Source organism: Malania oleifera, chromosome 7, assembly GCF_029873635.1.
Source record: "Malania oleifera isolate guangnan ecotype guangnan chromosome 7, ASM2987363v1, whole genome shotgun sequence".
Taxonomy (NCBI): Eukaryota; Viridiplantae; Streptophyta; class Magnoliopsida; order Santalales; family Ximeniaceae; genus Malania; species Malania oleifera.
The window spans coordinates 102,794,636-102,851,745 of record NC_080423.1 but is presented as its reverse complement, the minus strand read 5'-3'; the positions used below and the strand labels follow the sequence as shown (position 1 = coordinate 102,851,745).

Sequence of the window (57,110 nt, the reverse complement as noted above, 5' to 3'; positions counted from 1 at the left end):
CTCAGGAGAAGGGGAGAAGGGTTTAATGTACGTTGATCTACTTGTGAACGGAAAGAAAATTAAGGTCATGATTGATACAGGGGCCACCCATAATTTCATTACTGATTCAGAAGCTCAACAGTTAGAATTATAAGTAGATAAGGATGTGGGGAAGTTGAAAGCAGTGAATTCTCAAGCGTTAACCATGGTGGGAGTGGCACCTAAAGTAGCCTACCAAATGGGATCGTGGTTTAGAACAATTGATTTCACCGTGACACCCCACAATGACTTTGATGTGGTATTGGGGATGAATTTTCTTAAAGTGACATGCTCAATGCCGATCCCAGCTGCGAATTGCCTTGTCATAATGGGAGATACACCTTGTGCGGTTCCCACAGCGTACAACACTTTCGATGAGAGGAAGTTGCTTTCAGCCCTCCAATTCAAGAAGGGAGTAAAAAGGGGAGAACCTTCTTTCGTGGTTCTACCGGTAGTTTCAGAAAATGAAGAAATAGGTGAATGTCTAGTTGAAATTAAGGAAGTTTTAGAAGAGTTGAGGGAGGTAAATCCCAGAACAGCTACCCAGGGTTTTACCACCTCGACGACAGATTTACCACGAAATTGAGCTTTTGCCAAGGGTAAAATCGTCAGTACGTGCTCCTTATCGAATGGCGCGCCTGAGTTAGCTGAACTTAGAAAGCAACTAAATGATCTAATTGCAGCAGGATTCATCCGCCCATCAAAAACACCTTTTGGGGCCTTAGTGTTATTCCATAAGAAACAAGATGGAAGTTTGCGTTTGTGTGTAGATTATCGAGCTCTTAATAAGGTGACGGTTCGCAACAAGTATCTCATTCCACTAATTGTCGATATTTTTGACCAGTTAAGTACAGCTAAATATTTCACTCAACTGGACTTGAGATCGGGATATCATCAAGTGCGCATTGTAGAGGGAGATGAACCTAGGACTACTTATGTCACCTGGTATGAAGCATTTGAATTCCTTGTCATGCCTTTTGGGCTAACAAATGCACCTGCTACCTTTTGTTCTTTAATGAATCAGGTTTTTTGGGACTACCTTGATCAATTTGTGATCGTTTACCTTGATGATATAATGGTTTTCAGCGCATCCTTAGCAGAACATAAAGATCACCTTCAGTAGGTTTTTCAAAAACTCTGAGAAAATCAATTATATTGAAAAGGGGAGAAGTGTGCTTTCACTCAAAAGTGTATTAAATTCTTGGGGCATATTATTGAAGAGGGCCATATACGGATGGATTCAGTTAAAGTACAAACCATCAATGAATGGCGAGCACCTACATCCGTTAAAGAATCGTGATCCTTCTTGGCGCTAAGAAATTTTGTCTAATGTTGAGATTTTGATTGAAATTGCTGTTTGGACACCACAAGCTACCTAGGTACCCATTATGGGATCAGGTCATAACATAATTCAGGACTTGATGTCTTGATTTGACAATTAAATTGAGACATGGAAAATTAATAGATCAATCTGGTCAGGACTTCTATTAGAACTGTAATGTAGGATTAGGTTATGGGCTATAGAAGGAAGGGATTATAAGGCTCAAAATTATTATAATTGAAGGTTCTGCAATGGTTAAAATCACCTTTGGAAGTATTATTTTTCTAACTTTCCCCCTAGCACTTCATTCTCTTTTGCTTCATTCCTTTGAACAAGTGAGTGAACTTTCATTCATCTTCTTTTGTTTGCCCACTTTCATTCTGATCCTATCTTTTCGATCTTCTTTTGACTCTTTTTTTTTTTTTTCATTTTCTTTTGATTTCTCCTTTTTTCTTATTTTCTTCTCAATACCCTTGAAACTACCCCGTGGTGCAATCTGAATTGTATAAATAATCTAACGGTTAGATTTTAATCTGACAAGTGGCATTTAATAAAATAGGTATTTAACTGATTGTTTAAATTTGAACAGATGTAACTATTTATTCAAATACACACCTTTGTAACTACTGGGAATAGGCATAATTCTGTCTATTTAAAGACATAATTAACTCCGAGAATCCTATAGAAATATTCAGTCATTCTTTCCTTCTCTTTCTTTCATAAGGTTTTCACAAATTATATCTTCATCAATTCTGGGTTCTATTTTCAGCAGAAACACAATTCCAGAAATTTGTTCAAATTCTTCTAAGGGTATTTGTGATCGGTTTTTTTGTTCAGATTCTTCTAAGGATGTTTGTGATCAGTTTTTCGTTTGTATATAATGCAAACTGATATCAGATTATATTATGGGCTTCATTGTATCCTGAAAATGTATTTGTCGACTCAATACACACCGATTTGGTGGGGAAAAATAACATTTTAAGAAAAACGACATTATAACGTGCCTTGAAGCGTTTTCTATTCTACAGCATTTTCTCAATTGATTTTTACAATCTTAAAACGTTATTTACAAAATGGCCGGTTCTTCAACCTTGAGGGAATTCACAGTTAATTTTGTCAAACTTGAACGATTTGATCGAAGTAATTTTAGGCGCTGGCAGAAAAAGATGCACTTTCTTCTTGTGGGTCTCAAAGTGGTGTATGTTCTGACCACCCCCAAACTTGCTATGAATGAGAATGAGACTTTGGCTCAAAGACGTGCAAGGCTAAAATGGGAACAAGATGATTATATATACAAAGGCCACATTTGCAATTCAATGTCAGACAATTTGTTCGATCTGTCTTAAAATTAATCTTATATTTTTTTTTATAAGATCAAGTGGTGCTATCTGAATCGTATTAATAATCTAATGGTCAGATTTCAATCTGGCAAGTGGTAGTTATTAAAAAAGTTATTTAACTGATTGTTTTAATTTGAACAAATGTAACTATTTATTCAAATAACCACCTTTATAATGATTGGAAATAGGTATAATTCTGTCTATTTAAAGACATAATTAACTCCAGGAATCCTACATAAATATTCAATCATTCTCTCATTCTCTTTCTCTCATAAGGTTTTCACAAATTATATCTTCTTCAATTCTGGGTTCTGTTTTCTGCAGACACGGATTTTCAAAAATTTGTTCAGATTCTTTTAAGGGTGTTTGTGATCAGTTTTTTTGTTCAGATTCTTCTAAGGACGTTTGTGATCATTGTTCGTTTGTATATAATGCAGACTGATATCAGATTATATTATGAGTTTCATTGTATCCTGCAAATGTATTTGCTGACTCAATACATACCGATCTGGTGGGGGCAAATAATGTTTTAAGGAAAATAACATTGTAATGTGCCTTGAAACGTTTTCTGTTATACAACATTTTCTTTATTGATTTTTACAATCTTAAAACGTTATTTACAAAATGGCTGGTTCTTCAACCTTGAGGGAATTCGCTGCGGATTTTGTCAAACTAAAACTATTTGATGGAAGCAATTTTCTGCGTTGGTAGAAAAAGATGCACTTTCTTCTTGCGGGTCTCAAAGTGGTGTATGTTCTAACCACCCCCAAACCTACTGTGAATGAGAACGAGACTTTGGATCAAGGACGTGCAAGGCTAAAATGGGAACAAGATGATTATATATACAAAGGTCACATTTGCAATTCAATGTCAAACAATCTGTTCAATCTGGTTTAAAATTAATTTTATATTTTTTATAAGATCAAGTGGTGCGATCTAAACCATATAAATAATCTAACGGTCAAATTTTAATCTGCCAAGTGGTAGTTAATAAAATAGTTATTTAACTAATTGTTTAAATTTGAACAGATGTAACTGTTTATTCAAATAACCACATTTGTAACTATTGGAAATAGGCATAATTCTGTCTATTTAAAGACATAATTAATTCCGAGAATCCTACAGAAATATTCAATCATTCTCTCCTTCTCTTTCTCTCATAAGGTTTTCACAAATTATATCTTCTTCAATTTTGGATTCTGTTTTCTGCAGAAACTGAACTCTGGAAATTTGTTCATATTCTTCTAAGGGTGTTTGTGATCAGTTTTTCATTTGTATATAACGCAAATAGATATCAGATTATATTATGGGTTTCATTGTATCCTGAAAACATATTTGCTGACTCAATACACACCGATCTGGTGAGAGCAAATAATGTTTTAAAGAAAACGACGTTGCAACGTGCCTTGAAGCATCTTTTGTTCTACAGCATTTTCTCTATTGATTTTTACATAAATTAGACCACTGAAGTTGGGGATATGAATTGTCTTTTCTTCTGCAACTCCAGTAGAATGGATTGATCTATATGCAGAAGAATAGAACATGTTAGAATTCTGGAAGACATGAAGCCTTCTTGTTTTTGTTTTTTGTTTTTTTTGGTTTTTCTATTTTTTATTTTTTTGTTTTTTGTTTTTTTGTTTTTAGTTATTGTTATCTTGATGGCATTTGTTTAGATGGTTGCTGACCAAGATGTAATTTTTAATTGAGTGGAGGTGTTTGAAACTTTGAGAGATTAAGTTTATAAATTCATTGGATTAGTTTATCACCTACGAAATTTTTTTTATTTATCTACGTATTTTTCCATTAGTTTATGAGAAGACATTGAGCCAGGATCATGAGTCAACGAATTGGTATCTGTTATTCTTGAAGCCTACTGTGTGTTCCCATTTGCAGTTGCAGATTGGGGTATTTCGAGCTGCATCTTTTGACTGAAGATTATACACATCGATGCAGAGAGTCGTCAGGGGAAAAAAATGGAAAACATGCAAACATAAATATATAGGTTGAAGAAGTAAGAGATGAATGGAGTCTTGCTGTGAGCCTGTGAGAAGGAACCTTAAAGTATGAACTCTAATTGAACAAAAGAGAGCACAAGAAAATGGCCCAAGTTGTAAGGGATCTTGCCTAGCAATAAATGTAGATTCCAATTTCGTTTGTCCCAAATCATTACTAGTTTTCAGTTGGCCTGTTTAATTAAGAATCAGATCATTAGCAGGCAAGTCATGGAAAAGCTTGACCAATTAATCAAGAGCAAGGAAGCAAGGAAAAATGCTTCTTGATGGAACCGAACAACATAAACTTTCATTTTATGTGTTCGTGTGGGTGAGCAAAGTTTTATGCAGCAGCATAGAACATAGGTAGAACAAAATAGTTAACAGAAATACATCAGAAAGGAAATATAAAGTTTCATAAATGTAGATCTGGTAAATTCAAATATGCACCTCTTGAGAAGCATCACAGAGAGCCCACTAGTTACCACTTGAAGCCATATCATAGCGGTAGAACTAACCCATCCTACATTTCTTGAAGTCCTAGAGAAAGGATTTTGGATTCTCAGAGGGCAGCCTGCATAGCATTGAACATGGCCAAAATTGAACATTAGCAGCTAGAGAAATTGATACTAGTATAAGCTATATGATGAAGTTTGTGGTAACAAAAGTTGACATTGGTGAGCATAAAAATTGAACCTCAGCAACTAGAGAAATCTATACTTGCATTAACAATATGACGAAGTTGCGGTAACAGAACATGACATTGGTGAACACAAGTGTGGGAAATATTGACACGATGAGTAGAAAATTGCCATACAATTTATTATCCAAAGACATCCTTGGACAGGCACAGCCATGCCAACCCTCGGTGGTACTCTACCCTTAAACAAAATGCACAAACTAATGTCCTCACTTTGAAAGTGGTGGCGTTGAAACAACTCACTACCAAGAATATGAGAAGATGATTGTTAATTTGTGATGGATAAATTCTATCCTTACTTGAGCGATATAGAGTTTGATTTTTTCAGTGACAGGAATAGGGTAAGGTGTTGCTTCAAAACAAGAAGAATTACTATACTTCCATATGTGCCAAAGGAAAAATATAACAAGAAGGAAAATGTGATCCAAGTGTGAGAAGCCAAACTTTTTAGGAGGGATCAAAGCAAGTAACCATTGCACAAAACACTGGTTCAAAAGACATGAAGTCCTAAGAGGTAACAATGCAAAACAGGCAACACCAGCACATTCACAATGTTCCAAACAAATGCTCAATTGTTTCATTCTAAAAATAAAAAAACTACAAAATGTCAAGAATCAGTCGATTGTGGGTTGTATAAATTCAAGCAGGGGGGATTCCAGTAAGAATTCCCGTGACGAACCCCTTCAACTTGGAAGCAATGCCAGATGCAAAAAGTGCAACTACGGTAGAGACATATAAATGGTAAGAAAGCTATGCATGGGATAGTAAAAAGTACATATAAATGGTAAGAAAGCTATGCATGGGATAGTAAAAAGTACAACCTTGATGTGCAGCTGGGTAACAATTTTAGGGAAGGTCATCAATTTAAATTACAGTTTGCTGCATATTTGGCCTCTTATGTTATAATATTATTGACACCAAAACATTTTTTTCACCAAATTTGGCTATCAACAAAATGGATAGGCAAGTAATAGACTAATAGTGCCACCAGACCTTGGTCAAAGGGGTCGATATTAATATATTATCAAATGTTAGAAAAGAAATGCTCATAGTCACCAAAATAGTTTCTGTAATTTCTTGTAACATACACAAAAAGGGGGAAGGGGCCAAAAAACAATAAAACAATTGCAATAGCCATGAAGCACAAAATTGGTGCACAACATAAAAGAGCAAATGAAAAAATTACTAAATGATTGAACAAATTTCATATCTATTAAAAATATATGTTTTCTTTTATTACATGAGAAACCTCCCAAATGCAGAAAGCTGTAGTAATTCCACCTTTTTATTTGCTCCATAAAACACAGCATCAATAGAAATATAGAATCTATAGGCATTAAAAATAATCTCAATTCTCAAGACCTTGCAAATCACATTCCTCCCAAATCCTCAAGACTGTCTAAGAAATGGAACTAACATTGATTCTCCATATATTCAATAAATAGGGCAAACTTCACTGCCCTAATAACAAAAATATGAAAAGGAATGAATTTGAAATATTGGCGGCCTTGTACTCTTCTAACTATGCCGTGTGCTATCAGGAATGTGTTTCAGAGTCCAGGTATGGATTCAAGATCATACTTCTCAGAGGCCAAAGCTTGGGAGTCTGGGTTCTCTTGCAATTTTGGTTTCTTCATTGCATCAATGGCCTGAAGTAATGCACACGAAGCGGTATGATTTGATGATGGGCCCGGATTGCTAATTCTGCTGGCGAGGAAGCGACGGATCAGACCCCTGAGCAATGGGGCCATGGTGTCTGGCTCATGTTCTAGGTAGTACATGATTCCTCCCATACACGCACAGAAAAGAGCCACCTGTGAGAGTCCACAAAGGCTATAAGTTGCTCTCTGGATCATGCACTCAAAATACTCATTAAGCTGAGCAAGCCAGCAGGGAAAATAAGATGGATGCCACTACTTTCCACAGACTAGGTGTTAAGATGGATGCTTCCAGATCCAATGGAGGAATGGATTCAACACAGTAAGATGATCAAAACTTTATACCTCAGCATTCTTGATGTCTGGAAGCAGATGACGATTCACCAATATATACCACAAAGAATCGCCAGCTCGAGGAAGAACATATAAAGCAAGTTCACTGCGTCTACCTTTCTTCTCCAATAGTACAGATAGGGCAGAAATTCCACCTGCCAGCCAATATATGAGCTTGTGGTCTTTCAACGCCACTTTTCTATGCAAACATATAACCCCCTTGCATTATCCAAGAATAGTTAGTAACTATCATGCAGAATCTTAGAGGACAACAGGAATGACTTAAGCAAACAACTACCTGAAAGATCCCAACAAAAGCAGACAAAAATGTAGTTGAGCGAACAGCCCCTTTTAAAGCAAGCCAACAGGTTCGGGCAGGACAATCCAAGAACTACAAGGACATTGCAATACAAAGAAAATCAGCTTGAGAAACCATGCATAATTATTATTTTTGCCTGTTGCCTAGAATAAAAAGGGACAATTATCTTATTAGAACACCTATGTTATTAAGACAAATTGTCTTCATTTTATCAAGGCCAAAGTCAAAGTTCTCCTTTTATTGCATGGAAATAGTTTAGTTAACAATCATTTTCTCTTTGATATATTCATACTTGATGTTCCATTAATGCTATAGGTTGCAGCATTGGACATGCTGTAGGGAACAAGGTTTAGAGATTCTTGTAACCTTAGGCTAGGGATAGATTCAAACCCTGCACGTGCTATGCTATGATGAAATCCATAAATTATTGGAAAATCAAAACATCTTTGAGTCAAATAAAATGCTCTAAACTCCAAATTCACTTGAGGAAAAGAAACTTATATAGGAGAGGAGATGCAAATTCTATTTGGTTAAATGGGAAAGAGCAGACAAAAACCTAGAAAAAGAAAATTAAGCCAACAGATATTTGCAACAATACCCCTACGGACCACTTTTTAGAATTGTTTGTGTTCGTCTTTTGGAGCAGTTTCTGTCCATTTCTTCCCAAAATTGAAAAAATTGCCCCCTCTCCCCTTTTTTTTTTCTTTCCCTCTCCACTGCTTCCATTTCTTTTCTCTTCTCTCCACTCTGTCAACCAAACAAGAAAAGTGATGATAAATCCATTTCTTTTCTCCACTTCTCCCCAACCACAGAGCGGTAAACATCCATCACTCTAGAGATGGAACTAGCCATCAAAGGGTAATAGAATTTTAAAACCATGGGAGAATAGATTAACAGACCAGGGTCTTCTAATTTTCAACACATGCTAGTAACTGAAACTAAGGTTAAATTTTCTCGGACATATGAACTGCAAGGAAATCTTTTAAAATTTCATAATCATTTATCATTCATTAAACCTTATGAAATACATAGATTTAATAATTATAAAAGGATTAGAATAAGGAAACATAATTGACGACAACAAATTACACCACAAGATGGTGATAAGTATGGGGTTCCTTCAGTTCAGGGTGAGGGAAGACTGTAAGTTATGGGTCAAAGCAAAACTGAAAAAAACCAAACCAAGAGTTTTCTCAGTATGTTTCAGTTTTAGACTCTGTCTATATCATCTCCCCGCACTTTTCTCATTTTTCTTCCAAATTATACAACAACAAAACCAAGCCTTAAGTCCCAATAGGTGTGGTCAGCTATTTTCTCCCAAATTATATACATACATATATATATATATATATACATACATATATATATATATATATATATATATATATATATATAATGACCATAGTTTTAAAGTTTTTATCTTTGGCATGTGTTGTTTTGGCTTGGTCTAGAATTTCCCAAAACCAAAAAACATTTGGTTGGTACAAAAAATCCCAAAGCCAATTTTTTTGTTTGCTTTTGTCTTATCTTCCTTTTCTGAAAAGAAAACTAGAATGCACATTCAAAAGTTTGCCATGTAAAAACCAGCATCTTTACCACATATCGTTAAAACAGAAGTAGGCATGGTGTCAATGCAGCTAGTCATGATTGCAGTTGTGAACTGGTGAAGGTGGTATTGGGTCTTAGTATTATGAAGATGGTTGAAAAAAATGGTGGTAATGTAGCTGAAGAAACACCACAGAGGTAATGCAGTTGTGAACCTCTCAGCATTGTTTGGTGTCATGGTCACTTACCAAAGCTATCCAAATCACACAACGAAGGTAACTGAATTCCTGTAGCAATTGAACCTTTGCTCAGATTCCAAGTGTCACGGGCCGACTATTTTCACACCTTTGTGAAAGGGCTGTGCGGCACTAGCTAAAGCACTCTTGCTTAACTAACCAGCCTATCGTTTACCAACATTCATCCATGAAACACTTTCATTAGCATTCAATCAAATGGCAATGAAAACAATAAGCAATCATGAAAGCAGTGGCAAGCTAGCAGTAAACATTGAATCTACACAATTCATTAATAACACCTCCGTTGACAATGTGTGTTTAACGAGGGAGGCACGTAGGCTAAACACGTTGACAATAGCTAGCGAGTTTTACAATGACTGATGAACACTCAACCTCCCCTAAATAGGTTTTTATGTAATTATCATCCTAACACTAGGAAACATCAAAGTGACCGAGGAATCATATTGCCTTATTTGGCATACAAATAAACTACTAGCAGAAAATAACCCTACACTAGTATTTACATGATGGAAACCCATCCCAAGCACACGAGACAAGCGGTCACAGGCAACCATAATGCCCTGAACAAGCTTTAGCTCGTGACACTAAGGCAGCGTAATTGTCCCTTAGTGTCACTATCATGCAACATTCATCAGTTGCTGCCACTAATTGGCACCACAGAGACAATGAAAAATGCATAACAGTAATCAATGATTCCAGAGGTGGTTGGGAAGATATTCATGAGTGTTGATGGTTATCCTAGTCATTTAGCATTTTTAGTGTGTGAGCTACGTTAATAAGTGAGAGTTCATAAGGGCATTATGGTCATTGGTATGTACTTTGACATATATTATAAATAGAGGGAGAGACCTAATATTCTGATAAGGTCTTCCATTTTACTCAATTATTCAACATGTATCAGAGCTGATTACCAGGAGGTCCTGGATTGTAGTCTTGTTGCCTATGTTTATTGTGTGGTGTTTAAAAAAATTATTGTATTCCTTGTAATGGGTGTTATCTGCCATGTGTTTATCCCTTCACATGTTGTTGTGCTGCATGTGTGGGGGAGTGTTACAATTTGATATACGTTGTTGGTCCACGACCTAATAGCTTAAGTTTTTAGGTAAAGTGATAATCTAACATGGTATTAGAGCAAGATCCGACCTAAACCCTAATTGCATGACTGCAGCTAAATCAAACCCTAAACATCATAATAGCACACAACCTGCTGCTGTAGAAGGGTCATAAGCATCAGTAAAGTCCAGGAGCAGGTTCAGCAGTTGCTGTAAAAAACTGCAATTTCTGGAAAAATCCTGGACACTGCTGTCCTCTTCAAAACCTCAAGAAATACCTCATATTTTACAAAACTAACCACATAGCAAGCCACAGAACCTGCCGATCTGCCAGCCATCAAAATTTCACAGCTAGAGGAGCCTTCATGTGCCGGATGAAAGCTGGCAGTGCCGGACACATGTGCCGGTGCATGAGACACTTTTGAGCAACAATGTTGCTCTGATTTCCTCCCAAATGTCTTGAATCCTTCCTCACACCATAATACCAAGTTGTTTGTCATCTTTTATGTCCAAAGATATCACCTATTTTTAGTTGTTCTTGTGTGGCATTCCAGGAATGATTGCTTAGCCTGAAGCTGTTGGTCAACGTTTATAGAGTTCATTGAGGTCTGAAACAGTGGTATTACTCTGTTCTTGATTTGTTTTATCTTTCTTGTTCATTGTGTGCTTGTGGTTTGCTCCAATTGTCGAATGTTGTGTGTTGGGATGGTGTTCATGAATTTCAGGAGGACTTTATTCACTGAGTACTTCTGATTTTCTACTGTATAGAGGCTGTTTGGTACTGTTAGAGCTCTCTGTTGGTTTCTTGGGGCTAAGTCTCTTGGAGCAGTGGCAGCATTTATACATTGATTTTGTAGGATCGTGGTAGTGCTATATCCAGTTGTTGGTGACTCATTCGTGGTTGAATCAGCAGTTGACTCGTTTGTCTTTGGTTCGATTGGTTTGGAAGTTCACTTGTGGTTGTTTCGGTTGGTCCAGAAATTCACTTTTGGAATCTCAAGAGCATTTTGTTCGCTGTGTATTTCTGATTTTCTGCTATACCGAGGTTGTGTGAGTGTTGGGATGGCGTCCTCAAATCCCAAAAGTGGGTTTCCATCGTTAGGCATTTTTTTAGGTGAACAATGCATTATAGAAGAGTATTCAAGGTTCCGAAAGTACCAAACATCCCAACATGCATCTCATCATATTGCATTTTTGCTCAGAAGGGTAATCCTATAGTTTGTCTGTCATTTGGTATCTCTTTCACTAGTCCTTGGATTATCGACTCTACTGCTACTAACCATGTGACAAGTGTGACCAACTTCTTTTTTGCCCTTGAGTAGTCTAAAAATCTACCTACTACAATTAAGGGGATAGGAGCAGTAAATCACAACAGTCCTGAGTCAGGTTGGCTTCTAGAATATGTCTGTTTTTCTGTTTTGTAACTCCATTTTGTTGTGGAGTATGGCCAGGTCAAGTGCTAAGTCAGAGTATGGGGTCATGGCTCACACTACATGTAAACTTGTTTGGCTAAAGGACATGTTCAAAGAACTGGGTTTTCCACATTCTCAGTATATGGAGATGATGCAAGATAATCAAGGTGCCATTCATATTGTCTCCAACCAAGTCTTCCATGAGCGGACAAAACACATTGGAGTTGATTGTCACTTTGTTCAGGAGAACTTGTGCAAAAGTTCATTACCACCACTCATGAGAAGTCTCATTTGCAGCCTGCTGATTTATCTATTAAAGCCTTGGGGAGTGTTTGTGTTTAATTCATTTGTAAGAAGCTAGGAGCATTTGACATATATGCTCCAGCTTGAGGGGGAATGTTGATGGTTGTCTTAGTCATTTAGCATTGTTAGTGTGTGTGTTATATTAACAAGTGAGAGTAAGTAAGGGCATTATGGTCATTGGAATGCACTTTGAAATATACTATAAAAAGAGGGAGAGATCTATCATTGTGATAAGGTCTTTCATTTTACTCAATTATTCAAGAGACCTATCATTTTGGTAAGGTCTTCTGTTTTACTCAATTATTCAACAGTGAGTATCATGACTCTGATCAAATTCAAGGTGGTGACAATGGCGATGGTAGAGAAGGAGTTGATAATTGTGTTTTTGGAGTTGGCAGTGGGTTGGTGATGGTTTTGTTGGCAGCAGCTGTTGTCATACACCACTAGTGATGGATGCTGTGATGGTGTCTGCATGAATGACTGACTAAATGCAGTAAAGGTGGCAGCACCAGTGGCTGCAGAGGTGATAGTGGTGGCGGTAGCTATAAATGATGAAACTAGAGGAGTACAGGATGATGTTTTGGTAGTTTGTGTGGCACTTGCAACATAATTCTATTAGTGATAGTCACAGTAGAGCTATAAGGAATACAAATAATTTTTTTTAAGCTACACAAATTACATTAGCTCATCGTCACTTAGAAAATCACAACTTTCAGAACATTGTGACAAAAAGCCATTTTATTGCAAATTAGCCCATTACATTAATGATTAGTATCAAGAATGAAGCAAAACATAAATAAATAAATGCATGCGGGTGTCAACGATAAAGGTGGCAGTGTGGCTGATATTCTGGTGGTTGCAGTGCCAAAAGCGGCGTAAGGCCATTGTAATGGTGATGTAATGCTATGGGGATATCCCCTTTTTTTCGTTCTTTTCTTTTTCTTTCAAAGCAACACAAACTAAAGGTTTGGTCGTCATTTAGTTGAATCACAAAAGACAATAATAACACAAGGTCAAAACAAGCCACAATGAACTTTATAACAAATCAGGTAATACATGCAAGGAAACAATTGAGAATGGGCTTTATCCCAAACGTTCTCATGTCTTAATTCACATAGGAATGTAGGATATCATTTCAAATCTTATCGCCTTCCTGTGAGGGGGTGTGCTAAAAAAAAACCAGGAAAGAAAAAAGAACCAACAAATTAAATAATATCTTTGTATGTGAACAATTATTGCAAATCTTCAAGGTAGGACAGGTGACCAAGTCAGAACATGTGCAACACAAGATACAAGACCATGATACAAGTCAAACGCAACTCAAAATCAACAATGGTCAGCCATTGCATGGCCGACAATTGCTATAAAGCAAGATGGCCAAATTTTCACCAAAAGCATAAGACCATAGCAGAATTATTGCATCCTGTAATAGGCACATGCTGCAGAGGACAAGCTACACAATAGCAAAGGTGATTAGGTGACAAGCACATGTGCTCTTCCAAAATATACAGAGGTACAGGAATCTTCTAACTACAAAGCATTTCATGTCTATTCTACGTTAAACCCATATCCAGAACAATACAGCTACTTGAAAAAACTAGTTTTCCATGATGAGCTAAGGTTCTGTTTACTTGTTTAGCCATCACAATTTCCAGCCATGATATAGACAGATGCACTGCATAATAATTGATTTCTCTTTCAAAAAGAAAAATCAAGAGTCAAAAAATAAAGTTCATAAAAATGTTGTACCTTTTGTAGGTGTAGAACAACAACGGGTACCAAAGTCAAAGAGAAGTAAAGTGGAAATGTTTTCCTGAATGTAGCTGATGCTGCATTGGCATTGTGAGCTAAACACGAATTCGTATCTGGATGAATAACTGAGCAAGGAATAATAGAAGGACACTCTTCTAACTTAACATGGCTGGACCCCTTTCGGCCAGTTAAGTATGTAGACAGTGATGCAACATCCACTGGGCCACCTCTACAGCAGTCCCTCACTGCCTTGTATACAGGCTGTGCAACTGGTCCAGTCTTCTGAATAAAATCTTGATAAGATTTTGGCAAGCTCTCAGGGCGCATAACAAAGGCATACATAACCTAAATTTAAAAATAATAATAATAATAATGAAATAGATATTAAAAAAAAGGGAAAGAAACCTTTTGAAATTTTATGATGTTAATTATCACCCAGTGCACAAGATGAAAGTTAAAATCAACTGTAACCAAACAGCATAATAAACATAAATACTAACAGTAATTAAACAGTCATGTTGGAAAATACAGACATATCTAGAATGTTTTCTCACAGCTCTTTCAATCCTCAGATAGTCCATGTCCTTGATTCTGATCCTTTGAATACTTCTATTTGGAAAGAAAAGGTACTAAGGTCCTCCTCAAAGTTAAGGCTTTTGCTTGAACTGTATTAACAGAATTAACATCAAGGGGCATTTAGCTCAGACAATTCCCAGGACTGTTGCCTCTGGTTGCCTATTTGTTGATGTTCGTTCAACTTGAACACGCGCAGTGGAAGCACACAATCAAACACGAAACAATCAACAACCACTAATGCAATCACTCAATGATGAAATATACTCAAGAAGCAATAAAACAATAATAAGAATAAGCAAAAACACAACTAGAACACACAATATTTACGTGGTTCGGCAATAGCCTACGTCCACAGGAGCAGCACTTCGGCTTTCACTATGAACAGTGTCAAAGCTACAATCTTTGGGTTAGAATATTGTTTAAGTATGAACTCAATGCGCACAGAAGTGTTCTAGTATATCCATGGTTCGAAATCGCGGTCGCGGGTAACGTCGCGAAACGGTCGCGGGTGTCGCGGGTCGCGGGAGACGCGGGTGTTACGTAACGGGAAGCGGGCGTAACGGTCGTGAATTTTTTTCACGCATGCACAACCATGCCAAAATTAAAAAATAAACATGAAATCCATTAATACATGATTTTTAATGAATTTTGAAGGCTTTTTTTCAACCTACAAATGCTTTTTAATAGGCATTATGATTTTTATATTAATTTTAGTGCGCTGTTTACAAAAAAAAGCATATTTTTTTTATAGTTTACATTACTTTAATGAGTAAAAAGATGTAGAAATGTAAGAATCAATTAATTAAAGTCATAAAGTTACTAAAAATGAATCAATACTCAATAGACTTAATACTCAATATACACATTACACATACATGAATTTAAAAAGTGATTAATATCAAATATCAATAAATAGTTGAAAATACATGAATACAATATTACAAATTTATAACATAACACATGTCACCACCAAAAAGAATGACGTGGAAGGTCTTCATAATTTGCATCTGTATCTTGGGATTGGGATGGGAAATTATCTCCCCATCCTTGTGGAAATACATAGTTGAATGAACCCAAGTTTACGTCATTTTGTTGTTGCTCTTGAAAATGTACTGGTGATGAAAATTCTCCTGAATAATGTCTATAAGTTGGGGCAGGGGCTGGCTCTGGGTAGTGTGTAGAAGAAGACTCACTAGATCCTGAGATTCCTGATCCACTAGGATAAAAATGTGAGTCACGAGATGCATAATGTGGATATGCTGGATGAGATCCATATGATTGTGATGATGAACCATTTAAACCAAAGTCGCCAAAACTACGAACCACACCATATGAATCTTCAGTAGAATCGTTAGGGTCACCACGAGCACTCCTTCTCCTGGGTTATGAAGATTGGTTCCCTGGAGGAATACCCAAGTCATAATTTTCAGGTATGTCATGTAGTCCATAAGGATCAGAAGGATATATATCCCTTCCAAATGATGTCCCTGTATCATATCCATAATTATATTCTACACCACCGCCTCCACCACCACCACTGCCACCCCCCCCAACCCCAGCTCCAGCACCACTATTACCATCATCATCACTTGGTGGGCTCAAACCAAGATTGTCATCACTTTGTGTACGTTCAGGGCTTGAACTTGAATCATCATGCGCGTTTATTGGTAGTTGATCACCTCCTTCTGTAGTACCACCAACCTCTTCATTTAACCAATTTGAATTGTCCTGACCGTCGAGTAGTGGTGTCTCTCTCTCCTCTAACCATTGACTTAAAGGATCATCTTCTTCGAAAATGTAGTCCAAATTGATAGGATTGAAACCCTCTTCAATTTCTCGTTGGCTTCTTCTCATTGTACGTCTTAACTTTAACCTCATGTTGTAATGTACGAAAAAAAGTTTTTGTAGTCTCATGTACTTTAATCTATTTCTTGTTTTCGTATGGATGAGGCTAAAGGTGCTCCAATTACGCTCACAGTTCGAAGCTGATGTGGTCTGACTAAGAACTCTAATTGCTATTCTTTGGAGTTCAGGGGCACACAAGCCATAATGAATCCACCATTCAGCTGCATTAATAATTAAAAAGAGTTTTATATTAGTATAGCGTATTTCAAAAGTCAAATTTAAACACAAAGAGAGAAAATAGAGTAATTCTCCATTATTTAGCTATATAGTCATATTTACCAGGATTTGTTTGTTTCACTGCCCTTTGAGCCAATAGGGTTCCAAAAGTCTCCTGCCTATCTCGATATAGCAACAACTAAAAAAGGATGATTGTGAAATATAATTAATTAATTAGATGTATTAATAATTATTCTTGAAAGTATTACAGAATACTAGAACAATTCATTATTCAATTTAATGGAACCAATACTTACTTGATTAATAGCCCGAATTTGAGTATCTATATCGGGTACCAACTTGGTTATTACTTTTTTAACTCCATCCATGACTTCTCTAGCAACTTCAGGAGAGGGTGGGGCACCATAAAGAAATTGTGGGTTCAAAAAATACCCTACAATTAAATTTAGAAACATATTAATCAATAGTTTTCTAATGCAACTATGCATAATTTAAAAGTTAAAATAATAAGAAATTGTATTTGATTTACACTTACCAGCAGCGTGCAAATCTTGGTGCAACTGAAAACTCCACCGGTTGTCAATAATTTTCCAATAGTCTTTGTAAAACCGGCAATCTTTTTGAATGGCCAACTTCGCCCTATCAATTGCCTCGTATATGAAGCCCATGGTTGGTTTTTCATCACCATCAACCAATTTAAGAACTTTCACCAAGGGTTCTTGCACTTTAATTATATCAGAGGCCTTTTGCCAAAACTCTTTGCCTAAGATAATTTTCTTCGAATCATATGCTGGGCCTGATTTTGCCATTCCAAACCTTGAGTTTTTTCAAGCATCAGATGTAAACATTTCCCTTAGTGCTTGTTTATGCCTGACAATAGTCTCCAAAGCAATGAAATTTGTGGCAAATCGAGTGATGGCAGGGCGAAGTAACTCTCTATTATTTGTGAATTTCTTCATGAAATTCACTGTCCATGTGTGATTGTAAATAAATGAGGTTATTGTTCTTGCATCTTCTAAGACCTTCTTCACGTTACTTTTCTTACCAATATCTTCAAGAATAAGGTCTATGCAATGAGCTGCACATGCTGTCCAATAGAGATTGGGCCTCTTCTGCATCAATAATTTTCCTCCTACCTTCATTGCAGCTTCATTATCAGTCACTACTTGAACAACATTCTCCTCTCCAATTTCTTCAACCACCTCGTCCATTAATCTGAAATGAAATTATAGATTCAATAATTACTACTATTTAATTAAAAACATGCAAGTCCATAATACTATTTGCATATACAATTAAAATTAGAAAATTACCTGAAATAATATTCAGCTGTTCTGCTTGGCACATCAGAGGTATCAACTGATTTATGAAACACGGTGCCTCTATCGCAATAAACTAAAAAGTTTATAATGTGTTTTCTAGTTGGTCCTGACCAACCATCACACATAAGTGTTACACCTCTTTCCTTCCAAATTCCAGCAAAAGAAGCTATATAATTTTTCATTTCTTGATACTCTTGCTCCAAATAAATTTCAGATATCTCATAGGGTGATGGACCCTTCACCCCCTTTCCAACCTCTGCAGCAATATCAAGCATAGGCTGCATAAATGGAGAGTCAGCTACATTCGCTGGAATCCGATTATAAATTAGGAATTTTCCAACCGCTTTTCCTAATTTACTTCTTAAACCTTTCAGTAACTTTGTGTTGAGTTTTGGTTGTTTCGCACTCTTGCTTCTTTCTAAAATAGGATCCATTGCCTTTAGTCTAGCTTCAGGGGCATCAGGATTGATCCATTGTCGTCCACTACCTTCAGCTTCTCGACCACTATAAGATCGAACTCCTGCTCTATTGAAACCACTGGTAGCACCACTGCCAGAGCCACCTCCCTCTTCATAAATATTACCCCTTCCAGTTGTTCTTGCTCGAAATCTTTGTCTTTCTTCCCATTGTTGTTGTGATCGCATGCTTTCTTGTCGAGCAAATCTCATACTTTCTTCTTCTAAGTCTTCTTCATCGCTCAAATTCTCAAAATCTCCTCTAATTTGGGCTTCTGCTTCTTCTTGCCTTTTTTGTTTATCTCTTTTCTTCTCAGCATACTGTTGTAGATGTTTCATCATTTGTTCTCTTACTTGTGTGGTCACATTTGAGCATCCAGCTACTTGACCCTTTTTATGTGCCAAGTGTTGTTTCAAGCGTGTAATGCCCCCTTTGATTATCTTCCCACATAACTTACACATAATAACATGTCTATTACCGTCTACCGCAGAACCAAAATGCCATCCAATATCCTCACTAGGTAAGTTTTCATTTCCTCTATCACGTGACATATTGATAGACTTAATTTGATGATCTCTACACAAAATATAAAGAAAATACAAAGTTACAACCTTTCTACAATGACAGGAATAATATAATTAGTAATTTAGTAAATATTAAATAATAAGTACTAAATAGTCCTAATTTTAAATACTTATTACGTAAAAATAAAGTATAATATTTGATTAAAAATAATAAGTAATGTTTATTATTTTTATATTTAAATAAACAAAATTATAAAATATTAGATATTTTATTACAAAAAAAATATATTCCTTTATCTTTAAAAAGATATTTTCATTATTTTTCATAGCTTGATTTTATTTTCATTTATAACTATAAGAAATTAACAGGTGAAAAAGATTTTTGCTCTACTTTCATATACATCATAGCATCACAAATAGAGATCCATACATTACAAATTGACTATTTAATTTTTTAAGCATTTTCTCAGTATATGGATTAAAATTAAATTTTTCTACAAATTCCAGTAGTAATTAGTAAAAATCAGATTTATTAATGTATTAACTATTAGGTTAATTTTTTTATTATTAAGTTATCAATTTTTACTTTATTTGATAACTAAAAACAAAAAATAGATGTAAACATTTATTTTACCTAATTTTAAATTTAAGGTCAAAATAATGTTTTAAAACTTAAAAAATATTAATAAACAGGGTCACCCTACTCAAGAAATGGCAAGTAGATACACATGTAACATAAAATGGGTGACAGATGTTATTTAATTTAATTTAATTTTATAATATGAACATTATTTAATATTTTTTCAATAGATGGGAGTGAATATGATATCTTCTTTATCAAAATAACCACTTTGTCCAGCTGACATAAATAGTATGTTAGCCAATTGGTGCCATGAATTAATTTTATTTCTGTAAGTTTGGCAAATCCTAAGACTAAATATTATAATAATTGTGCAGAGTATTCCTTAGAATTTGGCAAATCCTAAGACTAAATATTATAATAATTGTGCAGAGTATTCCTTAGAATTCTTTAAGAATGGTGAAAAATAGAGCTCAATTAAGCCTAGATAATATAAAATGCCATCACATGGATGTCTTGTGTACATACATTATTTTAATGCTTTGTTTAGATGGTGAATGCAGTAGTGGATTATTGATATTCAAATATTATTATAAAAAAGGCTTCAATTATTATTGGTAAATATTAATTATTTACTAACCTTAAAAAATATTAATTATATACTATTAATAATTGCTTGCTATGTCATGGAATTAATTTTCATAATTATCTTTCAAAAAATATAATACAATTAAAATATTTATAAATTAAGAAAATTTTATTTTACATAATTATTAATGATTTCTAATTTTTTACTCTATTAAATTACTTTTTTTTTTTAATTCAATTTAACAAACCTATTTTACAACAAAATATAATTTAAAAAAAAAACAGAATGAAAAGTGCTGTGGGAACAACAAAATATAATTTAAAAAAAAAAAAAACATAATGAAAAGTGCTGTGGGAACAACAAAATATAATTTAAAAAAAAAAACATAATGAAAAGTGCTGTGAACAACAAAATATAATTTAAAAAAAAAAAAAACATAATGAAAAGTGCTGTGGGTGTTGAGTGTTAGTGTTAGAGTGTCTCATACGCTGGGCCTGGTAGTCGAGTCAGACCGAGAGAGGGGAGGGATTCGAGGGAACTCGAAGGAGCGAAGGCTGCGAACTGCGAAGCACAAAGCAGCGATGACTCCAAGCTCCGAGCCTCCGAAGCTTAAAACGAGAGGCTGGCTGGTGGCGACTGCGACGACTGGCGGAGGAAGGTGCCGATTACGACGACTGGCGGAGCTGCTGCAGACCTTTCGCCGTCGCTGGTGACTCGCCAAGTTGCTGGAACTGCAAGATGAGTAGATCTGCTCGGTAGCCTCGGTGTGCTCATTCTCAGGCTTCGAAGCCTTCTTATTGCTTCCGCCAAGCGCCAACAAATTTTCAAGGTCAGTTTGTAACTTTCCATTTTACCCTTTGAATGGCAGATGAGTGTGGGGACTGGGGAGAGGGGGAAAGCAGCGCTGCTGCCTGTTGCCTGCTGCCTGCTGCCTGCAGCAGAAATCCTTCAGCAAATCTGCGACCTGTCGGCCATGTAACGGTCCGTAACGGACGTTACGAAGTGTAACGTTGGAGAATCGGCCGTTACGTGCTGTTACGCCTCCGTAACGGCCGTTACGGCCGTGAATTTTTTCCGAACCGCATTATCGGCCCGTATCGGTTTCGGGGCCTCCGATTTTCGTTACGTATCGGCCGTTACGCTACGTAACGGCCGTTATTTAAAACCATGAGTATATCTAAACCATATCTGTGTCAATCCCCGGAGAAATCCCTCCGGTTTAGCCCAATCTACAAGCCCCCGATTTGAAATCACATAATCTGCACCAACAGTAATCGTCAACGGTTTACCCTCAGACCTGCAGACTCCTCTCATGCAATTGTCCCTCGCTTCATGTAGCTTCCTCCGGTACATGTGATCCGCTCTGAATATGAGCCACATCCCCAATACTATTTTTGTGGGAATCCTATGTGACATACAAACATACATCTTGGAGTCCCCAAAAGAGCAAGATGTACCTTAAAGTCATAAACATGGGTATTCAAAACTTGCCTCTCTCTACATACAAAATGTCCCTATCATTGAGCTTCCATCAGTAAGTAGTAATAATAATAATAATAATAATAATAATAACCAAAATATTAAAATCCAATAATAAAAAACAATATTATTATGATATTTTCTTTATTATGATTGCTATCATAGAAAAAGTACTATCAAAAAATATATTATTATTTGCTTGGTTTCATTATTATGATTATCATCATAAAAATAATTATATTTTTTGTTTTTGTTTGTATATTATGATTAACTGATTCTCTTTGATAACACAATTACTTGATTATTTTTATTATTAGTTAGTTAATTAATTAATTAGTTTTTTACATTATGATTATTATTATTAAAGACTACTGCAATTTTTTTTTTGGAAGAAGGTCATAAATCAATAATTAAGCACAAGTATGAATACAAGGAAAGAAGGCTAACTGAGAACAGGTCATTCAAGGCTACAGACCTGCCTCTTAACATAAAAAAATAATCCAAATGAAAAATTATAAAGTCAACTGTAGACATAAAAATTTTAACCAGGCCTTTCTGAGAAAACCCGGTGTACTTAGAAGTCAACTTTTTATCCCGGGAATGAGAGGACCCGACTGAGTCCTGATAGAGTCCCAGTTCTTAAAACCGAGTCCCAGTTATTGAGTCCCAAGTCCCGGTTATTTTAAAGCGAGTCCCGATATTTTAAAATTGAGAGTCGTGGAATTTTTTAGATAGAGTCTTTATTTTTATTTTTTATTTTTGGGCTTTATGTTAGCAAGAAAATAAAAATAATAAAAAAGAAAAAAAGAGGAGGAGCTTAGGGTTTTAGATATTTAGGGTTTGTTCTTCTTTTATAAATAGGAAGTTTGCAATGGGCATTCATGGAGCCGGGGGGGGGGGGGGGTGGAGACACAACAAAAAAGAAACCCTCCTTGCTTTCTTCGAGCCACAGCCTTCTTCCTACTCCCCCACGCAGCGCTGTTGCTCTTCCTTCACACACGGTCCATCTCTCTCTCAACCTTGCAGTCCCCGCCCAGCCACCTCACAGCAATACCCAGCCACAGCCACACCACACCAGCTGTCACCCACTGCTTCCACAGCACCATCCATTCTCAACCTCCCACGCACAGCCCCTCTCCTTTCTCCGCACCATCACCGGCAACCTTCTCTTTACCGGCGAAGTCCTTCTGCCATACTCCCAGCTCCGATCATCCTCACCGGCATACGACGGCCACTTGTTTCTCCATCGTCTCCGACGAACCTGCACCATCCTGGTCGCACGCAGCTCCAGCACCGTCATACCAGACCAGCTGTAAACGCCTCACGGCCGGCAACGTCGCACGACTGCCATCACCACTGTGATCGCCCCTTCTCCAACAGCAGCCACTGCCTCCCGGCTCCGTCTTAACCCAACTCCGGCGTCGTATCCCCCCATGGCCACAAATGGTAAGCTCCCTTACACCACCTAATACATATCCTAAACACACACCTGCTACACACACCCACACACACACCTGCACACACACTAACTCATGCACACAGCAACATACACACACACTGAGTCTCCACACATGCAGTCAACACACACACATGCATGCATTTTTTTTTTTTCTTTTCTTGTTTTGGTTTGTTCTAATATCTAATGTTTGGGTTTTCATTGTATATGCAGGTATTTTTAATATTTAACTTTTAGGTTTTCTTCTTATAATGCATTATTTATTGTAATATATATTTAGTTTTCATATTTAGGCTTTTATTGTATACATTAAAGTGTTAATATTATAGTTGTGGGATTCTACTATTTTTACATTTAAATATCCATGTTTATTCTTTTTGTTGTTGTTGTACTTATTAAAATATTTTAGGGTTTTCTTCGTTATATTATAGGTTTAATATTTAGGGTATTTGTCATTATGGTATGTATTTTAGGGTTTTAGTTATTATTGCATTCATTTAATGTTTAGTATCTATTTTTAGGGTGTGGTGGTTATTCGTTGTATTTATTTGGGTAATATTCATATTGTAAGATTTTATTATGATGGTATTTATTAAAATGTTAATATTCATATTGTAAAGTTTATATTGTTTTTAATGTTTAATATGTATTCTTAGGGTTTTGTTATTATTTTTTTGTGTTTATTATGTGTAAGATTTTTACTATTGTGGTCTTGATTCAAATGTGTATTATTCATATTAGGGTTTTTATTATCATATCACGTGTAAGATGGTTATCATGTTTTATTATTATATTTAACATGCAAAAAATTTAGAATGGTATATTGATTTTTGTTTTGATTTATTACCATAATTTCGTATTTAGTTACCATATTGATTGTCTACATATTAGGAATAATTTGAATTCGTTTCCATAATTTCACTACCTTCTTGCCCTTGTATAATTAGTCGCTAATCTTAGGTTTACTTGGTTTCCATAATTTGATTAGTAGATTGTTTCTTTCGTTTTGGTAATTTTGTTTTTATATGTATTATGTAAATCATTGATTGTGTGTTCATATTAAGGCAAGTGTCATATTATTAAAATACGCATATTATCTTTATTACTATTATAAATAATATTATTATTTTTACTATTAATATGGTTATTATTATCACTATTATTATTTATTATTATTATCATTATTGTATTTATTAATATGATTATTATTACTATTATTATTATTATTATTTATTATTATTATTATTATCGTTATTGTATTATTTATTATTACTATTAGTATTATTATTATTACTACTAGTATTATTATTATTATTACTATTATTATTTATTATCATTATTATTATCATCATTATGGTGTTTTTTATTATTAATATTATCATTATTATTGTTATTATTTATTATCATTATTATATTTATTACTATTATCATTATTACTGTGATCTTTATTATTATTACCATTATTACTTATTATCATTATTATTATTATTATTATTTATTATTATTTATTATTATTATTATTATTGTATATTATTATTAGTGTTATCATTATCATGCTTAATATTATTATTGTATCTGTTATCATTATTATTATTATTACTATCATTATTCTATTTTGAAGTATACGTATATTCAATTGTGTTATTTTTAGTATTTGTATTAACTTGTTATTATTTAAGTATTATTATATTTTTGTTATTAAATATTTTTGATTTTATCCCTATGATTTTAATGAAATGATATGAGCTCTTTGAACTTCACGTACCCCGTTTCTAAGGGAATATATATTTATTATGTAAATATTTGTGTGAGGCATTCACGTACATGTGCATTTTGTAAATTCACAAAAGGAGTAACCTAAAAGACTTTTTAAATTTATTTTGGGATAATTTCATAATTAATTAGGTACCATTCGTAAGAACGGGCGCGTAGGGGGTGCTCGTACCTTCCCCTCGCATAAACCAAACTCCCGATCCTGGCTTTGGTAACACAGACCGATTCTATTCTTAATTGGGTAGTAATCAAGTGTTCTAACCACACTAAAAGGTTAGTGGCAACTCCATTCCTTTTTTTTTTTTTCCCGAAAATTTAAACATATGAATTTTATTTCGCCACCCTGGGGCACACGCGCTCCGGGATGTTGCAACATCAACAATAAGAAAATGATCACATGCTTGATTTCTAAACCAGAAAACATGGTAGAGATAACTGATGTCCAAACCAATCTGCATGTTAAAGGAAAAGTTTTGTCCTGTGAAATCAGATTAATAATCCAAAGAAGTTCATTTTGCCAAGAAAAAGAAGACTACTAGAATAGCACTCGAAAAGCAGGGGGGAAAAACAGCAATAGAAAAAGAGATCCCTTGGTTCCTAGAGTTCCAGGCACGAAGGGCAACAATCATTATCCTTTGGACCAGTTTGTCAAGCCTGTCTAGAGTACCCAATCTGTAATTGATGATCAACCAAGAAATGACCCCCTGTTGGTTTGCAGAATGGGACTGAAGCAAGTAAGGAATTGAAGGAGGAATGGAATCAAGGCAGGAACAGACTCGCTTTCAGTATGCAATTACTGCATTTATTTAGTAACATGGAATGACAAATCTTGGTTTTGATTCCTTCCAACATTTGGTATTCTTCTAGTGGCTATAATGGAACGAAAATAAGTCATATTTGCATTTTTTCAAAAATACCCTAATACAAATTTATTTAATTCTGTAATTTTTCAAAATATATGACTTCAACTCAACATTATTTTTTATTGAAATTTTTTGCATTTTTAGATCATAACCATTTCTTACGTCTTTTCAAATATATGACTTCAAGGCTATATATGCTACAATCCAATTGAAATCAATACCAAATAAATAAATAAATAATGTGCCCATTCTAATTGAAGAGGGTACATGGCATAAAAATGTGGAAGATTACTAAGCTAAAATATAGGAAAGAAGTAAAGCAAGTTAAAATATTTTTTGATAGCAAAAGCGGTTAAATTATGCTAGCTGAATTCTCCAGACAAAGCATCCCTATTATGTAAATGAAACCATTTCCATCATGTTGAAGCAATGCTGAATAGCTAACAAAATGATCTACATAATTATTCTGCAAAACTAAGAGTAACTTAGAAGTTGTCAAAAACATTTCTTTGGTTGATCTTTTCTGCATAGACAGATGGAGTATACAACAGGAAAAATTAAGAATGAAAATGAATAAAAAGCAGCATTCAGTGCAGACAGACCTATAAATCAAGTTGACAGTAAATATACAGCCTGACAAACCAGCTTCCTAGTTTGTGTTACCTGTGCACATGCTAAAGCAAAGAGTAAAGAATCTCCATGTCTCCAATGGCTTCCCCAGAGGTGAAACTTGTTTTTAGATTTTGCAGAATTATAAGCACACTGATAACAAAAGTAATAAAAATTACAATGACAGAAAAAGTAATAACAATTAACCTATCTTGGAAGAACAATAAAGCAATAAAAATTATTTGGAAAAAAAAGCGGAGGTTTACTGTACTTGTGCAAGCCTGGCCGACAAATACAAAGTGAGAGTACGCCTCCGGCTTGAATCATCTAAAGCTAAAATACATAAACCTGCAACTGAACCTGCTAAAATTCTGCTCCAACAAGTCATAAAATGAATGGGCTCTATTGTACATTGACGGCCACAAAAAATGCAACAAGATACCAAAAACAAAATAAAATTTACTTCTTTTATGTAAAAACTTGAGCACTTATAAAAATAAATTTTTTTATTAAATTGCTTTATCTTAAAAGTTTCATGGCCCTGCAATAGCCCCTTAAATAAATTATAATACTATTTAAGCATTTATGTTTCCCTACTTTTTTTTCTACCCCAGCCCACCTTTTTCTCCTCTTGTTCTTAACAGTTGTGTGCAACCACATGTACAATTCTACCAGTAATCAAAATATAAATTGCCTTTTGAAAAAAAAAAATTGCTAACTTACGCATTCATTGGGGTTTCTTTCTTTCTCAACCTTCTCAATAGACATCTAAGGCCATGATAAGAACCAGTGAAACCACCAAAAAGCAAACCAATACGGCATGCTTCTTCTCTTACTATCAGATCTTTCTCCGAGACAAGTTGCTGTGAAGAGAATAAAATTGTTTGATTCACTTTTAAGAACATCTGTCCATGCACATCATAATAAGCACATAGTATCTCATGCATGTCCACAAAAGCAAAGAAACTCACAGCAGTAACAGTAACTATAAGGCAGTGTGCAAAAGCATTTCAAAGTTTTAAGATTTAAGAAAAAGAAAACAGCATTTAATGCAAGGTACTTGTGTTGCCAGCTATCAAGTTCCCTCCACATCGTAATTTCTTTTTTCTCAACACAATTTACATGGATTCTTTTTTTTTTTTTTAAAGAATAATTTTACTAAAGAGAAAGAGAGAAATACAACATAACATTAGAAAAGTAGGAAAAGATGTACTTGTACTCACTGAAAAAAACTAATTAAACAGAAAAACAAATAAACAAAAACAACACAGTATGGAAATCAGCAAGACACTCCCTTAAAAGCTTCAGAAGCATAAACCCACAAGGAAGCAAGAAAAACAAACTCCTTCCACATGAAAGGTTAGCTACTGCATTAATCGTGTGAAGTGAATTTCATCACATGGAGCAAATTAAATACTTGAGTTCAGTATATCGATGAAAATACAATCCAAAACAGCACATTTTCTGCTTTTGAGTTGCAAGTTAAAATCAATTAAATAGCTTTTACATTAAAATTTTAAATCCTCCAATTATTGGATAAATGTCATGGTTGCTCTAGAGGTGAGCAAATTTAACAACAGCAACAACAAGCCTTAAGTCCAACTAGGTGGGTTGGCTACAAGAATCCTTTTCCGCCAATTCACCTGATTGAGAGCATTTTCCTACTCTAACTTAAGAGCTATTAAATCCTTCCTGACTACCTCATTCCAGGTAATTTTTAGGTCTACCCTACCCCTTTTAATACCAGAAACAATAACTAATTCACTCCTCCTTACAAGTGTGCTACTAGGCCTGTGTTTCAAATGTCCAAACCATATCTAAGCCGCCCCTCCTTATCTTGTCTTCAACTAGTGATATGCCTAGACTATTGCGTATAGTTTGTTAATTAATATCTTTTAATGTTACACCACTCATCCACCTTAACATTTGCATTTTAGCAACTTTTGCTTTTTGTACATGTACTTTCTTAGTCATCCAACATTCTAATCCATAAAGCATGGCTGGCCTTATAGCGTTCCTATAGAACTTTCCTTTTAATTTTAATGGAATTCTACGATCACACAACACACTTGACACACTCCTCCATTTCACCCAATCTTCTTCAATTTCTCCTTCCCCTTGCATAATAGATCCAAGATATCTAAATCTACTAATGCCATTAATTTTTTGATTATTGAGTTTAATCTTCACTCCGATACTCCCCATTATGTTATTGAGATTACATTTCATATATTTTGTCTTATACCTACTTGTCCTAAAACCTTAAGACTCTAAAATGGTTCTCCAAAGTTCTAACTTAGATTCTACAACACTCCTACTTTCATCAATTAAGACAATATCATCTGCAAACAACATACAACAAGGGATCTCATTTTGGATATTTGTAATGAATTCATCAATCGCTAAAACAAAAAGATAAGAACTCAAATTAGAACCTTAATGTATACTTACAGTGATTGGAGATTCTCTAGATTCCCCTCCTACAATGCTAAAGCTAGTCATTACTCTATAATATATATCCTTAATGACCTCAATATATTTGCAGCAAACTCCCTTTGTTTTCTAAAGCCCATTTTCCACCAAAGAATTTCCCTAGATGAGTATCATAGGCTTTCTCTAATTCAATAAAAACCATATGCAAGTCCCTCTTCTTTTCCCTAAACTTTTTCCATTAATCTTCTTAAAGATAAATAACTTCTCTTGTTGATCTCTTAGGCTTAAAACCAAATTCATTCGCTAAACTCTTGTTTCTTGTCTTATTCTTGTCCAATTACCCTTTCCCATAATTTCATCAGTTAACTCATAATCTTAATTCCACGATAGTTATTATAATTTTGACTATCGCCATTGTTTTTGTATAAAAGTAATAAGATAAAAATATTAACGCGCTTTTCCTCCATTCCTCCGGTATTTTCTTGGTTTTTATAATAATTTTGAATAGGTTAGCTAATCATATGCTTCCTTTATCCCTTAAAAATTTCCAAACTTCAATTGGTATGTTATCTGGTCCTATAGATATCCCATTTTTCATCTTTTTTAAAGTCACCTTAATTTTAAGGACTCTAATTTTGCAAATAAATCTCATATTTTTAGTTTTCCTCATTTGTCACTTCCAAGCTCAACCTTTTAGTTTGATTTTCATTAAACAATTTATTAAAGTATCTTCACCATCTTTCTTTTATGTCTTCTCCTTTGATAAAGACATATCATTCTCGTTTTTTATACATTTTATATTACCTAAATCTTTGCAATTTCTTTCTCTAGCTGTAGCAAGTCTATAAGTAACCTTAATTAGCCCCAAATAATTGCACTCAAGACTGAGTAAACTTAACTTTGCAATTTTAAACTAGTTGATCTCAATCATGATTCTGATCTTGTAACCTATTATTTATGAACAATCAATGCAGGATGACCAACAATGCAACTAATTAATCAGAAAACTCCTTGGATTCCCATGAATCAAGCTTCTGTTTATGCAATAATGTATGCCAAACCACTCATTTAAGGTACTTGTAAATATATATATATATATATATATATATATATTTACCTAAAAAATTTAAACTCTGTAATCTCTTCTCAAGGCCTACTGTACGCTCTTAACACATCATGAAAGAAACCCAAAATAAATGGCATTCTAAAACCACAATTACCACCTCTACTCCACTGCACTGATCAATGAAATCATATCTAGCAGCATAATTGCTGCATCTTTCCCACCTGCTGGCATATACCCTGATACTGCCACTAAAGCAGAGCTTGGTACTCATTTTCTAAACTATGGCAGAATCAGAATGTGTTTACCAAACCAACCCAGACTAGCAATTGGGGTTGAGTTGGCTTGGACTTAGTTTCAAATACGAGATTGGCTGAGAAGCATCGCTTTCTTTCTTATATATTTTATCAATGCATAATCAGCAACAATATTTAATTACAAAGGGATTTGTACAGCAGCACAACAATGCCCCAAATTTAATTTTTCCTGTTATCTACCCTTCTCTTAAAAAAAACTTGACCCCAAAAATTTAAATTACATAAGTGGTTTCTTCCCATGCAGGTGAGATTTTAATAAATTAGTGGAGTCAAAAACAGTAGCCTCCTGCAAAAAATAGCATGCTCCTATAAATTCTAACAAGCATAGCAATGGTGATCCAAAAAGGCAACGCCATGCATCAAATAGCTTCGGTGCCACTTTTTAATTCTCATGGAAAAATCCAAATGACATTAAACTAACCTTAAAAAAACCAGAAAACTGTGAAGAATATCAAACAAATAACAAGGGCCATATATCACCAAAACCATCAAGATAAATAATTCAGATCAATTGCCAAGTTAAAAAACATCTTAAACAAAGTGGTTAAAAAATGAGGAGAAAAGTTGACTTTTATGCACTCAATTGTCCAAATTAGATAAAGTTTCTAGAACATGCTAGACTTCGTTTCATAAAGGATGAGTGTTTGATTTAAGTTCTTGCCAGAATATCAATTGCATTTTCTTTCATTGAACAACCAAAACACCTAACATCTTCAAAAATCCCAAAACTCACTCAATGCCGGTAAACTTAAATTTAATTTCTTAAATTACATAGTTCTTTGCATCCTTTTGCCTTGAATGGATTTATATCAAGCATATTGTGCATTATTTATGTGTAAATTAGAATGTACCATTCAAGTTAATATATTAGGGACTCAAATTAAATTTATTAGTGGTGGGAGGGGCTTGGATGAGATGAAACTGTATGTATTAAATTTGAATAGTATATGAGTTTAACACTGTTGAAAACAAGAGTTGGACACTGTTGAAGCCAGGAATGGACACAGGACACACTTGGAAGCACATTAAGAGCCCACTAACAACAAGTGGTTGATTTCTTGTTTTACTGCTTCCAACAATAACAATTGCAGCCACAACAATACAAATAACGGTTACCATTGTTGAGAACCCTAGTCCAAGAGAAATAAAGAGAGGGAAGAAATAGAGAAAAAGAGAAGGAAGGGGGGGAAATCCTGCAAAAAGTTAAGAAAAATCAGGAAAATTCAGGCGAAATTAGGAAAAAATAGAAAATTCATAGAAGCATCAAAACATATTGGAGAAGCTAATAATCAAGGTAGATATTTTAATATTTATTCATTCATCTAGGGAATTTGGGTTTAAAAAATGGAGTTTCTCAAGGAAGAAAATAGACACTTGTATGTACTTAAATACTAATAGGGAAGGATTTCAAAATTTGCATTTTTTGCTTATTAAAATATATTGGAACATGTGTTCTCCTTGGTTCTCATAGCTACATATTTAAGTAGTTGGAAAATTTATTTGTTGCAACTACTGGTCCTGTAAGGAAGATGGTTGCTTGTTTGCTACGGCACAACCTAAGTGTGTATCTATCAAATTCCTATTATGTGACATAGTGGGAGGTGCCATAGCAATGGATGCTGTTCGTGCTTGTGAAATTGTGAGATTTGAGTAAATAGGGATTGCAACTACCTTGGCTGAAAGGTCTTAAACCTCTACAGGGTATCTCCGCTTTATGAAATGGTTGGCCAAGCTGGAAACTGGCAGTTGCTTTGCTGAAACGATGTTGAAATGGTGTGTCTTGTGATGGTTACTCTAGATAAAGAGATTACTTATAGTAGGGAATATGTTCATGACAATAGTGCATATGCATGCATAGCAAAATCACATATTAAGAGTCCTTAGGAGTAAGGGTAGATTAAGGATGTCTACTAAGCTCGTGGTTACTAACCCTATTTCCTCAATAATTTCATGTTCAATTGTATTGAAGAAAAGTTGTACTTATTGAGTTTTCCAAAAGAACAGTATTTGGCATGAAGACACAAAGCATGTGTATTTGATGGTGAACATATGTAGTAGAACTAGTTTGGCATGTGGGAATGATGTTGTATATAAAGTCAATAAAGCCGAACAAAAGAGCCCAGTGAATGTAAATCTTCTTTCGTTTGTATTATAGAACATATACATACATGCACATGTGCACACACACAGTTTGTATTCATCTAGCATTTTTAACCCAATGCTCTCTCCTCCTGTATAATTATTTGTAATTAAAAAGGAAGATTTTTGCAAAACTATTTCATTACTAGGCCTAATGCCTCCATCAGAATTTGGATGTAGTCACGGTCGATCATGTACCACAAATTGAGCCATGACATTCTTGATGTTTTCCTTTAAAACCCTCTCCAAATGCACTAGTGATCCCCTGAATGCCATCATTAATTTTCTTATCCTCAAAGAAAAATCTACCTTCTCAACCAGCTTGCACATGAAGTTCGTGAGACTTAAGGTATGAACTGGCACCACCAGCAACTAAGTTCATCACCCTTTGCGCAGAAAGAAAATGATAAAAAAGAATATTATTAGCAACAAAATGGGTAAATTAAACCTCAACAGCTAATGAAATGCAATAACATGTGGTTCCCACTTTATAGAAGACATACTAGTGGATCAAATGACATTTTGGGAGCATTTGGTAAAATTATGTGTTAAGTGCTGAAAACAAAATTCAAATATGATTTTGTGAACCATTTTTTGAATTGGTCACTAAATCTAAACAATGAATTATTTTTACTATTTGATATTTAATATTTAAATACGTGTTGTTTTTAAATTTTAACGTTCTCAACTCTTAGTAGCATAAATATTTGATAAAATTAACGAACAAGTACCAAAATTAAAGTTTTTAAATAAATATAAAAAAATTATTTTCTTGCCATATACTTAATTAATAATTATAAATAAATTAATAAAATAATATAATTTATATTTATACAAAAATAAAAAAAAATTATTACTTTAATATTAACCACTAGGGTGTTGAGGTTTTTGTCATTTGCAATTTATAGAAGAGATAAAATTGGAAAAAAGAAACCTCTAAACTTCCCACTTACATAATTAGACATGTTTCCAAGCATGATTCTATCAGATGAATTTTAAGAAAATTCAAAGCTGCCACCAAATGATTTAATGTCTCACCAATTGACTTGTTTAGTAAATCAGTTTAAATATAACCACTATTCAAAGGCCATTTAGATCAAACAACAGCCCCCATAAAGAAGAAGCATTCACTACCTCAACAATCATCATATGACCAGCAGCTAAAAAATAAACTATACTACGAAAATAGCCAAAAAGAACTTCAATTCCAAGCATGAAATTTCTAAAATAAGTGAAGAACCATGACAACACACTTGAGATAAAAACTATTAGAATACCAAATAACCTAAAAGCTGTTGTGGGCCAACAATGTATATCACGCTTTAACAAAAACTATGTTGTTCTTCATCCAAATAATAAGTTTTTTTGTCCAAAATTCCTATGCAAGCTTTGTCATAATGAACATAAATCCGCAAGACTGCAACCTTGATTGCCATTACACCATTTTTCCTCCACCAAGAAAAGCAAACAAGTATGTCAAAAGCAGACAATTGAATATCAATATCCCTAGAAATATCGGTATTCAATCTCTAATAAACAAGCATCTCATCGAATTCATGTTCAAGGCTGAACTTATACCACAACATCACCAAACACCAATCATGAAAAGCACAGCAACTAATAAACTATCCGCATCAATTTCTATTTTCTTGACTACTACATTTAAAGAGTCTTCACATTCAAACTAGGATCCAAAATGCTTGAACAATAGCAGCTGACTTATCAATTTTTAATAACTTTATCCCCACTATAAAATAGTAATTGTGATGGTGAATGGTGACAACAGTAGTCCTAGCAATGAAAAACGTACTTCACTGTACATTCTGTATCTCCAATCCCCACACCCCACTCTGAATAACCATAATTTTTTCCTTTCTTGAGACACAATGATATTGCCGCTACTATCAGAACTGCTGATCAAGGAAATTCCAGAAAATTAAACCAACACTAACCCTGTGAATGGGAGCTTGGGGTTCGCACTTAGATTTAGATAAAAATGTAATCTGAAATTATATTGAGTTCCCTTCCTAACCGTAAAAATCCAAATTTGAGTCCTCGAATTCCTGCTCCCAATGTAAAAGTTATTTTCATTTCAAAATTAAACGAACCCTCAAACCTCAAATTTGTCCCCGTCAAAGACATTTAAGCAGCACAGGACCGCACTTGAGTCTCCTCCAGCAACAAACAGAAAATCGACCATAATGATGCGCCATCAATTTCAAAAGCGTCACTACTCACAATCACATCAGTGACAAAGATCCACAGATAACATCGTTTTCCATAACCAATAAACATAGAAAATGACAATTAACTATTCAACTAACTACGAAGGTACCATCGCGATTCGAACCTTGAGATCGATAAGTGAGGAATAGGACCGCCTCCGCACAAGCTTGAAGGCGCGGAGGAGTATTCCGATGCCGACTCTGACGCCGTAGGATAGGAGGAAGCTCTGGCAGAGGTTGCCGATCGCGTTGGCGATGCAGGACGACTCGTCAGCGTGGCCGCACGGCGGGTGCAGGCCTCGCGCCAGCCGCTGCCGCCGCTGCAGCTCCTCTATCGCCTCTCGCAACCGCTCCTCGGCTTCCTGGAGCCGGCGCTCCGCTGCGCCGTCGGAGTTGTCGTGCGCCTGAGGAGACGGCGGCGAGAGGGACGGCATTTTGGAGATAGAACTGACGCTTTCTGCATCAGAGAAAAGGGAGGGAGAAATAAAGGAGGGGAGGGGAGAGAGAGAGCGTAACCTCTGAAGTGATTTCATTTTTTTAAAAAAAAACGAAGAATTAATTGTTATGGAAAGTGCATTATTGATTAATTTAAAATTTTGAAAAAATATTATTATTAATTGTTTAATTGTAAAAGATAATATTTATTCTTTGTTCTAACTTTTAAAAAACCACAAAATTAAGACTTTTATTTAATTTTGTAACAATTGTACATAATTTTAATTAAGGATTAAAGAACAATTTTTTTAAAAAAAACATAACGAAAATATGTTAAAATGTTAATCTTATTTGAAGCAATATTTCAAGAGATGTCTGACAAGATGTTATATTGAGACGTCTCGTGAATTTAACCTCAGAAGATTAATACTTTTTTAAAAATATAATTATTATATTTCATTTGTAAAAAAAAATATGGATAAAAATTAAATTACATACTTGTGTTTGGAATTATTAATTTTAGAGTTGACATTATATAGATTTAAATTAAATTTTATATAAATTTGTATTATACTGTATTCAAATTTATATTTAAATTTAAGATTTAAGCTAATCTAAATTCTAAAATACAATATCATTTGTTAAAAATTTATATAATACAATTTTAAAATATTTTTAATTGCCGTACAATATGTAAATAGTAAAAGGGTTTTTATTAAGAAATAAAATTAGAGGCGGATAGTTTGTTGAAAATTTTGAAATTATAAATAATAAGTAAAAATAAAACATACAACAAGAACAAATGACAAACTAAGTCTTAAGTCCCACTGAGAAGGGTTTACTATATAAATCATTTTCTGTCCATTGATGCGGCCGTAGATAATTTCTTTTGACAAATTCAAGATTACTATCCTTAGTATCTCATTCTAAGTTATTTTATATATATTCTTATCTCATTTGTCTCTCACAGTAACTAACTCACTATTCCTGACTATAGCCTTCATTGCAAGTGTCTAAATCACATGTGTACAAGTCTGGGCAAAAGTATTAATAATCAAAATGTGAAATAAATACTATGGAGAAGAGTATAAATTACTTAATAATGATACATTAAATGAAGAGCAAAAATATATCCAAACCACTACTTAAAACACACACATATATAAAAGTAGGTCGAGAAGTGAAATAAATCAAATTGATGAATAGGTCGTTACAAATGAAGATAATCCATAATATAAAAATAGGAGATTTTGTCGATATTCACTGTCTAAGTTTGAAACTTTTATACGACATCACAAATTCTAAAGTTAATATGGATTAAAAGTAGTAAGAATGAGAAAAATGAGTCACCTCTCACTACACAAATTATGTCTAATGAAATTTCGTGGACAGAAAAAATTATGTCAATTGTTCCTGAACGGGCATCAGGGATGCGTGTTCGGCTCCGATGCCCCTCCCACTCTCTCCACGAAATGTCAGCCCACACCGCAATAAATATCATCGTTGAATAAATAGTCGAGATATAATTTTGGTATAACTCTTGCTTTTAAATAGGTAAAATAATAAATCCGTTTTCATGATTGTCGATTTTTAAAGAAGAAGAATTTGCTTTCATGATTATTGCTTTGTGTAGAAGAAGCAATATATATATAAAAGGCTTAAGTCAAAAACTCGAGCTCAATTTTTGTGTCGTGTCTCAAATTTTAATTATTATTTTTCTTACTTCAAGATAATTTGTGCAGATATAAAAATTGAGCTTGAAATCTGATGTTTAAATAATAAATTCATTATTTTAGTATGCATCTTGAATAAGAATTTGAGGCATTTTGTGTTGTGTGGATCCGAAAAACTTGCTCAAATTGCAATTTCGGGTCATCAAAATTTTGTTTCTTCGGAAAAGTCACACACAACAATTGAAAAAAGAATTTGTTTAGAAAAGAAAAAAAGAAGGGCATATATGGAAATCTGACAAAAAATATATATCCTGCTGACTGACACGTTGAAAGCCGCATACTTTTACCAATTGTAAAGGTCAAACTCCTACTCCTTGAACACAAAAGAAAGACAAGGACAAATATCTCCACTATAATATATGCAACACGTAAGTTATACATTAAAATTAAATCTTAGTGGGACACATGTCACCACCAAATTTTTTTACCTAATTTAACTTTTTTTTCCTTTTCTTTTATCTCTTCTTTTTTAACATTTCTCTTCTCTCTTTCTTGATTTGTGAGCACAAAGATTCAACTCAGCACTGACACATGACGTTAGGTATTTTTTTTTTTTTGGACAAAAGACACTCACCTCTCTTAAAATTTGTCGAAAAGACGAGAATCTCATAAAGTTTGAAAAATGACACAGATTTCTCCTCATATTTGGATCCTTAAACACTCACACCCTTTTCTAATAACAAATGTTTAACATCGTTTAAAAAAATTAATAGGATAAATTTGCCTTTCAAAAATCAAGGTTGCTCGTTCAAAAATTAATAGGGCAAATTTGCCCATTGATGTTCCATTCCAACTTCCTTCTCTATTACCAAATGACCACCTCGTACCACCACCACGCATCCTGCAACCATATTCTCCCTCTCTCTCTCTCTCTCCTCTTTGCTTCTTTCTAATTTTAAAATTTTGCATGCACTGAAATGATTAAGTTCTTGCTGATTTGAGTAGTAGGGGGGGTTTTACAAATGGAACCATTGATTTTGAAGGAAGGCTGCAAGTGCGTCAAATTTTATCTTTCACTAAAGTTGGGGCTGCTCTCGAAGGTGGTCCCAACAACCTTGGCACCACATTCTTCGACTCGTCGCCGATTCCGACCATCGACAAATTCTTCATGCTCTACTCATATGCCCAACCCAACAAAAACTCTTTTTCCAAGTAGGTTCTCATTGCCAAGGACGTCACTCCTGGCGGCGAAACTCTAAAAGCCGCCACTCAACTACTCCCTCGTTTGGAACAACAGCTCTTTAGGAATCAAGACAGAAAGCGGGGTCGGTTATCTTTGGTCGCTGATGCCCCCTATCGGCTACTCAACCATCTATCTTGTCGTCATTGCCTCGCTACAGAAGCCTTTCGTTGATCATCCCCTCGAATCTTGCCTTTCCCAACTACCATCATCATCAACACCTTTGATGACTTTGAGTTAGAAGTCCTACGTGCCCTCACCGCCAAGTTCCCTTGCATCTACACCACCGGACCCCTCAACCTCATCACCTAGAGTTAGCTCGAAACCCACTAGTCCTCCTTCGCGATCTATTGCCAACCGTTTTTTTATGGATCCTACGATCAGATGTGGTGATAGACAAGACGACGACGCTGCTCGAGAACTTTGCACGAGAGGTGAAGGAGAGTGTCCTAATAGCAAAGTGGTGTCTGTAGGAGAAAGTGCGTTTACACCTAGCGATGGGGGCGTTTTTGACACATACAGGGTTGTTGTTTAGGGTGTGGCTCTTATACTTGGGGTTTCATAAACAAAGGAAGGAAGAAAAACATAAATGTGCTTCACAGCAAAGACTCGTCGATGAGTGCACTGTCCTCGTCGATGAGTAGATAGCGAGAGGCCCAAAAGTTCAGAGTTTCTGAGATACCGAGAGCAGAAAAATGAGATCATCGACGAGTGGTCCTCTCTAGCTGGTCGATGAGTGCCCTATTCTCATCGATGAATGTATCTGGGCTGCAAGAAAATATTTGAATTTTGAATTAGAATGTTGAGGTGGTTGGGAGTTTGGAGGGAAACCTCCAAGGGAGTATTATTTATGCTCTTCTGGGTGTGTATTAACATAAGAAAGAGATCATTGTAAAGTGTATTGTCTACTTTGATATTTCTTAGTGAAATTATTGGGCCGATTACTTTTGTGGATGTAGGCTTTGTCGAACCACGTTAATTCTCTTGTTGTTGTTCTTGTTGTTTCTCATTTACTAGTTGTGTTTCATTTTTCTTATTGTTGTTTTACTTATTCCGCTGTGCATCATTTATCTGATCATTATTATAACAAATTGGTATCAGAGAGATTGTTGTCATGGCATTGGGATCATCTTCTACAAGATTTGACATTGTCAAATTCAATGGAACTGGAAATTTTGATTTGTGGCAGAGGAGAGTTAAGGATATACTTGTACAACAAGGAATGACTAAGGCTTTACTTGGTGTCCAACCGGATGGAATGGATGAGGCAACATGGGGAGAATTGCAAGAAAAGGCCGCTTCTACAATACGCTTGTGTTTGGCCAAAAGTTAGAAAGTCGATACATGTCCAAATCACTCAATAATAAACTTTTTCTTAAGCAGCGTTTTTATTGGCTTAAGATAGTTGAAGGATCAAACTCATATCAACATATTAATGCCTTTAATCAAATCATAAGTGATTTGATGAGAGTTGATGTTAAGTTTGATGAAGATGATAAGGCTTTGATGTTACTAAACTCCTTGTCATCGATTCATACCTATGAAAATCTAGTTACCACTCTTACGTGGGGAAAAGAGACTCTTGATCTAGAAAAGGTAATAAGTGCTTTACTAAATTTTCATCAAATGCTGAAAATATGTGATGAAGGAGAAGGACTTGTGGTGAAAAGTAACAACGAGTGTGGGAAAGGAAAGTTTAAAAGTGGGTCAAACCAGAAATCTTGTACTCAATCAAAGAAGAAAAATGAAATCTGATGTTATAAATGTGGTAAAAAAGGGCATGTCAAACTGGAGTGTTTGAATTGGAAGAAAGGGAATGTTGAAAAGCATGAGAAGATTTTGAAATCAGTGAATGTGGTTCAATAAGGAGGTTCAGTTTGTAGTGATGGTGATGTTCTTTCAGTTTCTTCGGGGTCGGATAACCTTACGGACTCTTGGATACTTGACTTGGCATGTTCTTACCATATGACTCGAAACAAGGAGTGGTTCAGCACTTACGGTTAATGAACTCGGGTTCAGTTCTTATGGGTAATGATGTTTCTTGTAAAATCATTGGTATAGGAAATGTTAAGATAAAAATGTTTGATGGTGCTGTGAGAACCTTAATCAATGTAAGACATATACTGAAGTTAAGGAAGAGTTTGATATCACTTGGCACCTTGGATTGTAATGATTTCAATTACAAGTCCAAATGTGAGGTTATGAAAGTATGGAAAGGAAATATGACGGTAATGAAAGGCCAAAAATTAGATGGAAATATCTACATATTGCAGGGGACTACTGTTGTATGTAGAGTAGCAGCCATAAATGTTGAATCTAATGAGACCATCTTGTGGCATATGCGTCTTGGGCATATAGGGGAACATGGTATGAAGGAATTAAACAAAAGGAAACTTTTGAAGGGTTTGAAATCATGTCAGCTGGACTTTTGCAGGATTTGTGTTCTTGGAAAACAAAACAGGGCAAAATTCAAATCAGTTGTACACAAGACAAAAGGTATTCTTGATTATGTACATTCCGATGTTTGGGGCCTGGTTAGAGTTGCATCAAAGGGTGGACATGTGTATTATGTGAGTTTTGTTGACGATTACTCACAAAAAGTCTGGGTATACTTCATGCGGCATAAGTCTAATACGTTTGTCAGGTTCAAGTTGTGGAAGGCAGAAGTGGAAAACCAGATGAGGAGGAGAATCAAATATCCAAGGTCGGACAATGGGATCGAGTACCCTGATTCTTGGTTTATGGAGTTTAGTGAGCAGCAGGGCATTAAAAGACACTATACCGTTCGCCAGACACCTCAGAAAAACGGTGTGGCTGAAAGGATGAACCGAACTCTAGTTAAAAGAGCTCGGCGTCTCAGGCTTAATGCAGGGCTACTGAAGAACTTCTAAGCCGAGGTAGTTAGTATGACTTGTTTTCTGATAAACTGATCACCAAGGGCTCACTAGAGTGTAAAGTGGTAGAAGAGGTATGGATGAGAAATGCAGCAGTCTACTCCGGATTGAAAGTATTCAGGTGTCTAGCCTATGTTCACGTTTCTAGTGAGGATAGGTCTAAGCTTGATCCGAAGTCTCGTCGTTGCATTTTTTTGGGATATCAAAAGGGTGTGAAGGGGTACAAGTTGTGGGACCCGATGGCAAACAAGGTGGTGATTAGTAGGAATGTAGTCTTTGATGAGAAGGCTATGGTGAAGCGTACTCAAGATTGTGATGAACAAAAATAAGAGGGCAGAGAGAAACATGTTGTGCAGGTGGATTTGGAAGCTCAGGACAATGACAATGATCATGGTCCTATGGTTGTAGGGAGCTCTAGCTCGGAAAACCAGCAAGTCGACGATATTCCTATACGAAGATTCAGATGCACTATTAGACATCCACCAAAGTATGGATTTTAAGAGTTAATTTCTTATGCTTTCCTTACTAGTTGCAACGATCCAACTACATTTCAAGAGGTAGTGCACGACTAAGAGAAATGTAGGTGGATGGGTGCGATGATTAAGGAGATGGAATCACTACATAAAAATCAAATTTGGGATTTGGTGGAACTTCTAGATGGGAAGAGACTGATAGGTTGCAAATGGGTATATAAGAAGAAGGAGGTAATTTCAGAAAAGGAGTGAGAGAAATTCAACGCACGGTTGGTGGCAAAAAGGTACTCACAGAAGTAGGGAATAGATTATGATGAGATCTTTTCACCTGTAGTCCGACACACTTTGATCAGAATAGTGTTGGTGTTGGTAGGCCATTATGATCTTCATTTGGAACAAATGCATGTGAAGACAACATTTCTTCACAATGACTTTGAGGAGCATATTTATATGGTTTAGCCAGAGGGATTCAGTGAATTAGGGAAAGAAAAGTTAGTTTGTAAGTTGAAGAAATCTTTCTACGGGTTGAAATAGTCTTCGACGTAGTTGTATAAAAGATTTGATTCCTACATGATCAAGATTAGTTACAAGAGGTGTGAGTATGATTGTTGTGTATATGTGAACAAACTTAATGATGGTTCTCTTATTTTCTTATTATTGTACATTTATGACATGTTGATAGTTGCAAAAGATTTAACTGAGGTGAATCAGTTAAAGGAACTGTTGCATAAGGAGTTTGACATGAAGAATCTTGGTTCAACCAAGAAAATACTTGGGATGGAGATTTGCTAAGACAAAACTGCAGGGAGGTTGTGGTTATCTTAAGGCGGTTATGTGGAGAAGATGCTAGAGAGGTTCAACATAGCTGATGCAAAACCGGTGTGTACACCTCTAGCAAGTCATTATAAGTTATCTACTACAGATTGCCCAAGTACAGATAAGGATATCCGGGACATGTCAAAGGTCCCCTATGCTAGCGCTGTGGAGAGTTTAATGTATGTCATGATGTGTACGAGGCCAGACTTGGTATATGCTGTGAGCGTGGTACGTAAGTTTCTCTCTAATCCAAGAAGACAGCATTGGGAAACTGTCAAATGGATATTCAGATACTTACGAGGTACATCGGGATATGACATCATGTTCAGCAAGCAACAAGGTTGTTCTTTAGTTATAGAGTTCATTGATTCTGATTATGCAGGGGATATGGATGACAAAAGGTCTACAACGGGTTATGTTTTTACCCTTGTAAGAGGACCTATATGTTGGAGATCTATAGTTTAATCTCTGGTAGCATGTTCACAACTGAAGCTAAGTATATAGCAATTACCAAAACTGCAAAGGAAATCTTATGACTTACCGATTTGGTCAAAGAGCTGGGATTACAGCAAGATGGAATTGTGCTGCAATGTGATAGTCAGAGTGCTATTTACTTGGCGAAGAATCAAGTGTACCATGCTAGAATCAAGCATATTGATGTGAGGTTCCACAGGGTTCAAGAATTGATTACTTCGAGTAAACTTGTATTGGAGAAGGTTCATACGTCTAAAAATGCAGTAAATATTTTGACAAAATCGGTGACTAGTGAAAAGTTCAAGCATTGCTTGAACTTACTCCATGTCTCCAATACTCCATGTCTCCAATTGATAGAATGGAGACAAACCCAACCGAGCGTTTCAAGTTCAAGGTAGAGTAGTTAGATATATTTTTCAGGTTCTCCTAAGGGGCGTATAATCGCCAAGGTAAAGATTGTTGTTTATGGGGTGACTCTTATACTTGGGGTTTCATAAACAAAGGAAGGAAGAAAAACATAAGGGTGCTTCACAGTAGGGACTCGTCGACAAGTGTCCTGTTCTCGTCGAAGAGTAGATATCGAGAGACCCAAAAGTTTAGAGTTTCTAAGATACCGAGAGCAGAAAAAAGGGGTCATCGACGAGTGGCTGTACTAGTTTACAAGTGCCCTGTTCTCGTCGACGAGTGTATCTGGGCTGCGAGAAAATATTTGAATTTTGAATTGGAACTTTGGGGTGGTTGGGAGTTTGGAGGGAAACCTCCGAGGGAGTATTATTTATGTTCTTCTGGATGTGTATTAACAGAAAGAGAGATCATTGTGAAGTGTATTGTGTACTTTGACATTTCTTATTGAAATTATTGTGCTGATTGCTTCCGTGGATGTAGAATTTATCGAATCACGTTAATTCTCATGTTGTTGTTCTTATTGTTTCTCATTTACTAGTTGTGTTTCATTTTCTTGTTGTTGTTTGACTTATTCCGTTGTGCATCCTCTATCTGATCATTATTACAACAAGGGTCAAACTTAGCATTAGAAAGCTTGGGGAGGGGTACCGTTGTTGTTGAAGGGCAAATTTGTACTATTAATTTTTTTAATTGTGTTAAGCATTTTTATTCGAAAGGGGTGTGAGTATCAAAGAATCCAAATGTAATGGGAGGTTTGTGGTATTTTTCAAATCTCACGGGAGGTTCTTGTCTTTTTGACTAGCCTCAGGTAAGGTCTCCCCCCCCCCCCACCCCTTTTTTTCTTTTGCTTCTACCTTTTACAGTAGAGGGGGGCCCATGTAGGCCCCATTATTTTTAAAAAATCATTTTTTTGGTCCTAGCATCGACAAGTGGTGCTAAGTCTTTCTTTTTTCTTATGTCTTTTACAGTTGAAGGGAGGGGGGGGGGGGTGGATGTTGGCCCCACTATTTTTTTTTTTAATAAAATTAACCTTTCTTATTTCTTTTCCCTTCCTTTCTCTCTCAACATGGGGTCATGCAAGTCCCAATTATTTTTTACTAGTTTTAAAATTTATTTTTAAACTTTTTCCTTTTTTTTTTTTATCCCATACGTGCCCCACTATATTCCTCTCAGTATATTGATTTCATTATTTTTTTTAAAAAATTATTTTTAAAAATATTTTCTCTTTTTATAGACAAAATTTAAACATTAATGAATTTCACTAAATAATTTTTAAAAAATAATCCAAATTCAACAATTTTCCATCACTTTCTTTTTCAATGCTTTTATATTATAAAATTTAAATTATTAGTTTTTACTTTCTTTATTATTTGTTTATATTTACATCTAATAAAAGTATAGAATTAATTTTAATTATTCTATGTGCTTTAGCGTAATGTTTTGTTTCATTCTAAAATAATATATTGTTGTAATTTTGTATTTTTCAAGTTTTTTGCTAGTTGAGGAAGTTAGGTTGATATATTTTTTATGTGATTTAATTGACAATTAATCTCATTAAAACATACAAAAAATTTATTCTTAAATATTTTTTATGGTATATGTGTTTTGAAGGTATGTTTAGTGAAATTATCTATTTTAGATATGTTTTTCCTGTACAGTTTTGCTAATAGTAAGGTTGTATTTACATTCAAACTCCATGCTAGAATTACATATAGTTGCAATTTTTTTTTGTTAATATTGGTCTTAATATTTAGATTGATTTTTTAACTTATTTCATTTGTATTTTTTTCTTTTATATTATCTCGCGCAAAGAATTATGTATTGTTAACATTGGTTTTAATATTTGGATTTAATTTTTAACTTATTTCATATGTATTTTATTTTTTTTCTTTTATATTATCTCACTGCGAAGTGCGGGTAGTCTTTCTAGTTTTATATTACTCATCCTCCAAGCTGTAATTTGAATTCACGAGTGATTCTTACAATAGTAAACTATTCATATAATCATTTAAAAACTTTTAGAAGAGGTTTTGGATTTTTTGAATCCGTATAAATTTTGAAGGAATTTAATATAGTTTTATACTGTATTTTCTTTAAATTGCAAAAAATTAAATTCAAAACTCAAAATTCATTTCTCAAATTAAGAAAAAATTTAAAAGTTAATTTATGAAGGTACATGCTCACAACACGAATAAAGATTTGTAAGGAATGATTCCTTATGATTATATAACCATTTTTCTTATGGTCATTTAATTCATTCGGGAGAGGGAAACTATATATAAACAGCACATGAAGAGAAGGGTACTCTAAGATGACACTCTCTAAAATGTGTGCTCACAATTATATATGTGCATTCCATACTTACTCTAACTTGAACGTCCATGGAAGCCATAGATATCACCAAGGGTCTATCAAACTTTTTTTTCCCCTCAATAATCTTCAAGAGTTTGTGGACGTGAAAATCAAATGATGATTTTTCGCCTCAATAGATTGGTGGTCTACGCATCGATTGTTCCTTCCCAAAATAACCATGACGATCCTTGTAGTAGACATAAAAAAAAAAACAAGTTTTGACATTTGAACCACGACCATTGTGCTTACTTGAGATTAGTAACTTTATTTACAAACTATTTTCAACAATAACAACGATCCATTTAGGGAAAATTGTTCAAGTTGGATGAGAGAGAGAGAGAGAGAAAGAGTAGAGTGTTGAACACCCAAGTTTTCAATGAAAAAATTTCAATTTGATAAGCCTTGAAGGGTCTTGTTGATTCATATTATGATTTACTTTATCGAGTCATCTATTAGATTTTTTTTTATTAGTCCAAAAGGGTGTGTGATTTAGGGTTTCGATTAACCTAAGCGTCGAAAGAAAGGCTAGAAAGATTAAGGATCCATTTAATTATAAAAAATAATTTTCATTTTCATTTTAGTTTTCCAAAAAAGCATAAAAAATCAACTAAGTTTTCATTTTAACAACATTCATACAAAATAAATGAATAATAATAAATAGTTTCGGCACTTTTTTTTTTTTTTTTAAATGGTTACGAAAATTTTACCTTATTTTCTAATTTTCTAAATTTATATGTAAAAGTTAGAAAATAATATTTTTATTATTATTTTCTTGATTTCTAACTCTTGTTTTGCATTTGGGAGCTTGAAATCCGGATCTTGGAATTTAATTTATATAAATACACTCAAATCCAAAATTAAAGTCCCAAAATCCATTATCTCAAATATTACCTTATATAATATTTGAAAAAATTTGAAAAGCAAATCATATTTTTTGTAATTATTTAAAAATTTAGAAATACAAAATAAAAATTACCTTGCACATTTAAACAAACTCTATATTTCTGTTTTAATACGAATCTTAGAAGACTATAAAATAAATTAAAAGTTTTATAATTCTTTGAAAACTAAAAATAAAAACGAAAAATGTTTCTTATAACTAAACGAACCCAACATAAGTCCATCGAAAATTTTTTTGACAAAATGACGTCAAATGGATTAAATTGGTAAAGTAATCAAGTAGGAGGCCAAATAGGAGGCTTGCCGTTGTCTTGAAGGATAAGGCAGTTAGGCCCAGCTAAAAACGCTTTGCAAAATGGCCAACCTCAAAAGGCACATAGGCCAACTTGGCAACAAAAAAAAAAAAAAAAAAAAAAATAATAATAATAATAATATCATGAGATCCAATCAAGAAAAATCAATCATGGAGTGATTTGACCTATTCATTACTTTGTCACAATAATAATATATATGTTTTTACGAGGTTAAGACAATAATAATATATATTTTCTACGAGATTAAGCGATTTCTTCATCCTCCGCAAGTACTTGCCATTCGTTAGTTATTAGGGGCATCACGAGAATAAAAGTTTCGTAAGGGGACTGAAACAGACTATCATGAGACAAAAGATCTTCTTTCCTGTCATACTAAAAAACTATACATGAGATTTTCAGCTCATACAGCACAATGGGCGAAAGCCTGACCGATCAAAGCTGTATGGAGTAAGAGCAATAGTTATGAATCATGTAGACCATCCCATGAGTTATTATAATAATAATAATTATTATTATTATTATGAGTCCTAATTCTTAAAGAGTTTCTTTCAAACTCAAAAGTGGGGGACCCTTAATCTAATAAAAAAGTATATTATGCTCCACAATGGCTTAAAATACTATTTAGTTAGGGAGGCTAAATATAATATAATATCATGTAATTGAATTAAATTTAAATTTATAAGGAGTCGTCAATTTTTGAACAAATTATATTGCTGGGAAATTATATCCTAAGATTATGTGCGTATACACAGAGCAAATACGAAAATTAGATAAAACCAATAGAGAGAAGAAGAACACGAGTTTATGTCGTTTAACAATGTACCTAACTCCATAGAGTCCCTACTGATTTTCACTATCAAACGAAACACTACCTCAGAGTTTCAATCAACCCTATACAAAATTCCCAAAATACCCTCATATGATATAGAGTTATATTGTACCCTAACTCAAGCGTATTGTATCGTACATACCACTGAAACAAATTAACTTATTTTAAGTAGACATGGAGATCTTGTGGTTGGATGGCTCAAGGGCCTTATAGGTTTTTAGATCCTTGCCTTTTAAGTGAATACAAAACTCAATAAATATTAAATAAAATATTTAAATGGTTTTAATAGAGGGTAACCATTTTATCCTATCTTGGCTAGAAGTAGAAGTTGCACCCACCACACGTAGGCTCCCATCATTTTATTACTTCACATAAGCCTCCCACGAATTAAGGAGTGGTCTCGGCCGTTAGGGCATGACTTTGGGACAATAATTTGTGTGACATTTTTGGAGGTTGCTTCCATCTTTTCCACCTACTTCATGTGTTCCATATTTTAAGATTAAAAAATTTCAACGTACGTTTCTCCATCACAACAATTTCATGTGTTCCATATTTTAAGACTGAAAAATTTTAACGTGGTACGTTTCTCCATCACAACAACGTCAATGGTATGGGCGGGCAACGCTAATCTTATGCAATGTTTTGACGCATTAACATGTGAATGGTTTTTTTGTTTTTTTTTTTGTTTTAGAGTTGTACTAAAAAATGGAAAATATAGAGTTTGTGTAAAATTTTTAAAATATTTTTTTTATATTTTGCTTTTATAATTTAAATTAATTACAAAAAAGATAACTTTTTTTTAGTTTTTTTAAAAATTATATAAGGTAATATTCATGATTATGGATTTCAGAACATGAACTTATTTATATTCATGTGAATTTATAAGAAACTCTAGCTCTATGCATAATAAATACAAATTAAAGTTCAAAGTTTGAGTTTCATGCTCCATGTATCAATAAAGTATGTAGACACCCCAAATTGCCCAGGATCTTATATAACCAAAATAAAAAATAGAATTTTTATTTCATAAAAATATAAATGCAAAAAAAAAAATGCAAAGAAAATGAAAATACAAGGAAACAAATTGTACATTAAAAAAAATAAAAAAAAAAAAAAAGGAAAATGGAAGTGGGCCAGCAAATCTTCAATCTAGAGCAAATTTGAACCTATAAAGAAAGAGAAAAGAGAAAATTAGAAATGTGTAAAGAAATTGGAGTTAAAGATGATTGGAAGATTGATTGAGCAAATCGATGATTAACTTTAAAATTTGATTGAGCAATCAAATTTGATTGGTTAATCAAATTGAATGCAGATAATTCTTTAAGTCCTATAAATAGAGGAACATTCAGATAGTGACACACAGTGGAAAATTTATACTAAGAGCATAAGGATACATAGTGAGAAATTCATATAGAGAGATTCGCACACAGTGAAATTTTCACACAGTGAGATTTGCTTAGTAACATTTACATTTGTGGAGGGTGTTCTGGAAATTTGGTAAAGAGATTTTGAGAAATTCTGATCGAAGAGAAAGTCTTGAAAAAATTATAGAGGATTTGAGCCTCGAGGTCAAATCAAACCAAGGGAAAATTGAGGTCACGGGTTTTTGGGGTGATTTAAAAGTCAGAATTCAGGGCATAGAGAATTGCAAATCAAACCAAAGGGGAACTGAAGATTGAATGAGTTGAGAGCCAAAGGTTGGTTTTACACTTTTGTGTTTTTGTTTTTGTTCTATTTATCATGCTTAATCTAGTTTTAAAAATGAAGTGATGGTTCTGATTTGATTGGTGGATCTGACCCGTTAGACCAGATCCACTAACCCGATCCATTGAACGCGAGTTGACCCAACCCATGTGACTGGAGGATCCACAAACCGAATACCCAAATCCAAATTGGATTTGGGTCCACTAATATTGGAACCAAAACCCAAAACCCAAAGTGATTAGACCCAAATTCAAATTCAAAGCCCAATAGTGGGTCAGAGCCAAAATTAGTTTTGGAAAAACCAAACCCAAAGCCTGATTAGACCAGCTTAATAGTGGGTCGGAGCCCAAATTAATTTTGGATAAGTCAGGCCCAAAGCCCAAGTTGGCTTAGCCCAACAATGGGCTAGAGCCCAAAAATTTGAAGAAAGCCCAACAGTGGGTTGGAGCTCCAAGCCCATTAGTTAACTCAGAGGGCCAAATCCATCTTCAAGGCCAAACAAAGGGCCAAGGTCAATCCATAACCAAACAGAACTTAAAAACTCAAGCGAGTTTTGTTTGGTTTGATAGAAAATAGAGGAAGAATAAGAATAAAAGGGTACTTATCTTGATTTTGGTGTGGTATTGGAGATTTGAAGATCTCCATTTCCTTTGTGACAGATCGAGCTTGCAAAATTAAAAAAAAACGAATGAAAATTTGAAAGAGAAATAAAGAAAGAAGGGTATTAAATATGCAAGAAAATGAGGGAAAAAATGGGATTGAAAAAGAAATGGAAGAAAGCAAAGAAAGAAAACCAATAAAAAGGAAGAAAGAAAAGAAAGAAAATAGAGAAAGAAAGAGAGTGTAGATCTGCGAGGGTGAAAGTTGAGAGGTGGAACATAGAGAAGGGAGAGAGAGAAAGAATGGAGAAGAAGAAGAGCCAGAGAGAGACAGAGAGAGAGAGAGAAATGAGAGAGGAGAGATAAAAATGAATTTGTATATTTTAGAGTAATGGGACACATGTCACCTCCACATGGTGACATGTGTCACGTTATGAGCCAAGTATTAATGAGCGACGTAGCTTAATCTCAACTTTACAATTAGTGTTTTCTCTAGATGGTTGGATCGATGCCACATTGGCAATTCCTGTCTTTTGTACCTAACCACTCGGATGATGCCACGTGGCATGATGACGTCATGCTGACGCACCATGTTGCATAATTTTTTAAAAAAAGAAAATAAAAAAAAGGAAAATTCGAGGTGATGCCATGTGGCAGGGTGACTTCATGCTGATGTCACCCTACTAAAGTGAATTTTAAAAAAATAAATAAATAACAGAGAATAAACATGTCATGTGTCACCACTCTAGGTGGACACGTGACACACTAAACTAAATCGGTTGACCTAGTTCAGGCCAGTTAAATTGATACGTTTTCCTGAACTGTTTTTTTTTTTTAATAATTATTTACTTTATTATTTATTTTATCTTAATTGGTTTTTAATTTTTAGAAATTGGAGAAAAATAATTAAAAATAAAAGAAAAATAAAAAAAAATTACGAAAAATATTTTGAAGTCAGGAAAAATATTTGAGTTATTTTGGCTCAAATTTTTAAAAAATATAAAAATAAAAAAACCAAAAAAAAAAAAAGGAAAAGTCTTTAAAATCTAAAAAAAAAGAAAAATGTTGAAAATTTTCAAAAAAAAAAATTTACGGAATTTTGGAAAAATCTAGGATGTTTTTAAAGATTCTTTTGTTTAAAATTTGATAATTTTACCTCACTTTTTGTGTATGTGTATCATAATGATTTGAAAAAGGGTAAAAATGTATTTTAGACCTCACATGTATTAGCTCTGAGGGGGTTTATCTAACAAGATCCCCTCGTTTAGAGGTCTTATTAGACATTTCTAATCGCACTTTGATTTTAATTTTCCTTTTAAATCTACTTTATTTATTTATTTGTTTGTTTGTTTGTTTATTTATTTGTTTATTTTTTTGCTTATTTATTTCAAAAGGGTTAGTTAAAAACTATTAGTTTCAATTTAGGGATAATTCATGACTAATTAGTGTACTTGTGAATATTTTGCTTGTATATATAATTCTTGTATGTTTAACTATTGTTGGAATTGGTGTATTCTTAAGAGAGGGAGGTGAATTGGGTATTTAAAATTTTTTTCCTAAATTCAACTAATCCAACAACAGTATACCACAACCTATGGTCTGTCTAAATATTTTCCAATCATTCACAATATTTAAATCATGCACACATTCATAATTAATTAAAACTAAGCATACATGTGTAGGAAATTAAAGTGCATGAATTTAAGAGCAAACACAAGAAATGTTATCGGGGCTCGACCAATACTGCCTACGTCTTCGCCTCAAGCTAACAAGCAAGAGGATTCCATTGAGTTGCTCACTTGCAGGTGGAGCGACACCGTTTACAACAACTTACAGGCTGGTGCACCTAGTTCTTCTAATCGGGTCTGAACCAATCCAGTGCTCTCCTAACCGAGTCTGAGCAATTCTAGGACTTTTCACATGACAAATCTCCCTCTTACGACCATACGTCGGGAATACAAACAGATATAACAATTTGAGTACAATCAACATGTACAATTACAGTACTTCTATAATAAGTAGATATATACCGATGCACTCAAACAATAACCAATGCACTCACAGATAATAGTATTTATGCCCAGGTGAGATTGGTCAAGTGAAAATAACAACTCACAACAATTTGTGTATCTCAATGTATGTGTAAGTAAGACCTTTGATTCAAGATATTATAATTAACAAATAATCAAAGGAATTTGGGAAACCTAATCAAATATTCTCAACAAATATTTTTCAATATAATGCCCAATAAAGATTAGGATAAAAGCTTGCAAAAATATGATATATATATATATATATATATATATATATACCTGTTAGAATTGGTGTATTGCCAAGAGGGGGGGTGAATTGGAATTTTTTAAACTTTTTCACCTAGGTTGATCTATGCAAACATGGTATGTACACAACCTAGGATCAGTCTATGCAATTTCCAAACGCGTAGATAAATATACTGTGAAAATTAAGTCATACGCATCATTCACCCATAACATACACGTGCGGTAAATATAAAATGAGAGATATAAGCAAACAAACGATATGTTATCGGGGTTCGGTCAACTGTGCCTACGTCCCCGCCTCAAGCTCGCAAGCTAGAGGATTCCACTAATAGCTCACTTAAGGGTGGAGCGGCACCGTTTACAATCAGGTCAAATTAACACAGGGCTGACCTCAACCTTAACCAGGTCAATTAGCGGGGCTGACCTCAACCTACACGCCTTAACAGGACGACGCACCTAGCTTTCCTAACCGGGTCTAAGCCAATCCGGGACTATTCCAGGGCTAGTCTCCCTCTACAGGCCCGTGCCTGGAAATACAACAGTATTTGAAATACAATCAAATGGTACAATGAATAGGCTTTCAAGTAAAGTGGATGTGTACCCAAATACGTGCAATTACAAACACCACAGTATGATTCAATATGTAAGCTCAATGTGGTCTAAGATGTCAACTCTCAAATAGATTTACTATCGTTGTAATGAGTACGTGAGAGTGCAAACCTAAATGATCTTTGTATCACAGGCTATTCAATCTAAGTGCTCAAACAAAGATATTATCCAAACTTCATATATTTCAATCAACAAGTTTTCTCAATATATATATGTATATGAAGCTTTAGCAATGTATAAATTTGGTTTGCAAAAAGAGTTTAATCTTTGTATTCAACTATGGATATAAATCAATGAATATTGTAACAAAGATTTTTCTCACACAAACAAATATCTCTTTAAAGATTTATCAAGACAAAGCACACTAGATATTTGTATGTATTTTGAAAATGTTTTGCAACCAAAAACAAATACAATCTTCTTAAGATGTTGCAATGAAGGTGCAAATCTTAGAAGCTCTATCAAAGTTTTCTTAGGATAGACTTATTAACAAAGTCTCCTAAGAATACTTAGGTTTAGCTCTCAATGAAAATAAATCAATCAAATATGAATGGGAGAGCAAACCTATTAAATATAAACACTCAATCGACTTACAGAGGATTTAAGAGATCGAAGAAGGTAAGCATGAGTGAATGGGGATTGGATATGAGTATTATAGGATTTGGGATTTTCAGAGAATTTCTCTTAATTAATATTTTTAATCCCCTCGCTAATTATCCTAAATAAACTCATCTATATAGGCAAGGGAGAAAATATGACCGTTGGGGACCTATTGGGTATTATTAGAAAAGTTTAATGACCTTTCAAATATTTTAACCCTGCTTAAACCATTTAATTGCAGTAAAAAAATAGGAGCAACCCGAGAGGTCCGGTCGACCAGAAATGGTTTGGTCGACCAGGACTTAAGTGGCTCGGTCGACCAGGGGTATTTTGAACTGAGTGGTCGGTCGACCGGGCAAGGGCTATTTTCCAAAACTCCGAGGTTCGGTCGACCGGGGCTATTTTGAACTGAGTGGCTCGGTCGACCAGACCGTTGGGAATCCTCCCAAGACCCCTCGATCGACCAGGTAGTTGGAGTACAAATCTAGTCGGTCGACCGGGAGGTCAAACTGTTGACTCCCAGGTGGTTCGGTCGACCGAGGTCAAATGACCTATAAAGGCTCGGTCGACCGGGCCTGGGTCAAATAGTTGACCCGGACCGGTTTCGGTCGACCGGGCCAAATTGAACTGAATTGGCCGGTCGACCGAAAGTGCACCAAGTGTGCATTTCGGTCCCGAATTGACCCAAATAAGTCTATTTTAAGTGTCTAATAAACATATGTGTGTGTCCTAAGGTCACTTGGGGTCAAATTTAGAGACACCGAAAAAGTCTGATGTCGGTCGACCAAAAACCCTAAGGTCTTTCTAAAGTCCATTGTCATTCATGGTTTGTTTGAGCTTACGTATCATCATGCATGTGATGTGTGTGAGCTTATTACAAACCAAAGACCTATTTACTATTACAGACCTTTCCTACTTAAATATTACAGACCCGAATATAAATTACTACAACAAATCAATTATATCAAGGGTCTTCAGAGTCTTCGTTTTCCTCCGGGTCTCCGAGTGCCATCATAGGATACTGCCAAGATAAACCTGCACATCAACTTGACAATCATTAAATACCTGAGTATTTGTCATAATCAAAACAGGGTATGACCCATAGGGTCAACAATACCAATAAAAATATGCAAGCTTTAGATACTTGCAATGAAGATGCAAGACCTTAAGCAAATCTAGAGTTTTCCCAATCAATATTTATAAATATAAAATACTATGGGAAAAACTCTTTAAGCTAACTCTCAAAAATAATTTTCGAAAGATTATGCAAGATGAGAGTTGTATGCTTGAAAATGGATGGAAATATGCACAATACTCAAAAGTTCAAACTCCTTTTCAAGTTGAAATTTATTTGCAAAACAAGGAGTATGAACAAATGATTCTCCTCAAGAATAGTTTTTTAAATCAAAGAGTGAGGAGAGTAAGCAAATATAATTTGAAAGATTGAAATAATTTGTTCAAAATGAGTATGAGCAAAAAGTATTTCATAGAATTTTATGACTAATGATTTTCCTAATCACCACTAATTTGTCCAAATGAATGCATATATATAGTATTTGACAAAAAAAAAAAATGACCGTTGGGATATGGTGGGAATAATTAAAAATGTTTTAAACAAGTTTAACCCAAATAACCCCATTTTACTACAGTTCAAAATTGAGCAACCCGAGAGTTTTGATAGCCCGAACCATAGGGTCAGTCGCCCGAACACTTATAGAACAAATAGTGCATTTTATGCATTCGGGGTGCCTGGAGAACAGTTCGGGTGGCTGAACCAAGGCGATTTTCAAAGTGCTCAAGGTTCGGCCACCCAGTTCTAAGTTCGGTCTGTTGAACTTCAACATTCGGTCGCCCGAGGTCAAAATAAACGTGAAGTTCGGACGCCCGGGGAAGGTGGAAAAGTCAGTAATAAAAGTTCAGTCGACCGAGAACGTTCGGTTCATTTCAGTTCGGTTGCCTGACCTTCAGTCAACATTTTGACTTTTCACACGTTCGGTCAACCTAGGCGTTTTGAACACACAATTTTGGCTACCCGAACCCCTTTCATTTTAGAACCTAAATCATATTTTTACCCCTTATTGCATAGATGATGACTTATAGAAGAGAGGGGAATTTCCTAAGTGATTATGCAAGGACCTAGGGTCTCTCTAAGGTCTTTGAGCTAACCTTAAAATCCAGCATTGGTCGACCTGCCCTACGGTCATTTGGTTCCCTATGGTCAATCTACGGTCATGTTGAGCATAAATACCTATTATGCATGTGATGTAGTTATTACAAACCATAATTTATTACAGACCAAATAATGAAACAAAAATACATATACAATTAAAAAAAATATTCTTTTGCTCTTGACTTTTGATGGAATCAACCATGATAATGTGCTTTAAGTCCTTTTTGGCTTCCACTTCACTTTCATGTGTGTGATATGAATGATTAACTTGTTCAAGTACTTAGGCACACACATTAGTAACATGCAGTTTATCATAATCAAAACCAAGGATCGGACTCAAAAAGTCAACAACTATTGTATATAATTGGAATAGATTGATGATCATGTGCATGGTTTAATGATATGTGGGGGCTAAAGGGATAGGCTTTTAAAATTTATGTGAGCACACACATTTTCACATATCACCCCGCTCAGTTTGAACTTTGTCTAAGCTCATTAGGTAAGGATAGGGAACATATTGGGAACCTATTGTTGATAGGGAATAGAACTTGAACCACACATATTTTAAACACTACTTTCCTCCCTTAGGATAAAGTCTTGGCGAACACCTGTAAGTGATAAATCTACCTAGGGTTGGGATAGGAAATTCATCCTTTCTCCTATGTTGAATCTGATTGATTTCTTTTGTGTGGTGTCTTACATTTTTGCATCCATGTTTGGCATACATACTACTTTGCCAAAATTTTGGGGTGGCCCAAATCACTTTGTATACAACCTAGTAATGGTATTCGATGAAAAAGAAATAGAGGTTCAACAGTATTTTGAAATCCAATAGAATCATCAAAGGGTAGTTGAATTGAAAGAATTGAGGTGATTGAGGAAGGAATTAAGGGGCAATCTGGTTAGGTTGGGTCGTTAACCAAATTAATCCTCCCAAATGTCTAATCATTGTGCCCTTAAGAAGTTCCCACTCTTCATATGAGGGTTTGTTGCTAAGTCTTACCTCAATAGGAATGGTATGGTTGTAGGGAAAGGTAGGGCTACATGAAAGAATTCTTAGCTAAAGAGAGATTTGTCAAGACTAGAATGCTCAATAGATAGGACCACTCTTAGGAATCAAATTTGCTTGCAAGTTGGGAAAGACAACCCGAGTCTTAAATTGAGGATTGTATATAAAGAGTTGGGTTGATTTGGGAGTTTTCATTAGGTGATAAGGTTTTTCCAAGAATTCTGGCAAAGTAGTTGTTTTAGGTTGCATTGCATTCATGCATAGTCATAGCCAATGAGTCCTTGCTCATGTTCCAGTTGCCTACAAAAGTAGTGTGCCAAGGTGGTAGAACTAAAATTCGGGCTTCCAACAATGAGCAGAACAAGGAAATCTTTCTACATCCTTATAATAATAGACAAAAAAAAAAAACTAGAATCACAGGAGAACATTTGGAAAGCCGCATGAGAGGTCTTAAGCAAAGTGATCATGAGGAGATCCATCAAGATGTTTGGGATATTAAAGATCAAATGAATAAGTTGATAAAGATACTCACCACTATGAGTAATGGGAAAATATTGCAATCTCCAAAACCCACAGCTGAAGAAGATCCTCTAGTTTCACTAGGATTTACACTTGTTAGAGAACGTCTGTTGTAATGCCCCGGACCCACCACGTGGGGCCCGGAGTGTTATGAGACCATCACGTGTCTTTGATACCATTCACACAGCGAAAATAATAAAATAACCTCAAATGTAATATACCAGAGTTCTATATTTACACATGCAAATCCATAATAATTACAACCTCATTCTTCATATTACAAAACCTGAATAAAGTATATAAAACATAAAAACTAAAAAAAAACATAA

The 57,110-nt window shown here is 34.7% G+C and overlaps 2 protein-coding genes across 3 annotated transcripts; both read right to left on the bottom strand.

The window, feature by feature from the left end:
- Positions 1-6,563: 6,563 nt before the first annotated feature.
- On the bottom strand, positions 6,564-35,026 carry LOC131159730 (uncharacterized). The gene is made up of 8 exons (XM_058114869.1): positions 34,613-35,026; positions 27,034-27,173; positions 26,582-26,681; positions 26,365-26,463; positions 13,999-14,346; positions 7,660-7,752; positions 7,374-7,580; positions 6,564-7,184 (listed from the first exon to the last, which is right to left on the bottom strand). Exons 1-8 carry the CDS (start codon positions 35,018-35,020, stop codon positions 6,921-6,923), a joined length of 1,659 nt encoding a protein of 552 aa, XP_057970852.1. The 5' UTR covers positions 35,021-35,026; the 3' UTR covers positions 6,564-6,920.
- LOC131159731 (uncharacterized) lies at positions 15,394-23,190 on the bottom strand. 2 transcript variants are annotated; one of them, XM_058114870.1, is made up of 5 exons: positions 17,973-23,190; positions 17,195-17,874; positions 16,956-17,092; positions 16,762-16,837; positions 15,394-16,643 (listed from the first exon to the last, which is right to left on the bottom strand). In XM_058114870.1, exons 2-5 carry the CDS (start codon positions 17,466-17,468, stop codon positions 15,961-15,963), a joined length of 1,170 nt encoding a protein of 389 aa, XP_057970853.1. In that variant the 5' UTR covers positions 17,469-17,874; positions 17,973-23,190; the 3' UTR covers positions 15,394-15,960. The 2 variants fall into 2 exon arrangements, with proteins under 2 accessions (XP_057970853.1, XP_057970854.1); XM_058114871.1 differs by having other exon boundaries at positions 17,195-23,190.
- Positions 35,027-57,110: the final 22,084 nt, after the last annotated feature.

Excerpts from the sequence above, each read along its gene's own strand:
- LOC131159731 (XM_058114871.1), bottom strand. The coding sequence starts at position 17,468 with ATGGCAAAATCAGGCCCAGCATATGATTCGAAGAAAATTATCTTAGGC. Across the intron at positions 17,093-17,194 it reads CCAAGATTTGCACGCTGCTG|GGTATTTTTTGAACCCACAA; the intron begins GTAAGTGTAAAT and ends ATTTAATTGTAG. Across the intron at positions 16,644-16,761 it reads AGTGAAACAAACAAATCCTG|CTGAATGGTGGATTCATTAT; the intron begins GTAAATATGACT and ends TTATTAATGCAG.
- LOC131159730 (XM_058114869.1), bottom strand. The coding sequence starts at position 35,020 with ATGAAATCACTTCAGAGGTTACGCTCTCTCTCTCCCCTCCCCTCCTTT. Across the intron at positions 26,682-27,033 it reads AAAGAAACCCCAATGAATGC|AATTTTAGCAGGTTCAGTTG; the intron begins GTAAGTTAGCAA and ends TTGTTGGAGCAG. Across the intron at positions 26,464-26,581 it reads TGTCGGCCAGGCTTGCACAA|TGTGCTTATAATTCTGCAAA; the intron begins GTACAGTAAACC and ends TTTTGTTATCAG.